The 72,089-nt window shown below is 45.8% G+C and overlaps 2 pseudogenes; one reads left to right on the top strand and one right to left on the bottom strand.

The window, feature by feature from the left end:
* LOC127922836 (G protein-coupled receptor 137Ba-like) overlaps positions 1-1,977 on the bottom strand; it is a 43,378-nt pseudogene extending 41,401 nt beyond the window's left edge.
* A 34,654-nt stretch (positions 1,978-36,631) lies between these two features.
* LOC127922835 (nidogen-1-like) lies at positions 36,632-68,428 on the top strand (annotated as a pseudogene).
* Positions 68,429-72,089: the final 3,661 nt, after the last annotated feature.

The following is a 72,089-nucleotide window of genomic DNA, read 5'->3' as shown; positions in this document are numbered from 1 at the left end:
GTAAATCTTGGTGAGGCAAACACTTTCTTTTTATGCCAGCAAAGCCACTACACAACACAACACTAAACAAAACATTCATTGCACTATAACGGTGACACACGGTGCCCACAAACTGTTAGGGCCTACATTACGCTGTCCCAACAGCAGTCCGAACACCTTACCATTGCTACACTATCAGCGGAGCCTTGTCTGGCAGCGAAACAGTTCATTCAGCCTCAACATTTAGGGAGCTGCCTCAGTCAGGAAAGCACTGATCTAGGCTGAAACACCTGCATTTAGGAGCTGCCTCAGTCAGGAAAGCACTGATCTAGGCTGAAGCACCTGCATTTAGGAGCTGCCTCAGTCAGGAAAGCACTGATCTAGGCTGAAACACCTGCATTTAGGAGCTGCCTCAGTCAGGAAAGCACTGATCTAGGCTGAAACACCTGCATTTAGGAGCTGCCTCAGTCGGGAAAGCACTGATCTAGGCTGAAACACCTGCATTTAGGAGCTGCCTCAGTCAGGAAAGCACTGATCTAGGCTGAAACACCTGCATTTTGGAGCTGCCTCAGTCAGGAAAGCAAAGAAGAGACCAAGTCTGCAGGTGGCTTTATTGACTCAATTATGTTGATGATTTTTTTTTTACATTATTTGCAAACTGATATGTGACACGTATTAATGCCAAAATAACATGCAAAACTGTGGGTCGCCACTGCTAAAAGTATATATTATGTCTTACACAGTATGTTGGTATGGGTTTTGGAACACAGCTATGGTCTCATCTCTGGCCTCAACAACCTACAACTTGACTGGTCTCATACATGTGGATCTGCTCCACTTGTAACAGTGTTGCTTCCCGTATGCCCAGAGCTGGGCCGAAAACAGAGGCCGTCGGCACACAACAACACTCACCACCCATTCTTGAGTCACAGTTGACGTCACTGCACGATATCGATAGATTTGCTACCAGTGCGCCATAGTTAACTAGCTAGCTATTTCACATGGACGACATTCACATGTGCTAAAACAGAGGCAGGGTCCACACAGAGACAGGGTGTACTGACTCACCTGTGCTAAACTCACCTGTGCGAAATAGAGGTTCATGAGGCTGAGGGTAAAGAACTGCAGGCATACAGGGTAACAGTAGAGCAGCCAGAAGGGGAATGGTCCCAGTGTGTTGGCTGTCACAAAGTTTCTGAAGTAGAAGGAGAAGAGGACGGCCCTCAACGCAGCCCACAGCAGACACAGGAAGAGAAACACTGTCTGGTAGCTGAACCTCTTGTGTTTGTAGCGCAGCACCATCCACAGCTGTAGATAGATGAAGATGAACAGCAGGGAGTAGAAGACAGTGTAGACCACAGTGAGACCTAGCTTCACATAAGGGGGTACAGCCGGGGTCAAGGTGGGGGGAGGGAGGGACTCGTTGGTACCCAGGGGAGACAGGAGGGATAGATCCCTCACCTGGGCCTCCATGACCACCTGGTCTGGCTGGTTCTCACTTGGTTTTCCCTGGATCTCCTGGGTACAGTGGGGGCTTCTTCTTCTCTCCCTGGATGTTATTACCAGGGTTTTCCCTGGATCTCCTGGGTACAGTGGGGGCTTCTTCTTCTCTCCCTGGATGTTTTTACCAGGGTTTTCCCTGGATCTCCTGGGTACAGTGGGGGCTTCTTCTTCTCTCCCTGGATGTTTTTACCAGGGTTTTCCCTGGATCTCCTGGGTACAGTGGGGGCTTCTTCTTCTCTCCCTGGATGTTTTTACCAGGGTTTTCCCTGGATCTCCTGGGTACAGTGGGGGCTTCTTCTTCTCTCCCTGGATGTTTTTACCAGGGTTTTCCCTGGATCTCCTGGGTACAGTGGGGGCTTCTTCTTCTCTCCCTGGATGTTTTTACCAGGGTTTTCCCTGGATCTCCTGGGTACAGTGGGGGCTTCTTCTTCTCTCCCTGGATGTTTTTACCAGGGTTTTCCCTGGATCTCCTGGGTACAGTGGGGGCTTCTTCTTCTCTCCTGGATGTTTTTACCAGGGTTTTCCTGGATCTCCTGGGTACAGTGGGGCTTCTTCTTCTCTCCCTGGATGTTTTTACCAGGGTTTTCCCTGGATCTCCTGGGTACAGTGGGGGCTTCTTCTTCTCTCCCTGGATGTTTTTACCAGGGTTTTCCCTGGATCTCCTGGGTACAGTGGTGGCCTCTTCTTCTCTCCTGGATGTTTTTACCAGGGTTTTCCCTGGATCTCCTGGGTACAGTGGGGGCCTCTTCTTCTCTCCTGGATGTTTTTACCAGGGTTTTCCCTGGATCTCCTGGGTACAGTGGGGGCTTCTTCTTCTCTCCTGGATGTTTTTACCAGGGTTTTCCCTGGATCTCCTGGGTACAGTGGGGGCTTCTTCTTCTCTCCCTGGATGTTTTTACCAGGGTTTTCCCTGGATCTCCTGGGTACAGTGGGGCTTCTTCTTCTCTCCTCTTCTTTCTTCCTTCTCTTCCTCTCCTTCGGTGCACTGTAGTGACGGTTCCTCCTCTCACGAGCCGTCCTCTGTCTCTCTCTTTCAGCCTGGGCTACAGCAGGACAACACAGACACAGCTCTCTCTCTTTCGCCTCACAGAGCAGGAGGCAGAGAGAGTGAATGCGCAGAGAGAAATGGTGTGAGTGAATGGGGGTGTCAGGCTCTAAGAGGAAAGAAAAGAATGGAGGGCGAATGGAGGAGAAGAGGAGAAGTGGAGGAGGGGGTATAAAGAATAACAAGCTAGACTTCCTGCAGCAGGGAGAGGAGAGCCGAGCCAGTGGCTGAACTCTGAGGCACATGATCTGTGTGGAGAATGAGGTGTTTATCAGGCGACAGGCTGGAGGCTGGGTCTGTGGACAGGAAGCTACAGTTACAGTACAGTAGGCTGTGCTGGACTTTGAGTTGAGAGAGAGAAGAGAAGTGGGGAGAGAGGAAGAGGGCAATCCATTCCCTGGTTCATTACGCTATACGCTACGTACTCAGCTGACGCAGGCTACTGTACCTTTAACCCTGGACTGGAGCTTCCCACCACTAACCGACTGAACCCCTGGGACTGGAGCTTCCCACCACTGACTGAACTCCTCTGGGACTGGAGCTTCCCACTACTGACTGAACTCCTCTGGGACTGGAGCTTCCCACCACTGACTGAACTCCTCTGGGACTGGAGCTTCCCGCCACTGATTGACTGAACTCCTCTGGGACTGGAGCTTCCCACCACTGACTGAGCTCCTCTGGGACTGGAGCTTCCCACTACTGACTGAACTCCTCTGGGACTGGAGCTTCCCACCACTGACTGACTGAACTCCTCTGGGACTGGAGCTTCCAACCACTGACTGAGCTCCTCTGGGACTGGAGCTTCCCACCACTGACTGAGCTCCTCTGGGACTGGAGCTTCCCACCACTGACTGAACTCCTCTGGGACTGGAGCTTCCCACTACTGACTGAACTCCTCTGGGACTGGAGCTTCCCACCACTGACTGACTGAACTCCTCTGGGACTGGAGCTTCCCACTACTGACTGAACTCCTCTGGGACTGGAGCTTCCCACTACTGACTGAACTCCTCTGGGACTGGAGCCTCCCACTACTGACTGAACTCCTCTGGGACTGGAGCTTCCCACTACTGACTGAACTCCTCTGGGACTGGAGCTTCCCACTACTGACTGAACTCCTCTGGGACTGGAGCCTCCCACTACTGACTGAACTCCTCTGGGACTGGAGCTTCCCACTGACTGACTGAACTCCTCTGGGACTGGAGCTTCCCACCACTGATTGACTGAACTCCTCTGGGACTGGAGCTTCCCACCACTGACTGACTGAACTCCTCTGGGATTGGAGCTTCCCACCACTGACTGAACTCCTCTGGGACTGGAGCTTCCCACTACTGACTGAACTCCTCTGGGACTGGAGCTTCCAACCACTGACTGAACTCCTCTGGGACTGGAGCTTCCCACTACTGACTGAACTCCTCTGGGACTGGAGCTTCCCACTACTGACTGAACTCCTCTGGGACTGGAGCTTCCCACCACTGACTGAACTCCCTGGGACTGGAGCTTCCAACCACTGACTGAACTCCTCTGGGACTGGAGCTTCCCATCACTGACTGACTGAACTCCTCTGGGACTGGAGCTTCCCACCACTGACTGAACTCCTCTGGGACTGGAGCTTCCCACTACTGACTGACTGAACTCCCCTGGGACTGGAGCTTCCCACTACTAACTGAACTCCTCTGGGACTGGAGCTTCCAACCACTGACTGAACTCCTCTGGGACTGGAGCTTCCCACTACTGACTGAACTCCTCTGGGACTGGAGCTTCCCACCACTGACTGAACTCCCCTGGGACTGGAGCTTCCAACCACTGACTGAACTCCTCTGGGACTGGAGCTTCCCATCACTGACTGACTGAACTCCTCTGGGACTGGAGCTTCCAACCACTGACTGAACTCCTCTGGGACTGGAGCTTCCAACCACTACTGACTGACTGAACTCCCCTGGGACTGGAGCTTCCCACTACTGACTGACTGAACTCCCCTGGGACTGGAGCTTCCCACTACTAACTGAACTCCTCTGGGACTGGAGCTTCCAACCACTGACTGAACTCCTCTGGGACTGGAGCTTCCCACTACTGACTGAACTCCTCTGGGACTGGAGCTTCCCACCACTGACTGAACTCCCCTGGGACTGGAGCTTCCAACCACTGACTGAACTCCTCTGGGACTGGAGCTTCCCACTACTGACTGACTGAACTCCCCTGGGACTGGAGCTTCCCACTACTAACTGAACTCCTCTGGGACTGGAGCTTCCAACCACTGACTGCACTCCTCTGGGACTGGAGCTTCCCACTACTGACTGAACTCCTCTGGGACTGGAGCTTCCCACCACTGACTGAACTCCTCTGGGACTGGAGCTTCCAACCACTGACTGAACTCCTCTGGGACTGGAGCTTCCCATCACTGACTGACTGAACTCCTCTGGGACTGGAGCTTCCAACCACTGACTGAACTCCTCTGGGACTGGAGCTTCCCACCACTGACTGAGCTCCTCTGGGACTGGAGCTTCCCACTACTGACTGAACTCCTCTGGGACTGGAGCTTCCAACCACTGACTGAACTCCTCTGGGACTGGAGCTTCCACCACTACTGACTGACTGAACTCGGAGCCGCCCCAGATCGGATGGCTTTATTATCATGAAGATATTTTGTTTCACGAAGCCAACCAAACATGTATTTGTTGTGCTCTTATGTCTCTCTGTTTGTGTGATTCCGGTTCTATTGTGGTTGCAGTAGAACATTCATTACATAGAACCTACTTTGCTTTCAGGGTTCTGTACAGACCCAGTCTAAGCTGCTCTCCAGGACTAGACGTAATGTGTCCGGGAAACCGGCCAGATGAATTCCAGAGGCATGACCAGGAGCAGGGGAACTCGGACCAGGGGACTGTGTTGGCTGGAGGGTCTCTCTCCAACCCAGAGTGCTTTGGGCTGTCCAGAGAGTACAGAAAGAACGCTAGCAGGAGCAGGGGAACTCGGACCAGGGGACTGTGTTGGCTGGAGGGTCTCTCTCCAACCCAGAGTGCTTTGGGCTGTCCAGAGAGTACAGAAAGAACGCTAGCAGGAGCAGGGGAACTCGGACCAGGGGACTGTGTTGGCTGGATTGTCTCTCTCAACCCAGAGTGCTTTGGGCTGTCAGAGAGTACAGAACGCTAGCAGGAGCAGGGGAACTCGGACCAGGGGACTGTGTTGGCTGGAGGGTCTCTCTCCAACCCAGAGTGCTTTGGGCTGTCCAGAGAGTACAGAACGCTAGCAGGAGCAGGGGAACTCGGACCAAGGGACTGTGTTGGCTGAAGGGTCTCTCTCCAACCCAGAGTGCTTTGGGCTGTCCAGAGAGTACAGAACGCTAGCAGGAGCAGGGTTTGTTATGGTTGGTATATTTTCGTGTCACAGGACGACAGGGGCATGTGAATGTCAGGACAGTCATGGTCTAGGGGTCAGTTTAAATGACCTTTGACTCGGTCAGTAAATGTTTACTGTCTCAGAAACGTTCATTGCTCAGACGACAGACAGCAGGAATGAGGCCCTGGTAATTAATTGTCCTGCGCTCGTAAAGACACTCAAGGTCTCCCTACCAATTGGCACTTTCTTCCCTTCGTATTTTTGTAATTGTATTTATTATGTATCCCCATTAGCTCCTGCCAAGGCAGCAGCTACTCTTCCTGGGGTTTATTATGTATCCCCATTAGGTCCTGCCAAGGCAGCAGCTACTCTTCCTGGGGTTTATTATGTATCCCCATTAGCTCCTGCCAAGGCAGCAGCTACTCTTCCTGGGGTTTATTATGTATCCCCATTAGCTCCTGCCAAGGCAGCAGCTACTCTTCCTGGGGTTTATTATGTATCCCCATTAGCTCCTGCCAAGGCAGCAGCTACTCTTCCTGGGGTTTATTATGTATCCCCATTAGTTCCTGCCAAGGCAGCAGCTACTCTTCCTGTTGGTTTATTATGTATCCCCATTAGTTCCTGCCAAGGCAGCAGCTACTCTTCCTGGGGTTTATTATGGATCCCCATTAGTTCCTGCCAAGGCAGCAGCTACTCTTCCTGTTGGTTTATTATGTATCCCCATTAGTTCCTGCCAAGGCAGCAGCTACTCTTCCTGGGGTTTATTATGCATCCCCATTAGTTCCTGCCAAGGCAGCAGCTACTCTTCCTGGGGTTTATTATGGATCTCCATTAGTTCCTGCCAAGGCAGCAGCTCCTCTTCCTGGGGTTTATTATGGATCCCCATTAGTTCCTGCCAAGGCAGCAGCTACTCTTCCTGGGGTTTATTATGGATCCCCATTAGTTCCTGCCAAGGCAGCAGCTACTCTTCCTGGGATTTATTATGCATCCCCATTAGTTCCTGCCAAGGCAGCAGCTACTCTTCTTGGGGTTTATTATGTATCCCCATTAGTTCCTGCCAAGGCAGCAGCTACTCTTCCTGGGGTTTATTATGGATCCCCATTAGTTCCTGCCAAGGCAGCAGCTACTCTTCCTGGGATTTATTATGCATCCCCATTAGTTCCTGCCAAGGCAGCAGCTACTCTTCTTGGGGTTTATTATGTATCCCCATTAGTTCCTGCCAAGGCAGCAGCTACTTTTCCTGGGGTTTATTATGGATCCCCATTAGTTCCTGCCCAGGCAGCAGCTACTCTTCCTGGGTCCGGCAAAATTAAGTCTGTTATACAATTTTTTAAAACTTTACAATACATTCACAACATATTTATCAACACATTAAGTGTGTGCCCTCAGGCCCCTACTCTACATATCTACGACACATAATCCATGTGTATGTGTGTGTATAGTGTGTATGTTATCATGTGTGTATGCATGTGCACTACTATAAAAGGGCCCTATGCACAGCCTCAAACAAACTGTTTAGTATACCAGCCACTGGGGCAGTTAGATATATATACCAGCCACTGGGGCAGTTAGATATATACCAGCCACTGGGGCAGTTAGATATAAGATATATACCAGCCACTGGGGCAGTTAGATATAAGACATATACCAGCCACTGGGGCAGTTAGATATAAGATATATACCAGCCACTGGGGCAGTTAGATATATACCAGCCACTGGGGCAGTTAGATATAAGACATATACCAGCCACTGGGGCAGTTAGATATAAGATATATACCAGCCACTGGGGCAGTTAGATATAAGATATATACCAGCCACTGGGGCAGTTAGATATATGATATATACCAGCCACTGGGGCAGTTAGATATAAGATATATACCAGCCACTGGGGCAGTTCGATATAAGATATATATATACCAGTTCCACTGGGGCAGTTCGATATAAGATATATACCAGCCACTGGGGCAGTTCGATATAAGATATATACCAGCCACTGGGGCAGTTCGATATAAGATATATACCAGCCACTGGGGCAGTTCGATATAAGATATATACCAGCCACTGGGGCAGTTCGATATAAGATATATACCAGCCACTGGGGCAGTTCGATATAAGATATATACCAGCCACTGGGGCAGTTCGATATAAGATATATACCAGCCACTGGGGCAGTTAGATATAAGATATAAGCCATAGTTAGATACCAGCCACTGGGGCAGTTCGATATAAGATATATACCAGCCACTGGGGAAGTTCGATATAAGATATATACCAGCCACTGGGGCAGTTCGATATAAGATATATACCAGCCACTGGGGCAGTTAGATATAAGATATATACCAGCCACTGGGGCAGTTCGATATAAGATATATATATACCAGCCACTGGGGCAGTTCGATATAAGATATATACCAGCCACTGGGGCAGTTCGATATAAGATATATACCAGCCACTGGGGCAGTTCGATATAAGATATATATATACCAGCCACTGGGGCAGTTAGATATAAGATATATACCAGCCACTGGGGCAGTTCGATATAAGATATATATATACCAGCCACTGGGGCAGTTCGATATAAGATATATACCAGCCACTGGGGCAGTTCGATATAAGATGGTCCTTCTGTGGCTCAGTTGGTAGAGCATGGCGCTTGTAACGCCAGGGTAGTGGGTTCGATTCCCGGGACCACCCATACGTAGAATGTATGCACACATGACTGTAAGTCGCTTTGGATAAAAGCGTCAGCTAAATGGCATATATTATTATTATTATAAGATATATACCAGCCACTGGGGCAGTTCGATATAAGATATATACCAGCCACTGGGGCAGTTAGATATAAGATATATACCAGCCACTGGGGCAGTTCGATATAAGATATATACCAGCCACTGGGGCAGTTCGATATAAGATATATACCAGCCGTGTTTTTACCAGCCAAAATATATAATTACACAAAGAAATACAAAAAAACAGATGAGCATGTTTAGTAATGTTTCTAATACAATAAATGTATTACTAGTCAGAAGTAATGTGGTATTTTCCTCAATGTAATTGAATATTATGTACCTTAGTGTTTTAACCAGAATATCCCAGAGGAACATGCTCAGCTGCCCCTTTAAGGCTACCTCGTCCTCAAGTGTGCGACATTAATCTCTTCTCTAGCAGTGGAAGGAAACCTAAACGGCGAAAAGCAATCTAGTTTATGAAGAAGACTATGTAAATAGAAACACAGGGACAAAGTCTCACTGAAGTAGAGTTTCGAGTAAATTAGACCAACTGTTGTGCCTGCACACATTGCTTCTAAAAACAAGTCTTTCAACACGTAACTCACAGTGTTGCTGCGCGATGTGGGATATATCTATAACGTTAGGATTCACATTCTTTGTTCGTTACCAGCATGAAACAAAACGACACAAATACTGAGAAAACAGCTACTGCAGCATTCATTTACCTATAAATCGCAACGCGTACGTGTGGCCATACTTGACTTGACTATTGTATGAAACGCTCACACTGTAGAAGCCAATGCCAAGACCTGCTACACACATTTGGAAGGTGGCAGACGGTCATTTTAGGTTCTGGTCTAAAGTAGTGCACTATATAGGGAATAGCATTTGGCATCGATAGTTTCTGTTACTGTTAGGACATCCAGAACTGTAAAGAGAGCTGTTCTGTTCTGATTGGCTCTATGCGGGTTAATAAAGAATCACATACACTATATTTATCAAGTATTTGCCAGTTGTTCACTGAAGAATTGCGACATCTCTTAGATTTACACAGCGGATGTGACTCATACTGTACAAAATCATGTGTCTCTACTGTCTACTAACTGTGTTGACAGGAAGCATATGTCCCAAATGGCACCATATTCCCTATCTAGAGCACTACTTTAGACCAGGGCCCTCACCATATTCCCTATCTAGAGCACTACCTTAGACCAGGGCCCTCACCATATTCCCTATCTAGAGCACTACTTTAGACCAGGGCCCTCACCATATTCCCTATATAGTGCACTACTTTAGACCAGGGCCCTCACCATATTCCCTATCTAGAGCACTACTTTAGACCAGGGCCCTCACCATATTCCCTATATAGTGCACTACTTTAGACCAGGGCCCTCACCATATTCCCTATCTAGAGCACTACTTTAGACCAGGGCCCTCACCATATTCCCTATATAGTGCACTACTTTAGACCAGGGCCCTCACAATATTCCCTATCTAGTGCACTACTTTAGACCAGGGCCCTCACCATATTCCCTATCTAGTGCACTACTTTAGACCAGGGCCCTCACCATATTCCCTATCTAGTGCACTACTTTAGACCAGGGCCCTCACCATATTCCCTATCTAGTGCACTACTTTAGACCAGGGCCCTCACCATATTCCCTATCTAGTGCACTACTTTAGACCAGGGCCCTCACCATATTCCCTATCTAGTGCACTACTTTAGACCAGGGCCCTCACCATATTCCCTATCTGGGGGTTCTGGTCTAAAGTAGTGCACTATATAGGGAATAGCATTTGGCATCGATAGTTTCTGTTACTGTTAGGACATCCAGAACTGTAAAGAGAGCTGTTCTGTTCTGATTGGCTCTATGCGGGTTAATAAAGAATCACATACACTATATTTATCAAGTATTTGCCAGTTGTTCACTGAAGAATTGCGACATCTCTTAGATTTACACAGCGGATGTGACTCATACTGTACAAAATCATGTGTCTCTACTGTCTACTAACTGTGTTGACAGGAAGCATATGTCCCAAATGGCACCATATTCCCTATCTAGAGCACTACTTTAGACCAGGGCCCTCACCATATTCCCTATCTAGAGCACTACTTTAGACCAGGGCCCTCACCATATTCCCTATCTAGAGCACTACTTTAGACCAGGGCCCTCACCATATTCCCTATATAGTGCACTACTTTAGACCAGGGCCCTCACCATATTCCCTATCTAGAGCACTACTTTAGACCAGGGCCCTCACCATATTCCCTATATAGTGCACTACTTTAGACCAGGGCCCTCACCATATTCCCTATCTAGAGCACTACTTTAGACCAGGGCCCTCACCATATTCCCTATATAGTGCACTACTTTAGACCAGGGCCCTCACCATATTCCCTATCTAGTGCACTACTTTAGACCAGGGCCCTCACCATATTCCCTATCTAGTGCACTACTTTAGACCAGGGCCCTCACCATATTCCCTATCTAGTGCACTACTTTAGACCAGGGCCCTCACCATATTCCCTATCTAGTGCACTACTTTAGACCAGGGCCCTCACCATATTCCCTATCTAGAGCACTACTTTAGACCAGGGCCCTCACCATATCCCCTATCTAGTGCACTACTTTAGACCAGGGCCCTCACCATATTCCCTATCTAGTGCACTACTTTAGACCAGGGCCCTCACCATATTCCCTATCTAGTGCACTACTTTAGACCAGGGCCCTCACCATATTCCCTATCTAGTGCACTACTTTAGACCAGGGCCCTCACCATATTCCCTATCTAGAGCACTACTTTAGACCAGGGCCCTCACCATATTCCCTATCTAGAGCACTACTTTAGACCAGGGCCCTCACCATATTCCCTATCTAGAGCACTACTTTAGACCAGGGCCCTCACCATATTCCCTATCTAGAGCACTACTTTAGACCAGGGCCCTCACCATATTCCCTATCTAGAGCACTACTTTAGACCAGGGCCCTCACCATATTCCCTATATAGTGCACTACTTTAGACCAGGGCCCTCACCATATTCCCTATCTAGAGCACTACTTTAGACCAGGGCCCTCACCATATTCCCTATCTCGAGCACTACTTTAGACCAGGGCCCTCACCATATTCCCTATCTCGAGCACTACTTTAGACCAGGGCCCTCACCATATTCCCTATCTAGTGCACTACTTTAGACCAGGGCCCTCACCATATTCCCTATCTAGTGCACTACTTTAGACCAGGGCCCTCACCATATTCCCTATCTAGAGCACTACTTTAGACCAGGGCCCTCACCATATCCCCTATCTAGTGCACTACTTTAGACCAGGGCCCTCACCATATTCCCTATCTAGTGCACTACTTTAGACCAGGGCCCTCACCATATTCCCTATCTAGTGCACTACTTTAGACCAGGGCCCTCACCATATTCCCTATCTAGTGCACTACTTTAGACCAGGGCCCTCACCATATTCCCTATCTAGAGCACTACTTTAGACCAGGGCCCTCACCATATTCCCTATCTAGAGCACTACTTTAGACCAGGGCCCTCACCATATTCCCTATCTAGAGCACTACTTTAGACCAGGGCCCTCACCATATTCCCTATCTAGAGCACTACTTTAGACCAGGGCCCTCACCATATTCCCTATCTAGAGCACTACTTTAGACCAGGGCCCTCACCATATTCCCTATCTAGTGCACTACTTTAGACCAGGGCCCTCACCATATTCCCTATCTAGTGCACTACTTTAGACCAGGGCCCTCACCATATTCCCTATCTAGAGCACTACTTTAGACCAGGGCCCTCACCATATTCCCTATCTCGAGCACTACTTTAGACCAGGGCCCTCACCATATTCCCTATCTCGAGCACTACTTTAGACCAGAGCCCAAAGGACTATATGGGGAATAGGTTGCCATTTGGGACAATGGGGGTGTTTATCTGCACCCTTCCTCTTTAATGTTGCATTTATAAACAAGACAACGGCTGTGGTCCAACAAAAACATGAGGGGAGACAGAGAGAACGGGAGAGAGGGGAGAGACAGAGAGAACGGGAGAGAGGAGAGAGAACGGGAGAGAGGGGAGGGAGGGAGAGAATGGGAGAGAGGAGAGAGAGTGAGACAGAGAGAATGGGAGAGAGAGGAGAGAGAGAGAATGGGAGAGAGAGGAGAGAGAGAGAACGGGAGAGAGGAGAGAGAGAGACAGAGAGAACGGGAGAGAGAGGAGAGAGAGAGAACGGGAGAGAGGAGAGAGAGAGAGAGAACGGGAGAGAGAGGAGAGAGAGAACGGGAGAGAGGAGAGAGAGAGAACGGGAGAGAGAGGAGAGAGAGAACGGGAGAGAGAGAGAACGGGAGAGAGAGACAGAGACAGAGAGAACGGGAGAGAGGAGAGAGAGAGAACGGGAGAGAGAGAGAGAGAGAGAACGGAAAGAGAGGAGAGAGGAGAGAGAGAGAACGGGAGAGAGGAGAGAGAGAGAACGGGAGAGAGAGAGAGACAGAGAACGGGAAAGAGAGGAGAGAGAGAGAACGGGAGAGAGAGGAGAGAGAGAGTGAGACAGAGAGGGAGGGAGAGATACAGAGAGAGAGAGATTTTGCCCTTGTGTCCACAGTTTTCGATCCATTTTTTAAAAATCCTATCAGTTTTCCACGTTTACGTCGTCACATAGATTTTATTGTTGTTGAAATGACGTGGAAACAACGCTGATTCAACAACATGGCAGCCCAGTGGGAGTGGACTGGTTCCCAGGCAACATGGCAGCCCAGTGGGAGTGGACTGGTTCCCAGGCAACATGGCAGCCCAGTGGGAGTGGACTGGTTCCCAGGCAACATGGCAGCCCAGTGGGAGTGGACTGGTTCCCAGGCAACATGGCAGCCCAGTGGGAGTGGACTGGTTCCCAGGCAACATGGCAGCCCAGTGGGAGTGGACTGGTTCCCAGGCAACATGGCAGCCCAGTGGGAGTGGACTGGTTCCCAGGCAACATGGCAGCCCAGTGGGAGTGGACTGGTTCCCAGGCAACATGGCAGCCCAGTGGGAGTGGACTGGTTCCCAGGCAACATGGCAGCCCTGTGGTGCCTTGGCGACTCATAAATAACTGGCTGACCGTTACGGGACATGACTGACCTCAGAATGATGTCAACTCAATCAGAGGGGTTCCAACGTCACCATAACGTTTCAACTTCACTATTTAGCCACACAGTGATTGTAAACAATCTCAGCATCTTGGCTTTGATTGATGTTATTTAAAAAATATCCTACTCTTGAGTCTCACAAACCATCTCAGAAAAGGCTCTAGGAATCCTGTTAAAACCTTCTTTAAAACAACAAAAAGCTTCCCAGCTCAGAGTAGGTTGATGTTAAAACACTGTCCAGACAAAGTCTGCGCCAGGAGTGAAATCAGCCCCTGAAAGTTTATCTCAGCTGGTAGTCAAGACAGTTTGAGGTACCGCAAAGGAAAGATGATGACGCTCATTGACAATGTTGAAAATGATGGGGAATAACCAATCATGATGAGACATCAGCTGCTGTGAACTCTATCACACTTCCGAACCACAGTGAAAGTGACTGTACATTAAATGGTGCAATGGTAAAACGCCGGATGTAATTATTGCCAAATATGTTAGCATGCATAATATAAACAGTACCAGTCAAAAGTTTGGACAAACCGACTCATTCAAGGGTTTTACTTTATTTGGACAATTTTCTACATTGTAGAATAATAGTGAAGACATCAAAACAAATCAAATAACACATATGGAATCATACAGTAACCAAAAAAGTGTTAAACAAATCGAAATATATTTTATATTTGAGATTCTTCTGAGTTTATTTCTTCACCTCGTCAGTCTGACACCTTTTCGGGGCGTGGCACAATTTATAAGAGATAGATTCTCTTATACCTCCTAAAATCACATTCCTATCTTTAAAAAATAATGTCAGAATTATTCATATTATATGCACAACGTAAAGGATGGAGACTTCATACCCGTAGTGTAAATACTTCCAGTATTTCCTTGATAATCTTTTTAATGACATCACAAAATAAAACCCAGTATGACATTCGCTCCCCACTGACAATACCCCACAAAATAAAACCCAGTATGACATTCGCTCCCCACTGACAATACCCCACAAAATAAAACCCAGTATGACATTCGCTCCCCACTGACAATACCCCACAAAATAAAACCCAGTATGACATTCGCTCCCCACTGACAATACCCCACAAAATAAAACCCAGTATGACATTCGCTCCCCACTGACAATACCCCACATTCTTATGTTATTATTGTTTCCGGTATTCACGTTTGACCGTTAGAGCTTTGCTGGGAAAACTGTCTGTGAAACAAAGAACATTCCTTGAGTCAAATACTGGAGGGGGAGATAAAGTCTCCTTCTGTAAGTTATGACAGGGTGTGAAGTGTCAACCCCCCCTCCCCCCTTAGTTAAATCGTTAGTTAAATCATTAGTTAAATCATTAGTTAAATTGTTAGTTAAATCATTAGTTAAATCATTAGTTAAATCGTTAGTTAAATGGTTAGTTAAATCATTAGTTAAATCATTAGTTAAATCGTTAGTTAAATCATTAGTTAAATCGTTAGTTAAATCATTAGTTAAATCATTAGTTAAATCGTTAGTTAAATCGTTAGTTAAATGGTTAGTTAAATCGTTAGTTAAATCGTTAGTTAAATAGTTAGTTAAATCGTTAGTTAAATCGTTAGTTAAATCGTTAGTTAAATCGTTAGTTAAATGGTTAGTTAAATCGTTAGTTAAATCGTTAGTTAAATCGTTAGTTAAATAGTTAGTTAAATCGTTAGTTAAATCGTTAGTTAAATCGTTAGTTAAATAGTTAGTTAAATAGTTAGTTAAATAGTTAGTTAAATAGTTAGTTAAATAGTTAGTTAAATAGTTAGTTCAATTATTAGTTAAATAGTTAGTTAAATTATTAGTTAAACAGTTAGTTAAATAGTTAGTTAAACAGTTAGTTAAACAGTTAGTTAAATAGTTAGTTAAATAGTTAGTTAAATAGTTGATTAAACAGTTAACCAAATAGCTATCCGGATGATCTGTATTCATCCTATTTGCACTAACTTTAAACCACATTCACATACACTGATGCTACTGTTACCTGTCTGTCACTTTATTCATAGATATCAATTACCCCGTGACCCTGCACATTGACTCTGTACTGACAACCCCTTGTATATAGCCTGGTTATCAGTACTCATTGACTCTGTACTGACAACCACTTGTATATAGCCTAGATATCAATTACCTCGTGACCCTGCACATTGACTCTGTACTGATAACCCCTTGTATATAGCCTGGTTATCAGTACTCATTGACTCTGTACTGACAACCACTTGTATATAGCCTAGATATCAATTACCTCGTGACCCTGCACATTGACTCTGTACTGACAACCCCTTGTATATAGCCTGGTTATCAGTACTCATTGACTCTGTACTGATAACCACTTGTATATAGCCTAGATATCAATTACCTCGTGACCCTGCACATTGACTCTGTACTGATAACCCCTTGTATATAGCCTAGATATCAATTACCTCGTGACCCTGCACATTGACTCTGTACTGATAACCACTTGTATATAGCCTAGATATCAATTACCTCGTGACCCTGCACATTGACTCTGTACTGATAACCACTTGTATATAGCCTAGATATCAATTACCTCGTGACCCTGCACATTGACTCTGTACTGATAACCACTTGTATATAGCCTAGATATCAATTACCTCGTGACCCTGCACATTGACTCTGTACTGATAACCACTTGTATATATCCTAGATATCAATTACCTCGTGACCCTGCACATTGACTCTGTACTGATAACCACTTGTATATAGCCTAGATATCAATTACCTCGTGACCCTGCACATTGACTCTGTACTGACAACCCCTTCTATATAGCCTGGTTACCATTACTCATTGACTCTGTACTGATAACCCCTTGTATATAGCCTAGATATCAATTACCTTGTGACCCTGCACATTGACTCTGTACTGATAACCACTTGTATATAGCCTAGATATCAATTACCTCGTGACCCTGCACATTGACTCTGTACTGATAACCACTTGTATATAGCCTAGATATCAATTACCTCGTGACCCTGCACATTGACTCTGTACTGATAACCCCTTGTATATAGCCTAGATATCAATTACCTCGTGACCCTGCACATTGACTCTGTACTGACAACCCCTTGTATATAGCCTGGTTATCAGTACTCATTGACTCTGTACTGATAACCACTTGTATATAGCCTAGATATCAATTACCTCGTGACCCTGCACATTGACTCTGTACTGATAACCCCTTGTATATAGCCTAGATATCAATTACCTCGTGACCCTGCACATTGACTCTGTCCTGATAACCACTTGTATATAGCCTAGATATCAATTACCTCGTGACCCTGCACATTGACTCTGTACTGATAACCACTTGTATATAGCCTAGATATCAATTACCTCGTGACCCTGCACATTGACTCTGTACTGATAACCACTTGTATATAGCCTAGATATCAATTACCTCGTGACCCTGCACATTGACTCTGTACTGATAACCACTTGTATATATCCTAGATATCAATTACCTCGTGACCCTGCACATTGACTCTGTACTGATAACCACTTGTATATAGCCTAGATATCAATTACCTCGTGACCCTGCACATTGACTCTGTACTGACAACCCCTTCTATATAGCCTGGTTACCATTACTCATTGACTCTGTACTGATAACCCCTTGTATATAGCCTAGATATCAATTACCTTGTGACCCTGCACATTGACTCTGTACTGATAACCACTTGTATATAGCCTAGATATCAATTACCTCGTGACCCTGCACATTGACTCTGTACTGATAACCACTTGTATATAGCCTAGATATCAATTACCTCGTGACCCTGCACATTGACTCTGTACTGATAACCCCTTGTATATAGCCTAGATATCAATTACCTCGTGACCCTGCACATTGACTCTGTACTGACAACCCCTTCTATATAGCCTGGTTACCATTACTCATTGACTCTGTACTGATAACCCCTTGTATATAGCCTAGATATCAATTACCTCGTGACCCTGCACATTGACTCTGTACTGATAACCCCTTGTATATAGCCTGGTTATCAGTACTCATTGACTCTGTACTGATAACCCCTTGTATATAGCCTAGATATCAATTACCTCGTGACCCTGCACATTGACTCTGTACTGACAACCCCTTCTATATAGCCTGGTTACCATTACACATTGACTCTGTACTGATAACCACTTGTATATAGCCTCGATATCAATTACCTCGTGACCCTGCACATTGACTCTGTACTGACAACCCCTTGTATATAGCCTAGATATCAATTACCTCGTGACCCTGCACATTGACTCTGTACTGACAACCCCTTCTATATAGCCTGGTTACCATTACTCATTGACTCTGTACTGATAACCCCTTGAATATAGCCTAGATATCAATTACCTCGTGACCCTGCACATTGACTCTGTACTGATAACCACTTGTATATAGCCTAGATATCAATTACCTTGTGACCCTGCACATTGACTCTGTACTGATAACCACTTGTATATAGCCTGGTTACCATTACTCATTGACTCTGTACTGATAACCCCTTGTATATAGCCTAGATATCAATTACCTCGTGACCCTGCACATTGACTCTGTACTGACAACCACTTGTATATAGCCTAGATATCAATTACCTCGTGACCCTGCACATTGACTCTGTACTGATAACCCCTTGTTTATAGCCTGGTTATCATTACTCATCTATTATATATTTTATATAGCCTGGTTACCATTACTCATCTATTATACATTTTATATAGCCTGGTTATCATTACTCATTGACTCTGTACTGATAACCCCTTGTTTATAGCCTGGTTACCATTACTCATTGACTCTGTACTGATAACCCCTTGTTTATAGCCTGGTTACCATTACTCATATATTATACATCTTATATAGCCTGGTTACCATTACTCATTGACTCTGTACTGATAACCACTTGTATATAGCTTGGTTACCATTACTCATTGACTGTACTGATAACCCCTTGTTTATAGCCTGGTTATCATTACTCATATATTATACATTTTATATAGCCTGGTTATAATTACTCATTGACTCTGTACTGATAACCCCTTATATATAGCCTGGTTATCATTACTAATTGACTCTGTACTGATAACCCCTTGTATATAGCCTGGTTACCATTACTCATTGACTCTGTACTGACAACCCATTGTATATAGCCTGTTTATCAGTACTCATATATTATACATTTTATATAGCCTAGATATCATTACTCATGTATTATACATCTTATATAGCCTGGTTACCATTACTCATTGACTCTGTACTAATAACCCCTTGTATATAGCCTGGTTGTCAGTACTCATATATTATACATACGACCAGCCAGGGAGCATTTCACTGTTAGTCCACACCTGTTGTTTACGACCAGCCAGGGAGCATTTCTGTCACGGTTCATGAATCCACTGCCTCCCTCTCTCTTTCTCTTTCTCTCTCTCTCTCTCTCTCTCTCTCTCTCCCGTGTTTGTGTGGGCGTGGTTCCCAATCTCGGCCTGATTGTCTGCGCCAGCTGGAACCACTTATCTTCCCTTTATATGTTCTGTAACCAGTGTTTCTTGTTGTCAGATCGTTGTTACTTCCCTGAGGTTGTGTCGTGTGTCCGTGCTCAATGTTACTTCCCTGAGGTTGTGTCATTGGTTGGCTCTTCTCTCGCCGCCCTTGTGTGGATTATCTGCTGTGCTCCTTCCTAACCTTCCGGACACACTCCCCTGGATTTCTCAGTACGCTATCATCGGAAGATGCGCCCTAGTCCCTGGGTCGGATTCCGTCTGAGTACAGTCTGTCTGTCCTGTTGCTGCTGTAAACTGTATTCATTAAACCATCGTTGCTTGCATCTTGCATCCGCCTCTGTATTGTCACAGAACGATCTGACCAGACCATGGATGCAGCGAGTTCAACGAGTCTGACCGAATTCATTTCCCGCAGTATCACGAGAATGGATCAACAAGAGGAGAACATCTCCAGCACAGGTTGGGCAGTACAAGCCCTTCCCTTGCGACGCAGGTATCCCAGCTGACCCAACAATTACAACATCTGAGGGGTTCCGCTGCGCCACCTACACCGGCAGTTCAACCCGCCCCGCCAGAGCCGGATTCCCAGCTAGAGCCACGGCTACCGACACCAGAGGGTTATTCAGGTGATCCTGACTATTGCAGAGCTTTTCTTACGAGATGTTCCATGCATTTCTCGTTGCAGCCACGGACCTTCAACCGTGAACAGTCTAAGGTAGCATTCGTACTCACACTGCTATCAGGCAAAGCGGCTCTTTGGGGAACGACGGTGTGGGCGAACCAGGACCCATGCTGCACCTTTTTCCAGACACTCTCCGAGGAGATGAGAAGGGTCTTCGATCGGGCCGTGGCGGGTAGGGAGGCGGCCAGACTACTCGCTGACCTTCGCCAAGGAGACCGTTCAGTATCGGAATACTCCATCCAATTCCGCACTCTGGCCGCAGAGTGTCAGTGGAACGAGGAGGCGCAGTGGGACATGTTCCTGCATGGGCTGGAGGACCGGATCCAGAAGGAGATTTATGTTCTGGACCTTCCCAGGAGTTTAAATGGACTAGTGGAACTAGCCTTGAGGGTCGACGCTCGTCTGAGTCGTATTGGCCGCCGAGCATGCCCTAACAGACCGTATAACGACACGGAGGGCTGGCATGCCAGCGGCGGGAACACGGCCAGTTCAGCCTCCGCTCACGAACCCATGCAGCTGGGGAGAGCTCGCCTCTCCCGGGAAGAGAGGGAGAGGCGGAGATCCCAAGGACTCTGTCTCTACTGTGGTAGAGCGGGCCACTTTATCCACTCCTGCCCGGTAAAAGATCAGGCCCGGTAGTAAGCATGAGGCTACTATCGGGGGGTGTCACCACAGAGAAGACCTCATCATCTACTCTCCTCCCGGTAAGACTAAGATGGGCTACCCACACGCACGACACCCAAGCCTTACTGGACTCAGGAGCAGAGGGTAATTTCATGGACTTCAAGCTCGCTCACAAACTCCAGGCAGGCGCGGTGGGCACTCTTTTCGGACGTTTTGACTTCTCTCTCGTATCGCCCGGGTTCCAAGAATGTCAAACCCGATTCCCTTTCTCGCATTTTTGACCATTCCGAACGCCCATCCACTCCCGAGTGCATCCTACCCGGGACCCTAGTGGTCTCCACACTCACATGGGAGGTTGAATCGAGGGTCAGAACGGCCTTAGAAGGGGTAACGCCTCCGCCCGGTTGCCCGCCTAATCGGTTGTTTGTGCCGGAGGGGTGTCGGTCCGATGTTATTCGGTGGGGGCATTGCTCCAACGTAGCGTGTCATCCAGGAGTCAGCCGCACTAGCTTTTGGTTAAGCAATGCTTTTGGTGGCCACTGATGGCTCGTGACATTCACAGTTTTGTCTTGGCTTGCTCGGTTTGTGCCACTGGGAAGACTTCTAATCGACCCCCAGATGGGTTACTCCAACCGCTGTCGGTCCCTTCGAGACCCTGGTCCCACATCGCTCTAGATTTTGTTACCGCCCTTCCGCCCTCCAAGGGCAAGACGGTTGTTTTGACCGTGGTGGACCGGTTCTCGAAGGCGGCTCATTTTATTCCCTTGCCTAAATTACCATCTGCCAAGGAGACAGCGGTAACTGTCGTGGATCACGTCTTTCGCTTACATGGCCTGCCGATGGACGTAGTTTCTGACAGGGGCCCCAATTTGTGTCCAAGTTTTGGCAAGAGTTTTGTAGGTTACTGGGAGCGAGTGTCAGCCTGTCTTCAGGGTTTCATCCCCAGAGCAACGGTCAAACGGAGAGGGCCAACCAAGATTTGGAGAGAGTGTTGCGATGTTTGGTTTCTAAGAATCCCTCTTCCTGGAGTCAACAACTCTCTATGGTTGAGTACGCTCACAATTCGTTGCCAGTGGCAGCCACGGGTCTCTCTCCGTTTGAGTGTAGTTTAGGTTACCAGCCACCTATCTTTCCCAGTACGGAGTCCGAGGTCACTGTTCCCTCCGCTCACGCTTTCATCCAGAGGTGCCGTCACGCATGGAGCAGAGCCCGTGAGACTCTTCTCCGGGTGGGGGCGCGCACCAAGGCTAAGGCCGATCGCCACCGGTCGAAGCCTCCGGTATACGTCGTTGGCCAAAGAGTGTGGCTTTCTACTAAGAACATTCCACTCCGATCCGTTTCGAACAAGCTTGCCCCCAAATTTATCGGCCCGTTCAAAGTCACCAGGATCATTAGTCCGGTGGCGGTCCGGCTCAAGCTTCCTCTGGCGTATAGGAGAATTCATCCGACCTTTCATGTGTCTAAAATAAAACCTGTGTTTCAGGCACGCATTAACCCGCCGGTCCCGGTTCCCCGCCGCCACGACTTGTTGATGGGGAACACACCTTTTCTGTGAATCGTATTTTGGACTCTAGAAGGAGGGAACGCGGATACCTGGTGGACTGGGAGGGTTACGGCCCGGAGGAGAGAAGTTGGGTACCTGCTAGGGACATTCTGGATCACTCCCTTATCGATGATTTCAATCGACAGGTAAATTCGCCTGGGAACGCCAAGAGACAGTCCTAGGGGGGTATTGTCACGGTTCATGAATCCACTGCCTCCCTCTCTCTTTCTCTTTCTCTCTCTCTCTCTCTCTCTCTCTCTCTCCCGTGTTTGTGTGGGCGTGGTTCCCAATCTCGGCCTGATTGTCTGCGCCAGCTGGAACCACTTATCTTCCCTTTATATGTTCTGTAACCAGTGTTTCTTGTTGTCAGATCGTTGTTACTTCCCTGAGGTTGTGTCGTGTGTCCGTGCTCATCTCTCGCCGCCCTTGTGTGGATTATCTGTTATGCAGGTGAATGAGGACCCAAAAGCGACTTAACGAAACAGAGTCTTTATTCCAGTATTTGACAAAAGTGATAATCCTGGAAATTATCAAGGTGAAAACAAAACAGGAAAACTGAAATCCACTCGTCAGTAGCAAGGACTGACTGGAGACTCGAGCATAGACTGCAGGTTGCTTCGGGAAGGCACCGGCCGTAGCAGACCTAGACACCTGCTCACACGCAGCATCTGAAGACGGTAAAAACACGACAGGGCGAGACAAGGACACAGAACTGCGAACATCATACAAGGATCCGACAAGGACAGAAGCGGAAAACAAGGGGAGAAATAGGGCTCTAATCAGAGGGCAAAAATAGGGGACAGGTGTGAAAAGAGTAAATGAGTGAGTTAGGAGAATGAGGAACAGCTGGGAGCAGGAACGGAATGATAGAGAGAAGAGAGAGAGGGAGGGGAGAGAGGGATAGAAAAAGGGAACGAACCTAATAAGACCAGCAGGGGGAAACGAACAGAAGGGAAAGCAAAGAGACAAGACATGATAACCAATGATAAAACATGACATTATCTGCTGTGCTCCTTCCTACCCATCCGGACACACTCCCCTGGATTTCTCAGCACGCTATCATCGGAAGATGCGCCCTAGTCCCTGGGTCGGATTCCGTCTGAGTACAGTCTGTCTGTCCTGTTGCTGCTGTAAACTGTATTCATTAAACCATCGTTGCTTGCATCTTGCATCCGCCTCTGTATTGTCACAATTTCACTGTTAGTCTACACCTGTTGTTTACGACCAGCCAGGGAGCATTTCACTGTTAGTCTACACCTGTTGTTTGACCAGCCAGGAGCATTTCACTGTTAGTCTACACCTGTTGTTTACGACCAGCCAGGGAGCATTTCACTGTTAGTCTACACCTGTTGTTTACGACCCGCCAGGGAGCATTTCACTGTTAGTCTACACCTGTTGTTTACGACCAGCCAGGGAGCATTTCACTGTTAGTCTACACCTGTTGTTTACGACCAGCCAGGGAGCATTTCACTGTTAGTCTACACCTGTTGTTTACGACCAGCCAGGGAGCATTTCACTGTTAGTCTACACCTGTTGTTTACGACCAGCCAGGGAGCATTTCACTGTTAGTCTACACCTGTTGTTTACGACCCGCCAGGGAGCATTTCACTGTTAGTCTACACCTGTTGTTAAGACCAGCCAGGGAGCATTTCACTGTTAGTCTACACCTGTTGTTTACGACCAGCCAGGGAGCATTTCACTGTTAGTCTACACCTGTTGTTTACGACCAGCCAGGGAGCATTTCACTGTTAGTCTACACCTGTTGTTTACGACCAGCCAGGGAGCATTTCACTGTTAGTCTACACCTGTTGTTTACGACCAGCCAGGGAGCATTTCACTGTTAGTCTACACCTGTTGTTTACGACCAGCCAGGGAGCATTTCACTGTTAGTCTACACCTGTTGTTTACGACCAGCCAGGGAGCATTTCACTGTTAGTCTACACCTGTTGTTTACGACCAGCCAGGGAGCATTTCACTGTTAGTCTACACCTGTTGTTTACGACCAGCCAGGGAGCATTTCACTGTTAGTCTACACCTGTTGTTTATGACCAGCCAGGGAGCATTTCACTGTTAGTCTACACCTGTTGATTATGAAGCATGTGACAAATACATATTTTTTTAATTGTATTTTGTAAATGTGTAATTTTCATAATATTAGGCAAACTGATATACCAACACACTCATCACTCCCGTTCAACAACTCATAATGTAGGTCTGGATTATTTCAGGGTTGATCATATAGAAGTATTTCAACATGATTTCAAAACCAAAGCGGTTGCCTGTCTAAGGAACCACTGACTATATTTACATTCTCACAGTACTACGAATATTAGCTTATATCCCGGTTAAGGTCTTATTCAGAATAAACTGATTTCATGCACCTTTGATATCCCACTCACAACTATGTGTCACACCCTGATCTGTTTCACCTGTCTTTGTGCTTGTCTCCACCCCCCTCCAGGTGTCTTCCCCATTATCCCCAGTGTATTTACTCCTGTGTTCTCTGTTTGTCTGTTGCCAGTTCGTCTTGTCAAGCTTACCAGCGTGTTTGTCCAAGCTACTGTTTTTTTCCCTAGTCTCTGTTCTTCTAGTCCTCCCGGTTCTGACCTCTTGCCTTATTTGACACTAAGCCCGCCTGCCTGACCTGGAGCCTGCCTGACCTGGAGCCTGCCTGACCTGGAGCCTGCCTGACCTGGAGCCTGCCTGACCTGGAGCCTGCCTGACCTTGAGCCTGCCTGACCTCGAGCCTGCCTGACCTGGAGCCTGCCTGACCTCGAGCCTGCCTGACCTTGAGCCTGCCTGCCGCCCTGTACCATTTGGAACTCTGACCTGTTTTACGAACTTTTGCCAGTCCACGACCTGCCTCCTGCCTGCCCCTTGCTGTTCAATAAATATCAGAGACTCTAACCATCTGCCTGCCCCTTGCTGTTCAATAAATATCAGAGACTCTAACCATCTGCCTGCCCCTTGCTGTTCAATAAATATCAGAGACTCTAACCATCTGCCTGCCCCTTGCTGTTCAGTAAATATCAGAGACTCTAACCATCTGCCTGCCCCTTGCTGTTCAGTAAATATCAGAGACTCTAACCATCTGCCTGCCCCTTGCTGTTCAGTAAATATCAGAGACTCTAACCATCTGCCTGCCCCTTGCTGTTCAGTAAATATCAGAGACTCTAACCATCTGCCTGCCCCTTGCTGTTCAATAAATATCAGAGACTCTAACCATCTGCCTGCCCCTTGCTGTTCAGTAAATATCAGAGACTCTAACCATCTGCCTGCCCCTTGCTGTTCAGTAAATATCAGAGACTCTAACCATCTGCCTGCCCCTTGCTGTTCAATAAATATCAGAGACTCTAACCATCTGCCTGCCCCTTGCTGTTCAGTAAATATCAGAGACTCTAACCATCTGCCTGCCCCTTGCTGTTCAATAAATATCAGAGACTCTAACCATCTGCCTGCCCCTTGCTGTTCAATAAATATCAGAGACTCTAACCATCTGCCTGCCCCTTGCTGTTCAATAAATATCAGAGACTCTAACCATCTGCCTGCCCCTTGCTGTTCAGTAAATATCAGAGACTCTAACCATCTGCCTGCCCCTTGCTGTTCAATAACTATCAGAGACTCTAACCATCTGCCTGCCCCTTGCTGTTCAATAAATATCAGAGACTCTAACCATCTGCCTGCCCTTGTTGTTCAATAAATATCAGAGACTCTAACCATCTGCCTGCCCCTTGCTGTTCAGTAAATATCAGAGACTCTAACCATCTGCCTGCCCCTTGCTGTTCAGTAAATATCAGAGACTCTAACCATCTGCCTGGCCCTTGCTGTTCAGTAAATATCAGAGACTCTAACCATCTGCCTGCCCTTGTTGTTCAATAAATGTCAGAGACTCTAACCATCTGCCTGGCCCTTGCTGTTCAGTAAATATCAGAGACTCTAACCATCTGCCTGCCCTTGTTGTTCAATAAATATCAGAGACTCTAACCATCTGCCTGCCCCTTGCTGTTCAGTAAATATCAGAGACTCTAACCATCTGCCTGCCCCTTGCTGTTCAGTAAATATCAGAGACTCTAACCATCTGCCTGCCCCTTGCTGTTCAATAAATATCAGAGACTCTAACCATCTGCCTGCCCCTTGCTGTTCAATAAATATCAGAGACTCTAACCATCTGCCTCCTGTGTCTGCATCTGGGTCTCACCTGTGTCTGCATCTGGGTCTCACCCTGTGTCTGCATCTGGGTCTCACCCTGTGTCTGCATCTGGGTCCTCACCCTGTGTCTGCATCTGGGTCTCACCCTGTGTCTGCATCTGGGTCTCACCCTGTGTCTGCATCTGGGTCTCACCCTGTGTCTGCATCTGGGTCTCACCCTGTGTCTGCATCTGGGTCTCACCCTGTGTCTGCATCTGGGTCTCACCCTGTGTCTACATCTGGGTCTCACCCTGTGTCTGCATCTGGGTCTCACCCTGTGTCTGCATCTGGGTCTCACCCTGTGTCTGCATCTGGGTCTCACCCTGTGGCGTTATACTATGCCTGTATCTATGAATAAACAGAATATTACTAATTTTCCCAGGAACGGAGTCAATTTTAAAGTTTAAAATATTTTCAACATTTTAATAGGCTATTTGTGAGTCAACTTGTCATCTTTTGTCTTGTCTTCTGTCACTATATGTTGCCCTAGAAGACTAAATCAACCCTTGCTCACCAGAATAATGTCATCATTCGACAGAATGAATCATCTGTAGGTTTTGTCTTTCATTTCTAGAGTGTTAGAGTGTAGGGTCGGCAGGTAGCCTAGTGGTTAGAGTATAGGGGCGGCAGGTAGCCTAGTGGTTAGAGTATAGGGTCGGCAGGTAGCCTAGTGGTTAGAGTGTAGGGTCGGCAGGTAGCCTAGTGGTTAGAGTATAGGGGCGGCAGGTAGCCTAGTGGTTAGAGTAGAGGGGCGGCAGGTAGCCTAGTGGTTAGAGTGTAGGGGCGGCAGGTAGCCTAGTGGTTAGAGTGTAGGGGCGGCAGGTAGCCTAATGGTTAAGAGTGTAGGGGCGGCAGGTAGCCTAGTGGTTAGAGTGTAGGGGCGGCAGGTAGCCTAATGGTTAAGAGTGTAGGGGCGGCAGGTAGCCTAGTGGTTAGAGTGTAGGGGCGGCAGGTAGCCTAGTGGTTAGTGTGTAGGGGTGGCAGGTAGTCTAGTGGTTAGAGTGTAGGGGCAGCAGGTCGTCTAGTGGTTAGAGTGTTGAACTTGTAACCGAAAGGTTAAGATCGAATCCCGAGCTGACAAGGTAAAAATCTGTCGTTCTGCCCCTGAACAAGGCAGTTAACCCACTGTTCCCAGGCCGTCATTGTAAATAACAATGTGTTCTTAACTGACTTGCCTAGTTAAACAAAGGTAAACAAACAAATAGAAATTATATGGTTGAAAGACTGAGGACTACAGTCAGTGTCCAGACTTCAGTTACTATTCCAATCATTACTACATCTGAACTTAAAAGGTGCGAAACTGAGCCTGGCAGACTGCAAAAACCAACAGTAATAATAAGGATAGGAGTTTTACATGCCACAGTATCCCATCTAAGATAAGCTTTCTCAAAACCGGGATAGGAACATATTCAGGTTATTGTAAAACGGTATATGATGTTTATACTCTAAAACAGTGTACTGAAGTATCCCTAATTATACTGGGATATTGGTGTGCATGTAAACGTGGTCACCGCCTGGATGTTTCTTTCTATTTCCATGACACCTGCTGGTTAGAACCGCTCATCTTAGATATCTGTCGACGAGGCGGGACTGATGACTACAGAGGATTCATGCATAGCTTTCATTTTTACCCATAAGAGCAGGAGTAAAATATCTCTATTCTCAGCACTTATGACCAAATGTTCTACTCTGAAACACTTTGTGGATATGGGCCCTGTTTTCAAGAAACAGCATTTTGTACTTTAAAAAAACGTTAGTTTATTTAGGATTTTGTTACTCTGCGTTGTTGGTGAAGGGCTTGTCAGCATTTCAACGTCTACAGGAGGAGGGTGATTTTTTAAACTATTTTTTTATTTGCTGTACAAGTTCTGTGACTGACCAGTTGATGGCAACGCTGAACTATACAACCCAAAGCCATGTGAGACAGGAAGTACATCAGACGCTGGAATGTAATGTTGTGGTTTCTGTCAAACTCAGATGTTATTAGAGCTGAAACATATTTGTATTGTCCAGCTGAGAGAATAATAGTTTAGATTAGTTTCAGTTTGAGGTTTTGTTAGTCGTATGTACGGGATAAGCTATACATCGTACAACGAAACGCAGGTTCCTTCTCGACGATGAGAAACAACTAGAAGAAGACAATCATAAAGTAAAATGGCATCTAAATAAATAATTAAACATTTTATTCGATTTTACCAGGTAAGTTGACTGAGAACACGTTCTCATTGACAGCATAGTTAATGGGATGAACGAGCCGACAGGATGATGGGGATGATTAGGTGACCATGATGATATGAGGGCCAGACTGGGAATTTAGTCAGGACACCGGAGTTGACATCTCTACTATTACAATAAGTGCCATGGGATCTTTAGTGACCACAGAGAGTCAGGACACCCAGTTAACATCTCTACTATTACAATAAGTGCCAAGGGATCTTTAGTGACCACAGAGAGTCAGGACACCCAGTTGACATCTCTACTATTACAATAAGTGCCAAGGGATCTTTAGTGACCACAGAGAGTCAGGACACCCAGTTGACATCTCTACTATTACAATAAGTGCCAAGGGATCTTTAGTGACCACAGAGAGTCAGGACACCCAGTTAACATCCCATCTGAAAGACGGCACCCGACACAGGGCAATGTCCCCAATCACTGCACTGGGAACTTCTTTTTTGAGGCCAGAGGAAAGGGTGCCTCCTACTGGCCCTCCAACACCATCTGGTCTCCCATCCAAGGACCAACCAGGACCAACCCTGTTGAGCTTCAGAAGCAAGCCAGCAGTGGTCTTGACTGCGTTTTCGTCTTTTGAGCTTCTAGTCATGAAATCTATGCAGCCTACTCAATCACTTTTTATAGCTACTGTTTACAGGCCTCCTGGGCCATATACAGCGTTTCTCACTGAGTTCCCTGAATTCCTATTTGTTTTTAAATGATATCGTAACTGTTTGCAATACCTCCGCCTTTGCGGGATGCACGGGGGATATGGTCACTAGTGTAGCCAGGAGGTGAGGCCTCATTTAACACAGTAAATTCATCCGGTTTAAGCCATGTTTCAGTCAGGCCAATCACATCAAGATTATGATCAGTGATTCGTTCATTGACTATAACTGCCTTGGAAGTGAGGGATGTAACATTAAATATTTTGAGATGTGAGGTATCACAATCTCTTTCAATAAAGACAGGAAATGGAGGAGGTCTTTATCCTAGTGAGATTGCAAAGGCAAACACCGCCATGTTTAGTTTTGCCCAACCTAGATCGAGGCACAGACACGGTCTCAATGGGGATAGCTGAGCTGCCTACACTGACTGTGCTAGTGGCAGACTCCACTAAACTGGCAGGCTGGCTAATATCAGATAGCTTTTCAGATGTTTCTAGTGTTTCTTTCTGACAATGAAATCCGTAAGAAAGGAGATGTTAAAGCCCTCTTTAGAAAGTTAACTACCAACTCGATGCACTGGAATGTAAGAGTACGAGAAGGTATGAGTACTGTGAAACTCATAATCACCTTTGTTGGCTATTGTTTGATCTCTCCACTTGTCCAAAGCATCATTTGGGTCAGTAAACAGAGAAATGCCTGTTCCAGCGCCAATTAAAGGCCCACTCTGTAATATAGAGATCCACTTCTCGATAGAAGGTCTGCCACACGCTAAACCCACCCATTAGGCCCCAACAAGGGTCAATGAGGCTCAAGTTCAACCAATCAGAAGACTCATTATCCCAGCAGGGTAGAGGTTGATACCCACTGCAGTGATTAGCGTATGGCTCGCCTGCAAGCTACAGTGACACAGCTGGTCAGCGGCAAGCCTCAAATGATCAGAGTACGCTACACTGATTTGGGTTGTGCCAAATGGCACCCTATTCAATATATAGTGCACTTCTTTAGACCAGAGCCCTATTCCCTATATAGTGCACTTCTTTAGACCAGAGCCCTATGGCACCCTATTCCCTACATAGTGCCCTACTTTAGACCAGAGCCCTATGGTAGTGCACTACATAGGGAATTGGATGCAATTTGGGACACATATTTACCGTCATATTGTCCTCAGAGGTCGTATAGTTCCAGTGGCAGTAAATGCTCCGTGCTCAGATGGCCCCTGGTGTTAGTCCAGGTAGATCCAAAAGACAAATGACACATCTCTAGTGTTTGGTGCCCTTGTGAAGACAGTTGGTTTTAGAGCCACACACTGGCCTATATTTACCAGGCTGTAAACTGCTGTCTAGCCTTTAAACAACATTCTACTCTAGGCTGTAAACTGCTGTCTAACCTTTATACAACATTCTACTCTAGGCTGTAAACTGCTGTCTAGCCTTTATACAACATTCTACTCTAGGCTGTAAACTGCTGTCTAACCTTTATACAACATTCTACTCTAGGCTGTAAACTGCTGTCTAACCTTTAAACAACATTCTAATCTAGGCTGTAAACTGCTGTCTAGCCTTTATACAACATTCTACTCTAGGCTGTAAACTGCTGTCTAGCCTTTAAACAACATTCTACTCTAGGCTGTAAACTGCTGTCTAACCTTTATACAACATTCTACTCTAGGCTGTAAACTGCTGTCTAGCCTTTATACAACATTCTACTCTAGGCTGTAAACTGCTGTCTAACCTTTATACAACATTCTACTCTAGGCTGTAAACTGCTGTCTAACCTTTATACAACATTCTACTCTAGGCTGTAAACTGCTGTCTAGCCTTTATACAACATTCTACTCTAGGCTGTAAACTGCTGTCTAACCTTTATACAACATTCTACTCTAGGCTGTAAACTGCTGTCTAACCTTTATACAACATTCTACTCTAGGCTGTAAACTGCTGTCTAACCTTTATACAACATTCTACTCTAGGCTGTAAACTGCTGTCTAGCCTTTATACAACATTCTACTCTAGGCTGTAAACTGCTGTCTAACCTTTATACAACATTCTACTCTAGGCTGTAAACTGCTGTCTAACCTTTATACAACATTCTACTCTAGGCTGTAAACTGCTGTGAACATGTCAATTGAATAACGGAGCAGGAAAGCCCCGTGATTTGAAAGTTTCGTTCCATTTGGATCCGTTGTGGCTCTACTCTGGACGGTTTATGAGGTCTAGAAAAGGGCACAGTAGCAGGCCAGTCTGGCTGTATTCATTCACTTCTGATACTGAATGCACTGTCTGTTGCAGATCATCATTCCCCCAAATGATCCCATAACAAACGTGTCCACATATACTCCCAGCAGGCCCAGTTAATCAGGAAAGCCTGACACGCACCCTGCTTGACGCGTAACACAACCAGTTACAGGACCCTATAATATCTGCATGTATTTAATATAATTCAAAATGTGATTTCTCCCCAGCTGATCAGTGTCTGCAGCCGGCTCTGATCAGAGTGTAATTATACAGGCAGGGAGAGTGAGCTCGTCTGCGGCCAGCGCCCCCTCAGGCTCCTAGCCCAAAGGCCTGCGTAGCAGAAACTGGGTCACAAAACCATGCTGAAGTTGCAAAATCGATAATCCTGGTTCAAAGACAAAAGGATCGCTACAGTTATTGTAATTTGTGGTCGTAACCATTCTTTTTGAGTTACTTCAATGAGTGGGGAGGGTGATCATTATTGTTTACAGAACAAGGGGACTATCCAGTCCTACCCTGTCACTCTGACAGTCACAACCAGGGCCGGTCCTACACTGTCCTACCCTGTCAACTCTGACAGTCACAACCAGGGCCAGTTCTATGCATACTGTAAGTAACGTAAGAGGTTCTTAGGGCCCCCGGCCGCTAGGGGGACCCAAGAAAAACGTTTTCTGATGTGTCTTTTTGGGAACTCAGTCAGGTCTCAAATTACTATTGAGAGAAAGAATAGTACAATTCACCAGGTGTAATTTCGACATTTCGTTTCGCATCATCAGTTATTCTCTTGTCAAGTTGATCCTAACTGTTATAGGCCTATTTCTACTTTGCCCTGTTTATCAAAAGTGTTGGAAAAACTTTCTTGACGTCTATAGTATTCTCTCGGGGATGCAATCTGGTTTCCACTCAGATTATAGATGTGTCACTGCAACCTTAAAGGTTCTAAATGATGTCACCACTGCCCTTGATTCTAATCAATGCTGTGCTGCTGTTTTTATTGACTTGGCCAAAGCTTTTGATACGGTAGACCATTCCATTCTTGTGGGCCGGCTAAGGACTATTGGTGTCTCTGAGGGCTCTTTGGCCTGGTTTGCTAACTACCTCTCTCTCAAAGAGTGCAGTGTATAAAGTCAGAACATCTGCTCTCTCAACCACTGCCTGTCACCAAGGGTGAACCCAGAGCTCTGCTCTTAACCTTGTTCTGATCACCTCCAAAACAAAGGTCATGTGGTTTGGTAAGAAGAATGCCCCTCTTCTCACAGGTGTGATTACTACCTCTGAGGGTTTAGAGCTTGAGGTAGTCACCTCATACCAGTAATTGGGAGTATGACTACACTGTCCTTCTCTCAGCACATATCAAAGCTGCAGGCTAAAGTTAAATCTAGACTTGGTTTCCTCTATCATAATCGCTCCTCTTTCACCCCAGCTGCCAATCTAACCCTGATTCAGATGACCATCCTACCCGTGCTATATTACGGAGACATAATTTATAGATCAGCAGGTGAGGGTACTCTCAAGCGGCTAGATGTTCTTTACCAATTGGCCATCAGATTTACCACCAATGCTCCTTATAGGACACATCACTGTACTCTATACTCCTCTGTAAACTGGTCATTTCTGTAAACCCGTCGCAAGACCCACTGGTTGATGCTTATTTATAAAACCCTCTTAGGCCTCACTCCCCCCTATCTGAGATACCTACTGCAGCCCTCATCCTCCACATAAAACACCCGTTCTGCCAGTCACATTCTGTTAAAGGTCCCCAAAGCACACACATCCCTGGGTCGCTCCTCTTTTCAGTTCGCTGCAGCTAGTGACTGGAAGGAGCTGCAACAAACACTCAAACGGGACAGTTTTATCTCCATCTCTTCATTCAAAGACTCAATCGTGGACACTCTTACTGACAGTTGTGGCTGCTTTCTGTGATGTATTGTTGCCTCTACCTTCTTGCCCTTTGTGCTGTTGTCGGTGTCCAATAATGTTTGCACCATGTTTTGTGCTGCTACCATGTTGTGCTGCTGCCATGTTGTTGTCATGTTGTGTTGCTAACATGTAGTGTTGCTACCATGTTGTTATCATGTTGTGTTGCTACCATGTTGTGTTGCTACCATGTTGTTGTCATGTTGTGTTGCTAACATGTAGTGTTGCTACCATGTTGTTATCATGTTGTGTTGCTACCATGTTGTGTTGCTACCATGTTGTTATCATATTGTGTTGCTACCATGTTGTTATCATGTTGTGTTGCTACCATGTTGTTACCATGTTGTGTTGCTACCATGTTGTCGTCATGTTGTGTTGCTACCATGTTGTGTTGCTGCCATGTTGCTACCATGTTGTGCTGCTACCATGTTGTTGTCTTATTGTGTTACTACCATGTTGTTATCATGTTGTGTTGCTACCATGTTGTTATCATGTTGTGTTGCTACCATGTTGTTATCATATTGTGTTACTACCATGTTGTTATCATGTTGTGTTGCTACCATGTTGTTACCATGTTGTGCTGCTACCATGTTGTTACCATGTTGTGCTGCTACCATGTTGTTGTCTTATTGTGTTGCTACCATGTTGTTATCATGTTGTGTTGCTACCATGTTGTTATCATATTGTGTTGCTACCATGTTGTTACCATGTTGTGTTGCTACCATGTTGTGTTGCTACCATGTTGTTATCATGTTGTGTTGCTACCATGTTGTGTTGCTACCATGTTGTTATCATGTTGTGTTGCTACCATGTTGTGTTGCTACCATGTTGTGTTGCTACCATGTTGTTATCATGTTGTGTTGCTACCATGTTGTCGTCATGTTGTGTTGCTACCATGTTGTGTTGCTGCCATGTTGCTACCATGTTGTGCTGCTACCATGTTGTTGTCTTATTGTGTTACTACCATGTTGTTATCATGTTGTGTTGCTACCATGTTGTTATCATGTTGTGTTGCTACCATGTTGTTATCATATTGTGTTACTACCATGTTGTTATCATGTTGTGTTGCTACCATGTTGTTACCATGTTGTGCTGCTACCATGTTGTTACCATGTTGTGCTGCTACCATGTTGTTGTCTTATTGTGTTGCTACCATGTTGTTATCATGTTGTGTTGCTACCATGTTGTTATCATGTTGTGTTGCTACCATGTTGTGTTGCTACCATGTTGTGTTGCTACCATGTTGTTATCATATTGTGTTGCTACCATGTTGTGTTACTACCATGTTGTTATCATGTTGTGTTGCTACCATGTTGTTACCATGTTGTGTTGCTACCATGTTGTTGTCTTATTGTGTTGCTACCATGTTGTTGTCATGTTGTGTTGCTACCATGTTGTTATCATATTGTGTTGCTACCATGTTGTGTTGCTACCATGTTGTGTTGCTACCATGTTGTTATCATGTTGTGTTGCTGCCATGTTGTTATCATGTTGTGTTGCTACCATGTTGTGTTGCTACCATGTTGTGTTGCTACCATGTTGTTATCATATTGTGTTGCTACCATGTTGTGTTGCTACCATGTTGTGTTGCTACCATGTTGTTATCATGTTGTGTTGCTACCATGTTGTGTTGCGACATGTTGTTATCATATTGTGTTGCTGCCATGTTGTTATCATGTTGTGTTGCTGCCATGTTGTTATCATGTTGTGTTGCTCCCATGTTGTTATCATGTTGTGTTGCTACCATGTTGTGCTGCTACCATGTTGTTGTCTTATTGTGTTGCTACCATGTTGTTATCATGTTGTGTTGCTACCATGTTGTTATCATATTGTGTTGCTACCATGTTATTACCATGTTGTGTTGCTACCATGTTGTTACCATGTTGTGTTGCTACCATGTTGTTAACATATTGTGTTGCTACCATGTTGTTATCATGTTGTGTTGCTACCATGTTGTTATCATGTTGTGTTGCTACCATGTTGTCGTCATGTTGTGTTGCTACCATGTTGTGTTGCTACCATGTTGTTATCATGTTGTGTTGCTACCATGTTGTTATCATGTTGTGTTGCTACCATGATGTGTTGCTATCATGTTGTTATCATATTGTGTTGCTACCATGTTGTTATCAAGTTGTGATGCTACCATGTTGTGATGCTACCATGTTGTTATCATGTTGTGTTGCTACCATGTTGTGTTGCTACCATGTTGTTATCATGTTGTGTTGCTACCATGTTGTGTTGCTACTATGTTGTTATCATGTTGTGCTGCTACCATGTTGTTATCATGTTGTGTTGCTACCATGTTGTGTTGCTGCCATGTTGTTATCATGTTGTGCTGCTACCATGTTGTTATCATGTTGTGTTGCTACCATGTTGTTATCATGTTGTGTTGCTACCATGTTGTTATCATGTTGTGTTGCTACCATGTTATCATATTGTGTTGCTACCATGTTTTTATCATGTTGTGTTGCTACAATGTTGCTACCATGTTGTGTTGCTACCATGTTGTTATCATGTTGTGTTGCTACCATGTTGTTATCATGTTGTGTTGCTACCATGTTGTGTTGCTACCATGTTATTATAATGTTGTGTTGTTATCATGTTGTGTTGCTACCATGTTGTGTTGCTACCATGTTGTGACTGCTACCATGTTGCTACCATGTTGTGTTGCTATCATGTTGTGTTGCTACCATGTTGTGTTGCTACCATGTTGTGTTGCTACCATGTTGTGTTGCTACCATGTTGTTATCATGTTGTGCTGCTACCATGTTGTTATCATGTTGTGTTGCTACCATGTTGTTATCATGTTGTGTTGCTACCATGTTGTTATCATGTTGTGCTGCTACCATGTTGTTACCATGTTGTGTTGCTACTATGCTGCGTTGTCATGTTGTGTTGCTACCATGTTGTGTTGTCATGTGTTGCTGCCATGCTATGTTGTTGTCTTAGGTCTCTCTTTATGTAGTGTTGTGGTGTCTCTCTTGTAGTGATGTGTGTTTTGTCTTATAATTTTAATCCCAGCCTCCGTCCCCGCAGGAGGCCTTCTGGTAGGCCGTCATTTTAAATAAGAATTTGTTCTTAACTGACTTGCCTAGTTAAATAAAGGTTAAATAAAAAATAAATTGTCAGCCACTTAATTAGTTATGCTCACTCAGATATTATATTGACATGCTGTAGTTCATTATAAAATGTGTAGAATTAGCAGGAAAATAACTTTTTCTTCCTCATCCTTCAAGAGGGTGCCACTAAAATCTTGTCTAGGGCCCCAAAATAGGGGAGAACCGGCCCTGGACACAACTCTCTCTTTGTGCTTAATCTGCTGTGGGGCTGGTTCAGTGCAACAGTCTCTCTGCATCTGCGCTACCCTCTGACTGTTCCACTCCGCGGTCTGTGAAGCACTAATCATGGGACAGCAGGGGAAAGGATGGCTGTTCTACGCGACCCTTCTTCTGGGGTGGGCAGTGTCTGTGCATGGTCTGACCCGGGCAGAGTTCTTCCCGTTCGGCAAAACCACTGGAGACCACGTTCTGGAGCAGGGGAATGACCTGTCGCAACAACTAGCGCTGGATAAACCCGTTTTATTCTACGATGGAAAGTTCGATAACATCTTTGTAAGTTCACCTTTATGTTACTATAATGTATATGATTGAGTAGCCACCTAAACAGACTACAGAAAAAAGTGAATTCGGTTATAAAATCTGCGCATTTATGAGTGTGTTGAGCATGCACCCACGGGATGAATGATTTCCATGGCACAGTTAACATGGGTTCAACATGCTGTCGGTTTGACCGATAGTATTCATTTTATTTACTTGTATAAATTAAATACCATGTTCTACGTGGATATTCATGAGGTATTTATATAGGTCGAGGCTTATAGATAAGAAGTTTGGCAAGTAACACTTTGGCAAATCCTCATACAATATTAATTTGAACAGTTCCTTCAGGAAGTATTTATATCCCTGGATTTATTCCACATGTTGTTGGGTTACAGCCTGAAATCTAAATGGATTAGATATTTTTTTAAATTCACTGACCTACACACAGACAAAATAAGAACAAAATGAAAACATGTTTTCCGACATTTTTGCAAATGTATTGAAAATTAAATACAGGAATCTCTCAGTTACACAAGTAGTCACACCCATGAGTCAATCATTTGAAGAAGCACACATTTGGCAGCAATTACAGCTGTGAGTCTTTCCAGGAGTCTTTGTGGGTAAGGCTCTAAGAGCTGTGAGTCTTTCTGTGAGTCTTTCTGGGTAAGGCTCTAAGAGCTGTGAGTCTTTCTGTGAGTCTTTCTGGAGCTGTGAGCTTTGAGTCTTTCTGAGTAAGGCTCTAAGAGCTGTGAGTCTTTCCGGGAGTCTTTCTGAGTAAGGCTCTAAGAGCTGTGAGTCTTTCTGGGTCTTTCTGAGGCTCTAAGGCTCTAAGAGCTTTCTGTGAGTCTTTCTGGGTAAGGCTCTAAGAGCTGTGAGAGTCTTTCTGTGAGTCTTTCTGGGTAAGGCTCTAAGAGCTGTGAGTCTTTCTGGGTAAGGCTCTAAGAGCTGTGAGTCTTTCTGGGTAAGGCTCTAAGAGCTGTGAGTCTTTCTGGGTAAGGCTCTAAGAGCTGTGAGTCTTTCTGGGTAAGGCTCTAAGAGCTGTGAGTCTTTCTGGGTAAGGCTCTAAGAGCTGTGAGTCTTTCTGGGTAAGGCTCTAAGAGCTGTGAGTCTTTCTGGGTAAGGCTCTAAGAGCTGTGAGTCTTTCTGGGTAAGGCTCTAAGAGCTGTGAGTCTTTCTGGGTAAGGCTCTAAGAGCTGTGAGTCTTTCTGGGTAAGGCTCTAAGAGCTGTGAGTCTTTCTGGGTAAGGCTCTAAGAGCTGTGAGTCTTTCTGGGTAAGGCTCTAAGAGCTGTGAGTCTTTCTGGGTAAGGCTCTAAGAGCTGTGAGTCTTTCTGGGTAAGGCTCTAAGAGCTGTGAGTCTTTCTGGGTAAGGCTCTAAGAGCTGTGAGTCTTTCTGGGTAAGGCTCTAAGAGCTGTGAGTCTTTCTGGGTAAGGCTCTAAGAGCTGTGAGTCTTTCTGGGTAAGGCTCAAAGAGCTGTGAGTCTTTCTGGGTAAGGCTCTAAGAGCTGTGAGTCTTTCTGGGTAAGGCTCAAAGAGCTGTGAGTCTTTCTGGGTAAGTCTAATAGTATTCCACACCTGAATTGTACAACATTTGTCCATGATTCTTTTCAAAATTCTTCAAGCTCTGTCAAAATGATACTCAGTAATGTTTTAATCTTGAAAAACTCCCCAGTCCTTAACGATTACAAGCATACCCATAACATGACGCAGCCACCACTATGTTTGAAAATATGGAGAGTGATACTCAGTAATGTGTTGTATTGGATTAGCCGCAAACACAACACTTTTATATTCAGGACAAAAAGTGAATAGCTTTGTCACATTTGTTGCAGGATGCATGTTTTGGAGAAAAAATTATCCATCCTCAGTTTCCTCCTATCACATTAAACTCTAACGTTGGCCTCATGGTGAAAATCCCTGAGCAGTTTCCTTCCTCTCCGTCAACTGAGTTTAGGAAGGAAGCCTGTAACTTTGTAGTGACTGGGTGCATTTATACACCTTCTGGTGTAATAACTTCACCTTGTTCAAAGGGATATTCAATGTCAAGGCTTGGAAAACCTTCCTGGTCCTTGTGGTTGAATCTGTGTTTGAAAATCACTGCTCGACTGAGGGACATTGTTAGCTTGTCATAATAGTCCCATGTGGCTATGAGATCCAGTATGGAAATCACTCATTTCTAAGTCACTCTGGATAAGACCGTCCACTAAATGACTAAAATGTCAAAATAAATAAATAAAGGGATTGAATACTTATTGATTAATTAATAAATCATTGATTTAAGACATTTCAGCTTTTCATTTTTAATTCATTTGTAAAAAAAAAAATATTATAATAATTATTACCCTTTGATGGAAATGTAATCCATTTTAAATTCAGGCTGTAATGTGGAATAAGTGAAGGAGTGTGAATACTTCCTGAAGGAGCATGAGGAGTTGATGCAGGTCGAGGGTTTACATTCTTTACATAGTCAATGAGTTGTATCAGTTGGATTGTGGAATGTGTGTGTGTGTGTGTGACCCCAAAACATTCCTCTATGTTCCTCAGGGGCTGTTATTGGCCATAGAGCCAAAGTCCTGCAAGAATTTAGTTGTGAAACATCTGCCTGCAACCCCCCCTCCACACACACACACACACACACACACACACACACACACACACACACACACACACACACACACACACACACACACACACACACACACACACACACACACACACACTCACTCACTCTCTCTCTCAGCCATGAGACCCCCCCTCAGTGGAAATACAGAGTGTATCCAGCTCTATCTGAAGTCATTCTGGGTCAAAACACTGCCCTAATTTTAACACCATGTGCCCAGTGTGTGTGCAGGGCCGGCCATAGGCATAAGCAACAGAAGCGGTCGCTTGGGGTCCTCGACCGCTAGGGGTCCTCGGTCGCTAGGGGTCCTCGACCGCTAGGGGTCCTCGACCGCTAGGGGTCCTCGGTCGCTATGGGTCCTCGACCGCTAGGGGTCCACAGACGCTTGGGGTCCTCAACCACTAGGGGTCCTCGACCGCTAGGGGTCCTCGGCCGCTTGGGGTCCTTGGCCGCTTTGGGTCCTCGACCGCTAGGGGTCCTCGACCGCTAGGGGTCCTCGACCGCTTGGGGTCCTCGGCCGCTAGGGGTCCTCGGACGCTTGGGGTCCTCGGCCGATGTGGTCCCCGACCACTAGGGGTCCTCGACCGCTTGGGGTCCTCGACCACTAGGGGTCCTCGGCCGCTTAGGGTCCTCTGCCACTTGGGGTCCTCTGACCGCTAGGGGTCCTCGACCACTAGGGGTCCTCGGCCGATGGGGTCCTCGACCACTAGGGGTCCTCGGCCGCTAGGGGTCCTCGACCGCTAGGAGTCCTCGACCGCTTGGGGTCCTCGGCCGCTAGGGGTCCTCGGACGCTTGGGGTCCTCGGCCGATTGGGGTCCCCGACCACTAGGGGTCCTCGACCACTAGGGGTCCTCGACCACTAGGGGTCCTCGGCCGCTTGGGTCCTCTGCCACTTGGGGTCCTCGACCGCTAGGGGTCCTCGACCACTAGGGGTCCTCGGCCGATGGGGTCCTCGACCACTAGGGTTCCTCGACCACTAGGGGTCCTCGGCCGCTTGGGGTCCTCGACCGCTTGGGGTCCTCGGCCGATTGGGGTCCTCGACCGCTTGGGGTCCTCGACCGCTAGGGGTCCTCGGCCGCTAGGGGTCCTCGGCCGCTAGGGGTCCTCGGCCGCTAGGGGTCCTCGGACGCTTGGGGTCCTTGACCACTTGGGGTCCTCGACCACTAGGGGTCCTCGGACGCTTGGGGTCCTCAACCACTAGGGGTCCTCGACCACTAGGGGTCCTCGGACGCTTGGGGTCCTCGGAGGCTTGGGGTCCTCGGAGGCTTGGGGTCCTCTGCCGCTTGGGGTCCTCGACCGCTTGGGGTCCTCGGACACTTGGGGTCCTCGGCCGATTGGGGTCCTCGACCGCTTGGGGTCCTCGGACACTTGGGGTCCTCGGCCGATTGGGGTCCTCGACCGCTTGGGGTCCTCGGACACTTGGGGTCCTCGACCACTAGGGGTCCTCGACCGCTTGGGGTCCGCGACCGCTTGGGGTCCTCTGCCGCTTGGGGTCCTCTGCCGCTTGGGGTCCTCGGCCGCTTGGGGTCCTCGGCCGATTGGGGTCCTCGGCCGCTTGGGGTCCTCGACCGCTAGGGGTCCTCGAACGCTAGGGGTCCTCGGCCGCTTAGGGTCCTCGGACACTAGGGTCCGCGACCGCTTTGGGTCCTCTGCCGCTTGGGGTCCTCGGACACTAGGGGCCGCGACCGCTTGGGGTCCTCGACCGCTTGGGGTCCTCTGCCGCTTGGGGTCCTCTGCCGCTTGGGGTCCTCTGCCGCTTGGGGTCCTCGGCCGCTTGGGGTCCTCGACCAGTAGGGGTCCTCGGCCGCTAGGGGTCCTCGGCCGCTTGGGGTCCTCGGACACTAGGGGCCGCGACCGCTAGGGGTCCTCTGCCGCTTGGGGTCCTCGGACACTAGGGGCCGCGACCGCTTAGGGTCCTCGACCGCTTGGGGTCCTCGGACGCTAGGGGTCCTCGGACCGGGTCCTCGACCGCTAGGGGTCCTCGGACGCTTGGGGTCCTCGACCGCTAGGGGTCCTCGGACGCTTGGGGTCCTCGGAGGCCGCTAGGGTCCTCTGCCGGACGCTTGGGGTCCTCGACCGCTTGGGGTCCTCGGACACTAGGGGTCCTCGACCGATTAGGGTCCTCGACCACTAGGGGTCCTCGACCACTAGGGGTCCTCGGATGCTTGGGGTCCTCGGACGCTAGGGGTCCTCTGCCGATTGGGGTCCTCGGACACTAGGGGTCCTCGACCACTAGGTGTCCTCGGACCACTAGGGGTCCTCGACCACTAGGTGTCCTCGGACGCTTGGGGTCCTCGACCGCGGGGTCCTCTGCTGCTTGGGGTCCTCGACCGCTTGGGTTCCTCGACCGCTTGGGGTCCTCGGCCACTAAGGGTCTTTGGTCCCTTGCAATACTTTCTATCAGTTGGATTGTGGAATGTGTGTGTGTGTGATTCCAAACATTCCTCTATGTTCCTCAGGGGCTGTTATTGACCATAGAGCCAAAGTCCAGCAAGAATTTTGTTGTGAAATATCTGCCTGCAACCCCCCTCCACACACACACACACACACACTCTCTCTCAGCCATGAGTTCCACACATACACACACACTCTCTCAGCCATGAGACCCCCCTCCTCTCTCAGCCATGAGACCCCCTCCACATTCCCTCTCTCTCAGCCATGGGACCCCCCTCCACACTCCCTCTCTCTCAGCCATGAGACCCCCTCCACACTCCCTTCTCTCTAGCCATGGGACCCCCTCCCACACTCCTCTCTCTCAGCCATGAGACCCCCTCCACATTCCCTCTCTCTCAGTGTGATTCCCCCCTCCACACTCCCTCTCTCAGCCATGAGACCCCCCTTCCTCAGCCATGGGACTGTTATTGAGCCATGAGACCCCCTCCACACTCCCTCTCTCTCAGCCATGAGACCCCCCTCCACACTCCCTCTCTCTCAGCCATGATCCACACTCCCTGCCAACCCCCTCCACACTCCCTCTCTCTCAGCCATGAGACCCCCACCACACACCCTCTCTCTCAGCCATGAGACCCCCTCCACACTCCCTCTCTCTCAGCCATGAGACCCCCCTCCACACTCCCTCTCTCAGCCATGAGACCCCCCTCCACACTCCCTCTCTCTCAGCCCCCCTCCACACTCCCTCTCAGCCATGAGACCCCCTCCACACTCCCTCTCTCTCAGCCATGGGACCCCCTCCACACTCCCTCTCTCAGCCATGAGACCCCCCTCCACATTCCCTCTCTCTCAGCCATGAGACCCCCCTCCACACTCCCTCTCTCTCAGCCATGAGACCCCCCCTCAGTGGCAATACAGAGTGTATCCAGCGTATCTGAAGTCATTCTGGGTCAAAACACTGCCCTAATTTTAACACCATGTGCCCAGTGTGTGTGCAGGGCCGGCCCTAAGCATAAGCAACAGAAGCGGTCTCTAGGGGTCCTCGGTCACTTGAGGTCCTTGGACTCTAGGGGTACTCGGCCTCTAGGGGTCCTCGGTCACTTGAGGTCCTTGGTCTCTAGGGGTACTCGGCCTCTAGGGGTCCTCGGTCACTTGAGGTACTCGGCCTCTAGGGGTCCTCGGTCACTTGAGGTCCTTGGTCTCTAGGGGTACTCGGCCTCTAGGGGTCCTCGGTCACTTGAGGTCCTTGGTCTCTAGGGGTACTCGGCCTCTAGGGGTCCTCGGTCGCTTGAGGTCCTCGGTCTCTAGGGGTACTCGGCCTCTAGGGGTCCTCGGTCACTTGAGGTCCTTGGTCTCTAGGGGTACTCGGCCTCTAGGGGTCCTCGGTCGCTTGAGGTCCTCGGTCTCTAGGGGTACTCGGCCTCTAGGGGTCCTCGGTCACTTGAGGTCCTCGGTCTCTAGGGGTACTCGGCCTCTAGGGGTCCTCGGTCGCTTGAGATCCTCGGCCTCTAGGGGTACTCGGCCTCTAGGGGTCCTCGGTCGCTTGAGATCCTCGGCCTCTAGGGGTCCTCGGTCGCTTGAGATCCTCGGCCTCTAGGGGTCCTCGGTCGCTTGAGATCCTCGGTCTCTAGGGGTCCTTGGTCGAGTAGCAGCAGCGTAAAAAAAATGGGGTGGGAGGGGTCAATGCAAATAGTCTGTGTAGTCTTTAGCTGTTCAGCAGTCTTATGCTGTTCAGCAGTCTTTAGCTGTTCAGCAGTCTTTAGCTGTTCAGCAGTCTTACGGTGTTCAGCAGTCTTATTGTGTTCAGCAGTCTTTAACTGTTCAGCAGTCTTTAACTGTTCAGCAGTCTTACGGTGTTCAGCAGTCTTACGGTGTTCAGCAGTCTTACGGTGTTCAGCAGTCTTACGGTGTTCAGCAGTCTTACGGTGTTCAGCAGTCTTATGATGTTCAGCAGTCTTATGATGTTCAGCAGTCTTACGGTGTTCAGCAGTCTTATGGTGTTCAGCAGTCTTTAGGTGTTCAGCAGTCTTATGATGTTCAGCAGTCTTATGATGTTCAGCAGTCTTATGATGTTTTAGTTTAGTTTATTTTATTTTTACAGGGACAGTGCACATTAATCAACGTTTCAGTAAAAGTGCCGGTTTTAGCCAGCCGGCTAATTTTCAACCGCAGTCCCTGGGCAGGTTATTAAAAACAATTACAATATAGACAATAGCACCATAGACACAGCAACATAGCAACATAGGACAAGCAAGACATAGCATACAGACAGAGCAACATAGAACAAAAAGCAGCAAGACAATGTTCAGCAGTCTTGTGATGTTCAGCAGTCTTATGATGTTCAGCAGTCTTATGCTGTTCAGCAGTCTTATGCTGTTCAGCAGTCTTTAGCTGTTCAGCAGTCTTATGGTGTTCAGCAGTCTTTAGCTGTTCAGCAGTCTTTAGCTGTTCAGCAGTCTTATGCTGTTCAGCAGTCTTATGCTGTTCAGCAGTCTTACGGTGTTCAGCAGTCTTACGGTGTTCAGTAGTCTTACGGTGTTCAGCAGTCTTATGGTGTTCAGCAGTCTTATGGTGTTCAGCAGTCTTATGGTGTTCAGCAGTCTTATGGTGTTCAGCAGTCTTATGGTGTTCAGCAGTCTTATGGTGTTCAGCAGTCTTTAGCTGTTCAGCAGTCTTATGGTGTTCAGCAGTCTTATGGTGTTCAGCAGTCTTATGGTGTTCAGCAGTCTTATGGTGTTCAGCAGTCTTATGGTGTTCAGCAGTCTTATGGTGTTCAGCAGTCTTTAGCTGTTCAGCAGTCTTTAGCTATTCAGCAGTCTTATGCTGTTCAGCAGTCTTATGCTGTTCAGCAGTCTTACGGTGTTCAGTAGTCTTACGGTGTTCAGCAGTCTTATGGTGTTCAGCAGTCTTTAGCTGTTCAGCAGTCTTTAGCTGTTCAGCAGTCTTTAGCTGTTCAGCAGTCTTTAGCTGTTCAGCAGTCTTTAGCTGTTCAGCAGTCTTATGGTGTTCAGCAGTCTTTAGCTGTTCAGCAGTCTTATGGTGTTCAGCAGTCTTTAGCTGTTCAGCAGTCTTATGGTGTTCAGCAGTCTTATGGTGTTCAGCAGTCTTATGGTGTTCAGCAGTCTTTAGCTGTTCAGCAGTCTTTAGCTGTTCAGCAGTCTTTAGCTGTTCAGCAGTCTTTAGCTGTTCAGCAGTCTTATGCTGTTCAGCAGTCTTATGCTGTTCAGCAGTCTTTAGCTGTTCAGCAGTCTTTAGCTGTTCAGCAGTCTTTAGCTGTTCAGCAGTCTTATGGTGTTCAGCAGTCTTTAGCTGTTCAGCAGTCTTATGGTGTTCAGCAGTCTTTAGCTGTTCAGCAGTCTTATGGTGTTCAGCAGTCTTATGGTGTTCAGCAGTCTTATGGTGTTCAGCAGTCTTATGCTGTTCAGCAGTCTTATGGTGTTCAGCAGTCTTATGCTGTTCAGCAGTCTTACGGTGTTCAGTAGTCTTATGGTGTTCAGCAGTCTTATGGTGTTCAGCAGTCTTATGGTGTTCAGCAGTCTTATGGTGTTCAGCAGTCTTATGGTGTTCAGCAGTCTTATGGTGTTCAGCAGTCTTATGGTGTTCAGCAGTCTTATGGTGTTCAGCAGTCTTTAGCTGTTCAGCAGTCTTTAGCTGTTCAGCAGTCTTTAGCTGTTCAGCAGTCTTTAGCTATTCAGCAGTCTTATGCTGTTCAGCAGTCTTACGGTGTTCAGTAGTCTTATGGTGTTCAGCAGTCTTACGGTGTTCAGCAGTCTTATGGTGTTCAGCAGTCTTTAGCTGTTCAGCAGTCTTTAGCTGTTCAGCAGTCTTTTGCTGTTCAGCAGTCTTTAGCTGTTCAGCAGTCTTTAGCTGTTCAGCAGTCTTTAGCTGTTCAGCAGTCTTATGGTGTTCAGCAGTCTTTAGCTGTTCAGCAGTCTTATGGTGTTCAGCAGTCTTTAGCTGTTCAGCAGTCTTATCTGCTAAATGGCATATATTATTGGCATATATTATTATGGTGTTCAGCAGTCTTTAGCTGTTCAGCAGTCTTTAGCTGTTCAGCAGTCTTTAGCTGTTCAGCAGTCTTTAGCTGTTCAGCAGTCTTATGCTGTTCAGCAGTCTTATGCTGTTCAGCAGTCTTATGCTGTTCAGCAGTCTTATGCTGTTCAGCAGTCTTTAGCTGTTCAGCAGTCTTTAGCTGTTCAGCAGTCTTTAGCTGTTCAGCAGTCTTATGGTGTTCAGCAGTCTTATGCTGTTCAGCAGTCTTACGGTGTTCAGCAGTCTTATGGTGTTCAGCAGTCTTACGGTGTTCAGCAGTCTTATGGTGTTCAGCAGTCTTATGGTGTTCAGCAGTCTTACGGTGTTCAGCAGTCTTATGGTGTTCAGCAGTCTTATGGTGTTCAGCAGTCTTACGGTGTTCAGCAGTCTTATGGTGTTCAGCAGTCTTTAGCTGTTCAGCAGTCTTTAGCTGTTCAGCAGTCTTATGGTGTTCAGCAGTCTTATGCTGTTCAGCAGTCTTATGGTGTTCAGCAGTCTTATGGTGTTCAGCAGTCTTTAGCTGTTCAGCAGTCTTATGGTGTTCAGCAGTCTTTAGCTGTTCAGCAGTCTTATGGTGTTCAGCAGTCTTTAGCTGTTCAGCAGTCTTATGGTGTTCAGCAGTCTTATGGTGTTCAGCAGTCTTTAAAGCAGTCTTATGGTTTACAGCAGTCTTATGCTGTTCAGCAGTCTTATGGTGTTCAGCAGTCTTATGCTTTCAGCAGTCTTACGGTGTTCAGCAGTCTTAAGCAGTCTTATGTGTTCAGCAGTCTTATGGTGTTCAGCAGTCTTATGGTGTTCAGCAGTCTTATGGTGTTCAGCAGTCTTTAGCTGTTCAGCAGTCTTTAGCTGTTCAGCAGTCTTATGGTGTTCAGCAGTCTTTAGCTGTTCAGCAGTCTTTAGCTGTTCAGCAGTCTTAAAACTAGTGTTCAGCAGTCTTATGGTGTTCAGCAGTCTTAGTGTTCAGTAGTCTTATGGTGTTCAGCAGTCTTTAAAACTGTTCAGCAGTCTTATGGTGTTCAGCAGTCTTTAGCTGTTCAGCAGTCTTATGGTGTTCAGCAGTCTTTATGCTGTTCAGCAGTCTTATGGTGTTCAGCAGTCTTATGCTGTTCAGCAGTCTTATGGTGTTCAGCAGTCTTATGCTGTTCAGTCTTAAAAGTCTTATGGTGTTACAGACAGTCTTATGGTGTTCAGCAGTCTTAAAAGCTGGTTTACAGCAGTCTTATGGTGTTCAGCAGTCTTACGGTGTTCAGCAGTCTTATGCTGTTCAGCAGTCTTATGGTGTTCAGCAGTCTTTAGCTGTTTAGCAGTCTTATGGTGTTCAGCAGTCTTATGGTGTTCAGCAGTCTTATTATGGTGTTCAGCAGTCTTTAGCTGTTGGCAGTCTTTAGCTGTTCAGCAGTCTTATGGTGTTCAGCAGTCTTTAGCTGTTTACAGCAGTCTTATGGTGTTCAGTAGTCTTTAAAACTGTTCAGCAGTCTTTATGCTGTTCAGCAGTCTTTAGTGTTTACAGTCTTTAGCTGTTCAGCAGTCTTATGGTGTTCAGCAGTCTTTAGCTGTTCAGCAGTCTTTGGTGTTCAGCAGTCTTTAGCTGTTCAGCAGTCTTATGGTGTTCAGCAGTCTTTAGCTGTTCATTAAAACTGTAGTTTAGCAGTCTTTAGTCATTAAAACTTTGTTTAGCTGTTCAGCAGTCTTATGGTGTGCAGTCTTATGGTGTTCACTCTTAGTTTACAGTCTTTAGGTTGCAGTCATTAGCTGTTCAGCAGTCTTTAGTTTCAGCAGTCTTTAGCTATTCAGCAGTTTTAGTCTTTGTTCACTTATGGTTTCACAGTCTTATGGTTGGAGCAGTTTACGGTGTTACAGTCTTATGGTGTCTTTAGCTGTTCTTTAGGTGTTCAGCAGTCTTAAAACTCTTTAGTTTCAGCTACAGTCTTAGCTGGTCTTGGAGTCATTAAAACTGTTTACAGACTTTATGTGGTCTTTAGTCATTAAAACTTTGGCTTTCAGCAGTCTATGGTTTCAAGTCATTAAAACTGTTTTCAGACAGTCTTATGGTGTTCAGCAGTCATTAGCTGTTCAACTTATGGTTTCAGCAGTCTTTAGTTCAGCAGTCTTTAGCTGTTCAGCAGTTTATGGTCAGTCTTTAGCTTTCAGCAGTCTATGTTTAGCAGTCTTTAGCTGTTCAGCAGTCTTATGAACATTCAGCAGTCTTATGGTGTTCAGCAGTCTTATGGTGTTCAGCAGTTGAAAGCAGTCTTTGTTTACAGACACTTTAGCTGTTCAGCAGTCTTTAAAACTGTTCAGCAGTTTATGAGTTCAGCAGTCTTAGGTTGGAGTCATTAAAAGTCTCGTGTTTACAGACACTTAGGTTGGAGTCATTAAAACTTTAGCTTTCAGCAGTCTTTACACTTAGGTTGGAGTCATTAAAACTAGTTTACAGACACTTTTAGGTTGGAGTCATTAAAACTTAGTTTACAGACACTTAGGTTGGAGTCATTAAAACTTAGTTTACAGACACTTTCAGGTTGGTTCAGTCATTAAAACTTTAGTTTACAGAGTCTTTAAAACTTTTCAGCACTTAGGTTGGAGTCATTAAAACTTAAAACTGGTTTACAGACACTTAGGTTGGAGTCATTAGAACTAGTTTACAGACACTTAGGTTGGAGTCATTAAAACTAGTTTACAGACAGTCTTAGGTTGGAGTCATTAAAACTAGTTTACAGCACTTTAGGTTGCAGTCATTAAAACTAGTTTACAGACACTTAGGTTGGAGTCATTAAAACTAGTTTACAGACACTTAGGTTGGAGTCATTAAAACTAGTTTACAGACACTTAGGTTGGAGTCATTAAAACTAGTTTACAGACACTTAGGTTGGCTCATTAAAACTAGTTTACAGACACTTAGGTTGGAGTCATTAAAACTAGTTTACAGACACTTAAGGTTGGAGTCATTAAAACTAGTTTACAGACACTTAGGTTGGAGTCATTAAAACTAGTTTACAGACACTTAGGTTGAGTCATTAAAACTAGTTTACAGACACTTAGGTTGGAGTCATTAAAACTAGTTTACAGACACTTAGGTTGGAGTCATTAAAACTAGTTTACAGACATTAAAACTAGTTTACAGACACTTAGGTTGGAGTCATTAAAACTAGTTTACAGACACTTAGGTTGGAGTCATTAAAACTAGTTTACAGACACTTAGGTTGGAGTCATTAAAACTAGTTTACAGACACTTAGGTTGGAGTCATTAAAACTAGTTTACAGACACTTAGGTTGGAGTCATTAAAACTAGTTTACAGACACTTAGGTTGGAGTCATTAAAACTAGTTTACAGACACTTAGGTTGGAGTCATTAAAACTAGTTTACAGACACTTAGGTTGGAGTCATTAAAACTAGTTTACAGACACTTAGGTTGGAGTCATTAAAACTAGTTTACAGACACTTAGGTTGGAGTCATTAAAACTAGTTTACAGACACTTAGGTTGGAGTCATTAAAACTAGTTTACAGACACTTAGGTTGGAGTCATTAAAACTAGTTTACAGACACTTAGGTTGGAGTCATTAAAACTAGTTTACAGACACTTAGGTTGAGTCATTAAAACTAGTTTACAGACACTTAGGTTGGAGTCATTAAAACTAGTTTACAGACACTTAGGTTGGAGTCATTAAAACTAGTTTACAGACACTTAGGTTGGAGTCATTAAAACTAGTTTACAGACACTTAGGTTGGAGTCATTAAAACTAGTTTACAGACACTTAGGTTGGAGTCATTAAAACTAGTTTACAGACACTTAGGTTGGAGTCATTAAAACTAGTTTACAGACACTTAGGTTGGAGTCATTAAAACTAGTTTACAGACACTTAGGTTGGAGTCATTAAAACTAGTTTACATACACTTAGGTTGGAGTCATTAAAACTAGTTTACAGACACTTAGGTTGGAGTCATTAAAACTAGTTTACATACACTTAGGTTGGAGTCATTAAAACTAGTTTACATACACTTAGGTTGGAGTCATTAAAACTAGTTTACAGACACTTAGGTTGGAGTCATTAAAACTAGTTTACAGACACTTAGGTTGGAGTCATTAAAACTAGTTTACAGACACTTAGGTTGGAGTCATTAAAACTTAAAACTAGTTTACAGACACTTAGGTTGGAGTCATTAAAACTAGTTTACAGACACTTAGGTTGGAGTCATTAAAACTAGTTTACAGACACTTAGGTTGGAGTCATTAAAACTAGTTTACAGACACTTAGGTTGGAGTCATTAAAACTAGTTTACAGACACTTAGGTTGGAGTCATTAAAACTAGTTTACAGACACTTAGGTTGGAGTCATTAAAACTAGTTTACAGACACTTAGGTTGGAGTCATTAAAACTAGTTTACAGACACTTAGGTTGGAGTCATTAAAACTAGTTTACAGACACTTAGGTTGGAGTCATTAAAACTAGTTTACAGACACTTAGGTTGGAGTCATTAAAACTAGTTTACAGACACTAGTTGGAGTCATTAAAACTAGTTTACAGACACTTAGGTTGGAGTCATTAAAACTAGTTTACAGACACTTAGGTTGGAGTCATTAAAACTAGTTTACAGACACTTAGGTTGGAGTCATTAAAACTAGTTTACAGACACTTAGGTTGGAGTCATTAAAACTAGTTTACAGACACTTAGGTTGGAGTCATTAAAACTAGTTTACAGACACTTAGGTTGGAGTCATTAAAACTAGTTTACAGACACTTAGGTTGGAGTCATTAAAACTAGTTTACAGACACTTAGGTTGGAGTCATTAAAACTAGTTTACAGACACTTAGGTTGGAGTCATTAAAACTAGTTTACAGACACTTAGGTTGGAGTCATTAAAACTAGTTTACAGACACTTAGGTTGGAGTCATTAAAACTAGTTTACAGACACTTAGGTTGGAGTCATTAAAACTAGTTTACAGACACTTAGGTTGGAGTCATTAGAACTAGTTTACAGACACTTAGGTTGGAGTCATTAAAACTAGTTTACAGACACTTAGGTTGGAGTCATTAAAACTAGTTTACAGACACTTAGGTTGGAGTCATTAAAACTAGTTTACAGACACTTAGGTTGGAGTCATTAAAACTAGTTTGCATACACTTAGGTTGGAGTCATTAAAACTAGTTTACATACACTTAGGTTGGAGTCATTAAAACTAGTTTACAGACACTTAGGTTGGAGTCATTAAAACTAGTTTACAGACACTTAGGTTGGAGTCATTAAAACTAGTTTACAGACACTTAGGTTGGAGTCATTAAAACTAGTTTACAGACACTTAGGTTGGAGTCATTAAAACTTGTTTTTCAACCACTCCACAAATTTATTGTTAACAAACTATAGTTTTGGCAAGTCTGTTAGGACATTACTTTTACAGACACTAGTGCATGACACAAGTAGTTTTTCCAACAATTGTTTACAGACAGATTATTTCACTTATAATTCACTGCATCACAATTCCAGTGGGTCAGAAGTTTACATACACTAAGTTGACTGTGGCTTAAGAAGCTTCTGATAGGCTAATTGACATAATTTGAGTCAATTGGAGGTGTCCCTGTACAAACAATAGTACGCAAGTGTAAACATCATGGGACCACGCAGCCGTCATACCGCCATAGTAAAACAAGTCCTATATCGACATAACCTGAAAGGCCACTCAGCAAGGAAGAAGCCACTGCTCCAAACCGCCATAAAAAGCCAGACTACGGTTTGCAACTGCACATGGGGACAAAGATCTACTTTTAGAGACATGTCCTCTGGTCTGATGAAACAAAAGAGAACTGTTTGGTCATAATGACCATCGTTATGTTTGGAGGAAAAAGGGGAGGCTTGCATGCTGAAGAACACCATCCCAAACGTGAAGCACGGGGGTTGGCAGCATCATGTTGTGGGGGTTTACAGACAGGAGGGACTGGAGCACTTAAAAATAGATGGCATCATGAGGTAAGAAAATGAGGTGGATATATTGTAGCAACATCTCAAGACAACAGTCAGGAAGTTAAAGCTTAGTTGCAAATGGGTCTTCCAAATGGACAATGACCCCAAGCATACTTCCAAAGTTGTGGCAAAATGGCTTAAGGACAACAAAGTCAAGGTATATGAGTGGCCATCACAAAGCCCTGACCTCAATCCTATAGAAAATGTGTGGGCAGAACTGAAAAAGTGTGTGCGAGCAAGGAGGCCTACAAACCTGACTCGGTTACACCAGCTCTGTCAGGAGGAATGGGCCAAAATTCACCAACTTATTGTGGGAAGCTTGTGGAAGGCTACCTGAAACGTTTGACCCAAGTTAGACAATTTAAAGGCAATTCTGCCAAATACTAATTGAGCGTATGTAAACTTCTGACCCCCTGGGAATGTGATGAAAGAAATAAAAGCTGAAATAAATCATTCTCTCTACTATTATTCTGACATTTCACATTCTTAAAATAAAGTGGTGATACTAACTGACCTAAAACAGGGAACATTTACTAGGATTAAATGTCAGAAATTGTGAAAAACTTGAGTTTAAATGTATTTGGCTAAGGTGTATTAAACTTCTGACTTCAACTGTAGATTCCTTGCTTGTTCTCCAACTGATCTCATGTCCTTTCTGTGAGCTCCGTTGTTGTTGACCATTCTAATGTTAAACAGTCACAGTAAGGTACATATTGTTGCTCAGAAATTATTTGATATTGGGATAAACGGCTACATTGGAGCTTTAAAACTGCAATATTTTCTCTGCGCCCCATTGCAAAATATTGCATAAAATTGAGTCAATAACAATAGCATTTAGCCTGCAAGGTGTGTGGGCCCCCAACCAAATCTGCCTTACGGACCCCAAAAGGCTAGGGCCGGCCCTGTGTGTTATAACTGGTCCACACAGCGCCTCCACATCAGAACCATGGTCCACACAGCCCCTCCACATCAGAACCATGGTCCATACAGCCCTCCAGTCATCAGAACCATGGTCCACACAGCCCCTCCACATCAGAACTATGGTCCACACAGCCTGTACATATCAGAACCATGGTCCACACAGCCCGTCTATATCAGAACCATGGTAGAAAAAGAGCTGTAGAGCAGAACCCTGGGAAAATAAAGAGCTGTAGAGCAGAACCCTGGGAGAATAATGAGCTGAACCTGGGAGAATAAAGAGCTGAACCCTGGGAGAATAAAGTGCTGTTTAGCAGAACCCTGGGAGAATAAAGAGCTGAACCCTGAGAGAATAAAGAGCTGAACCCTGGGAGAATAAAGAGCTGTAGAGCTGAACCCTGGGAGAATAAAGAGCTGAACCCTGGGAGAATAAAGAGCTGAACCCTGGGAGAATAAAGAGCTGAACCCTGGGAGAATAAAGAGCTGTACCCTGGGAGAATAAAGAGCTGAACCCTGGGAGAATAAAGAGCTGTTTACAGAACCCTGGGAGAATAAAGAGCTGTAGAGCAGAACCCTGGGAGAATAAAGAGCTGAACCCTGGGAGAATAAAGAGCTGAACCCTGGGAGAATAAAGAGCTGAACAGACCTGGGAGAATTAAAACTGTTTAGCAGAACCCTGGGAGAATAAAGAGCATTAACCCTGGGAGAATAAAGAGCTGAACCCTGGGAGAATAAAGAGCTGTAGAGCAGAACCCTAAAACTAAAATGCAGACCCTGTCTGACTATGTGGGCTGTTAGTCTCTATGTCCTGATGCTGACCCTGTCTGACTATGTGGGCTGTTAGTCTTCTATGTCCTGATACAGACCCTGTCTGACTATGTGGGCTGTTAGTCTCTCTATGTCCTGATGCAGACCCTGTTTGACTATGTGGGCTGTTAGTCTCTATGTCCTGATACAGACCCTGTCTGACTATGTGGGCTGTTGGGTCTTCTATGTCCTGATGAAGACCCTGTCTGACTATGTGGGCTGTTAGTCTCTCTATGTCCTGACAGACCCTGTCTGACTTGTGGGCTGTTAGTCTCTATGTCCTGATACAGACCCTGTCTGACTTGGGCTGTTAGTCTCTATGTCCTGATACAGACCCTGTCTGACTATGTGGGCTGTTAGTCTCTATGTCCTGATTACAGACCCTAGTCTGACTATGTGGGCTGTTAGTCTTCTATGTCCTGGGATGCAGACCCTTATCTGACTATGTGGGCTGTTAGTCTCTATGTCCTGATGCAGACCCTGTCAGTTTACTACCTTATAATTCCTGGGTGGGCTGTTAGTCTCTCTATGTCCTAAGACCCTTCTGACTATGTGGGCTGTTAGTCTCTATGTCCTGATTGACAGACCCTTTGACTCATGGGCTGTTAGTCTCCTATGTCAAACTGGATGCAGACCCTGTACAGACTGACTATGTGGGCTGTTAGTCTCTATGTCCTGATGCAGACCCTGCCTATGTCCTGTAAACTGTTAGTCTGTTAGTCTCTATGTCCTGATGCAGACCCTGTCTGACTATGTGGGCTGTTAGTCTCACTATGTCCTGATGCAGACCATGCCTGACTATGGGGCTGTTGCAGTCTCTATGTCCTGACAAAGACCCTGTCTGACTATGTGGGCTGTTAGTCTCTCTATGTCCTGATGCAGACCCTGTCTGACTATGTGGGCTGTTAGTCTCATGTCCTGATACAGACCCTGTCTGAAAATGTGGGCTGTTAGTCTTGCTGTGTCCTGATACAGACCCTGTCTGACTATGTGGGCTGTTAGTCTCTCTATGTCCTGATGCAGACCCTGTCTGACTATGTGGGCTGGTAGTCTCTTGTCCTGAAACAGACCCTGGCATCTGACTATGTGGGCTGTTAGTCTCTCTATGTCCTGATACAGACCCTGTCTGACTATGTGGGCTGTTAGTCTGCTCTGGGTCCTGGACAGACCCTGTCTGACTATGTGGGGCTGTTAGTCTCTCAATGTCCTGATGACAGACCCTGTCTGGTACTATGTGGGCTGTTAGTCTCTAAATCCTGATGCAGACCCTGTCTGACTATGTGGGGCTGTTGAGTCTCTCTGTGTCCTGATACAGACCCTGTCTGACTATGTGGGCTGTTAGTCTCTCTCTGTCCTGATGAAGACCCAAATACAGACCCTGTCTGACTTATGTGGGCTGTTAGTCTCTCTGTGTCCTGATACAGACCCAAGTCTGAATATGTGGGCTGTTAGTCTTCTATGTCCTGATACAGACCCTGTCTGACTGTGTGGGCTGAACTGAAACCCTACTATGTGGGCTGTTAGTCTCTATGTCCTGATACAGACCCTGTCTGACTATGTGGGCTGTTAGTCTCTCTATGTCCTGAAATGCAGACCCTGTCTGAATATGTGGGCTGTTAGTCTCTTATGTCCTGACAGACCACATTCTGACTATGTGGGCTGTTAGTCTCTCTGTCCTGATACAGACCCTGTCTGACTATGTGGGCTGTTAGTCTTGTGTCCTGATACAGAATGTATGACTAAGTGGGCTGTTATGTAAACCTGACTGTCTGACTATGTGGGCTGTTAGTCTCTCCATGTCCTGATGCAGACCCTGTCTGACTATGTGGGCTGTTAGACCATTCTATGTCCTAAACAGACCCTGTCTGACTATGTGGGCTGTTAGTCTCTATGTCCTGGGATACAGACCCTGTCTGACTATGTGGGCTGTTAATCTGCTCTATGTCCTGATGCAGACCCTGTCTGACTATGTGGGCTGTTAGTTCTATGTCCTGATACAGACCCTGTCTGAGGTACTATGTGGGCTGTTAGTCTCTATGTCCTGATACAGACCCTGTCTGACTATGTGCCTGATACAGCCCTGTTGAGTCTATAATGTCCTGATACAGACCCTGTCTGACTATGTGGGCTGTTAGTCCATGTCCTGATACAGACCCTGTCACATGTGGGCTGTTACTCTGTGTCCTGATACAGACCCCTCCCACTGAACCATGTGGGCTGTTAGTCTCAGAACTATGTCCTGACACAGCCCTGTCTGACTATGTGGGCTGTTAGTCTCTATGTCCTGACACAGACCCTGTCTGATATCTGTTAGTCTCTCTATGTCCTGATGAAGACCCTGTCTGACTAGGGCTGTTAGTCTCTAAAGTCCTGATGCAGACCCTGTCTGACTATGTGGGCTGTTAGTCTCTCTGTGAGATACAGACCCTGTCTGACTATGTGGGAGTTAGTCTCTATGTCCTGATACAGACCCTGTCTGACTAAAGGGCTGTTAGTCTCTATGTCCTGATACAGACCCTGTCTGACTATGTGGGCTGTTAGCTGAACCTATGTCCTGAATACAGACCCTGTCTGACTACCTGGGCTGTTAGTCTAAATGCCTGAACAGACCCTGGGAGAATAAAGGCTGAACCCTGGGAGAATAAAGAGCTGTACCCTGGGAGAATAAAGGCTGAACCCTATGTCCTGATAAAGAGCTGTCTGACAGAACCCTGGGAGAATAAAGAGTCTGAGACAGAACCCTGGGAGAATATGTGGGCTGAACTCCTATGTCCTGAATAAAGAGCTGAACCCTGGGAGCTGTAAGAGCTGTAGAGCAGAACCCTGGGAGAATAAAGGGCTGTTACCTGGGTCCTGAATAAAGACCTGAACCCTGGGAGAATGTGGGCTGTTAGTCTCTCTATGTCCTGAAATGCAGACCCTGTCTGACTATGTGGGCTGTTAGTCTCTGTGTCCTGATGCTGACCCTGTCTGACTATGTGGGCTGTTAGTCTCTCTATGTCCTGATACAGACCCTGTCTGACTATGAGGGCTGTTAGTCTCTATGTCCTGATGCAGACCCTGTCTGACTATGTGGGCTGTTAGTCTCTCTATGTCCTGATGCAGACCCTGTCTGACTATGTGGGCTGTTAGTCTCTATGTCCTGATACAGACCCTGTCTGACTATGTGGGCTGTTAGTCTCTCTATGTCCTGATACAGACCCTGTCTGACTATGTGGGCTGTTAGTCTCTATGTCCTGATACAGACCCTGTCTGACTATGTGGGCTGTTAGTCTCTCTGTGTCCTGATACAGACCCTGTCTGACTATGTGGGCTGTTAGTCTCTCTATGTCCTGATACAGACCCTGTCTGACTATGTGGGCTGTTAGTCTCTCTATGTCCTGATACAGACCCTGTCTGACTATGTGGGCTGTTAGTCTCTCTATGTCCTGATACAGACCCTGTCTGACTATGTGGGCTGTTAGTCTCTATGTCCTGATACAGACCCTGTCTGACTATGTGGGCTGTTAGTCTCTGTGTCCTGATACAGACCCTGTCTGACTACGTGGGCTGTTAGTCTCTCTATGTCCTGATGCAGACCCTGTCTGACTATGTGGGCTGTTAGTCTCTCTATGTCCTGATGCAGACCCTGTCTGACTATGTGGGCTGTTAGTCTCTCTATGTCCTGATACAGACCCTGTCTGACTATGTGGGCTGTTAGTCTCTCTATGTCCTGATGCAGACCCTGTCTGACTATGTGGGCTGTTAGTCTCTCTGTCCTGATGCAGACCCTGTCTGACTATGTGGGCTGTTAGTCTCTCTATGTCCTGATACAGACCCTGTCTGAATATGTGGGCTGTTAGTCTCTCTATGTCCTGATGAAGACCCTGTCTGACTATGTGGGCTGTTAGTCTCTCTATGTCCTGATGCAGACCCTGTCTGACTATGTGGGCTGTTAGTCTCTGTGTCCTGATGCAGACCCTGTCTGACTATGTGGGCTGTTAGTCTCTATGTCCTGATACAGACCCTGTCTGACTATGTGGGCTGTTAGTCTCTATGTCCTGATGCAGACCCTGTCTGACTATGTGGGCTGTTAGTCTCTCTGTGTCCTGATACAGACCCTGTCTGACTATGTGGGCTGTTAGTCTCTCTATGTCCTGATGCAGACCCTGTCTGACTATGTGGGCTGTTAGTCTCTCTATGTCCTGATACAGACCCTGTCTGAATATGTGGGCTGTTAGTCTCTCTATGTCCTGATACAGACCCTGTCTGAATATGTGGGCTGTTAGTCTCTCTATGTCCTGATGCAGACCCTGTCTGAATATGTGGGCTGTTAGTCTCTCTATGTCCTGATGCAGACCCTGTCTGACTATGAGGGCTGTTAGTCTCTCTATGTCCTGATGCAGACCCTGTCTGACTATGTGGGCTGTTAGTCTCTATGTCCTGATACTGACCCTGTCTGACTATGTGGGCTGTTAGTCTCTCTATGTCCTGATGCAGACCCTGTCTGACTATGTGGGCTGTTAGTCTCTCTATGTCCTGATACAGACCCTGTCTGACTATGTGGGCTGTTAGTCTCTCTATGTCCTGATGCAGACCCTGTCTGACTATGTGGGCTGTTAGTCTCTCTATGTCCTGATACAGACCCTGTCTGACTATGTGGGCTGTTAGTCTCTCTATGTCCTGATGCAGACCCTGTCTGACTATGTGGGCTGTTAGTCTCTATGTCCTGATACAGACCCTGTCTGAATATGTGGGCTGTTAGTCTCTATGTCCTGATACAGACCCTGTCTGACTATGTGGGCTGTTAGTCTCTCTATGTCCTGATACAGACCCTGTCTGACTATGTGGGCTGTTAGTCTCTCTATGTCCTGATACAGACCCTGTCTGACTATGTGGGCTGTTAGTCTCTATGTCCTGATACAGACCCTGTCTGACTATGTGGGCTGTTAGTCTCTATGTCCTGATACAGACCCTGTCTGACTATGTGGGCTGTTAGTCTCTCTATGTCCTGATACAGACCCTGTCTGACTATGTGGGCTGTTAGTCTCTCTATGTCCTGATGCAGACCCTGTCTGACTATGTGGGCTGTTAGTCTCTCTATGTCCTGATGCAGACCCTGTCTGACTATGTGGGCTGTTAGTCTCTCTATGTCCTGATACAGACCCTGTCTGACTATGTGGGCTGTTAGTCTCTATGTCCTGATACAGACCCTGTCTGACTATGTGGGCTGTTAGTCTCTCTATGTCCTGATGCAGACCCTGTCTGACTATGTGGGCTGTTAGTCTCTCTATGTCCTGATACAGACCCTGTCTGACTATGTGGGCTGTTAGTCTCTCTGTGTCCTGATACAGACCCTGTCTGACTATGTGGGCTGTTAGTCTCTCTATGTCCTGATGCAGACCCTGTCTGACTATGTGGGCTGTTAGTCTCTCTGTGTCCTGATACAGACCCTGTCTGAATATGTGGGCTGTTAGTCTCTCTATGTCCTGATACAGACCCTGTCTGACTATGTGGGCTGTTAGTCTCTCTATGTCCTGATACAGACCCTGTCTGACTATGTGGGCTGTTAGTCTCTCTATGTCCTGATGCAGACCCTGTCTGACTATGTGGGCTGTTAGTCTCTATGTCCTGATACAGACCCTGTCTGACTATGTGGGCTGTTAGTCTCTCTATGTCCTGATACAGACCCTGTCTGACTATGTGGGCTGTTAGTCTCTATGTCCTGATACTGACCCTGTCTGACTATGTGGGCTGTTAGTCTCTATGTCCTGATGCAGACCCTGTCTGACTATGTGGGCTGTTAGTCTCTATGTCCTGATGCAGACCCTGTCTGACTATGTGGGCTGTTAGTCTCTCTGTGTCCTGATACAGACCCTGTCTGACTATGTGGGCTGTTAGTCTCTCTATGTCCTGATACAGACCCTGTCTGACTATGAGGGCTGTTAGTCTCTATGTCCTGATACAGACCCTGTCTGACTATGAGGGCTGTTAGTCTCTATGTCCTGATGCAGACCCTGTCTGACTATGTGGGCTGTTAGTCTCTCTATGTCCTGATGCAGACCCTGTCTGACTATGGGGCTGTTAGTCTCTCTGTGTCCTGATACAGACCCTGTCTGAATATGTGGGCTGTTAGTCTCTATGTGTCCTGATGCAGACCCTGTCTGACTATGTGGGCTGTTAGTCTCTATGTCCTGATGCAGACCCTGTCTGACTATGAGGGCTGTTAGTCTCTCTGTGTCCTGATACAGACCCTGTCTGACTATGTGGGCTGTTAGTCTCTATGTCCTGATACAGACCCTGTCTGACTATGTGGGCTGTTAGTCTCTCTATGTCCTGATACAGACCCTGTCTGACTATGTGGGCTGTTAGTCTCTATGTCCTGATACAGACCCTGTCTGACTATGTGGGCTGTTAGTCTCTATGTCCTGATGCAGACCCTGTCTGACTATGAGGGCTGTTAGTCTCTCTATGTCCTGATACAGACCCTGTCTGACTATGAGGGCTGTTAGTCTCTATGTCCTGATACAGACCCTGTCTGACTATGAGGGCTGTTAGTCTCTATGTCCTGATACAGACCCTGTCTGACTATGAGGGCTGTTAGTCTCTATGTCCTGATACAGACCCTGTCTGACTATGAGGGCTGTTAGTCTCTATGTCCTGATACAGACCCTGTCTGACTATGAGGGCTGTTAGTCTCTCTGTGTCCTGATACAGACCCTGTCTGACTATGTGGGCTGTTAGTCTCTATGTCCTGATGCAGACCCTGTCTGACTATGTGGGCTGTTAGTCTCTCTATGTCCTGATACAGACCCTGTCTGACTATGAGGGCTGTTAGTCTCTCTATGTCCTGATACAGACCCTGTCTGACTATGAGGGCTGTTAGTCTCTATGTCCTGATACAGACCCTGTCTGACTATGAGGGCTGTTAGTCTCTATGTCCTGATACAGACCCTGTCTGACTATGAGGGCTGTTAGTCTCTCTATGTCCTGATACAGACCCTGTCTGACTATGAGGGCTGTTAGTCTCTATGTCCTGATGCAGACCCTGTCTGACTATGTGGGCTGTTAGTCTCTATGTCCTGATGCAGACCCTGTCTGACTATGTGGGCTGTTAGTCTCTCTATGTCCTGATACTGACCCTGTCTGACTATGTGGGCTGTTAGTCTCTATGTCCTGATGCAGACCCTGTCTGACTATGTGGGCTGTTAGTCTCTATGTCCTGATGCAGACCCTGTCTGACTATGTGGGCTGTTAGTCTCTCTGTGTCCTGATACAGACCCTGTCTGAATATGTGGGCTGTTAGTCTCTCTATGTCCTGATACAGACCCTGTCTGACTATGTCAGTCAACCCATGTTGTTGCTGATTATTGACAGTTTGTGTTTGTTCTACATTTCAGATCAACACCAATGGGTTCGTTGCCATGGCAGAGCCCAGTGCTGAGTCCACATACCTTGGTAAGATGCCCGCCGGGTTCGGCATGATCGCGGCCCTGCACGGTGACCTGGATACTGGTGACGGCGTGGGTAAGGTGTACTACCGTCAGGATGCCAGCCCAGCCACCCTGCGGCAGGCTGCAGAGCAGATTAACAGGGCTTTTCCAGAGGACGATGAGGTGAGAGAGAGAGATGGAACATTTGTTTTACTTTAACCAAGACATTGTACAACTGGCAATAAGCTGAATTGCGAGTACAATTTACATTGTAAAAATATTTCACTAAAACGCTAAACAAAATGCATACTGTTAGTCTAAGCACTGAATGAATTAAAGTAGCTGTTACTTGTGTTTACTAGGTGGGCCGGAACACGCGGTGGTCGTCACCTGGGTCGATGTGGCTTCAGGCAACACCATGACCACAGCAGAGGAGACGGACTGGAGAAACAGGTGAGATCAGAATTACCAGTCAATCAATCAATCAATCAAGTTAATGTATTAATGTGGAAAGAGAGGTTACAAAATGCTTTAGAGTAGCCCGACCTGGACCCCAAAGAGCAGGCAGAAGCAGTGAGTGACATTCTTGTGTCTGAATCTTAACAATGTAACCGTGTTGTAACTCTCTCTTGTAACCTCTCTTTCAACAGAGGAATAGCTTCCAGCTGGTGATAGCATCAGCTGAGACGACCTCTATGCCATCCTGCTCTACCCCAGGAAGGGGATGCAGTTTGCCTCCACAGCTGTAGGAGGCAGTAGTCAGGCCATGCAGGCGGGCTTCAGTAAAGGGCTGGTCAAGTACCTGGTGTTCAGCACCCGACAGGGACCGTACTACCGCATCACCACCGAGAGGAGACCTCTGTCAGGGCGCTAGCAGAGTAAGTACTGGTCTTTTTATTTCAAAAATAACAGGGCAGACATATTGAGACCTACAGTGGCTTTCAAAAGTAATCACCCCTCTTGGCATTTTTTCCTATTTTGTTGCCTTACAACCTGGAATTAAAATGGATTTTTGGGGGGTTGTATCATTTGATTTACACAACATGCCTACCACTTTGAAGATGCAAAATATTTTTCATTGTGAAACAAATAAGACAAAAAAAACCCAGAAAACTTAAGTGTACATAACTATCCCCCCCACCAATGTCAAGACTTTGTAGAGCCACCTTTTGTAGCAATTACAGCTGCAAGTCTCTTGGGGTAATATCTCTATAAGCTTGGCACATCTAACCACTGGGATTTCTGCCCATTCTTCAAGTCAAAACTGATCCAGCTCTTTCAAGTTGGATGGGTTCCACTGGTGTACAGAAATGTTAAGTCATACCACAGATTCTCAATTGGATTGAGGTCTGACTAGGCCATTCAAGACATTTAAATGTTTACCCTTAAAGCACTCAAGTGTTGCTTTAGCAGTATGCTTAGGGTCATTGTCCTGCTGGAAGGTGAACCTCCGTCCCAGTCTCAAATCTCTGGAAGACAAACAGGTTTCCCTCAAGAATTTCCCTGTACTTAGTGCCATCCAAAATTCCTCCAATTCTGACCAGTTTCCCAGTCCCTGCCAATGAAAACATCCCCACAGCATGATGCTGCCACCACAATGCTTCACTGTGGGATGGTATTCCCGGGTGATGAGAGGTGTTGGTTTTGCACCAGACATAGCGTTTTCCTTGACGGACAAAAAGCTACATTTTAGTCTCATCTGACCAGAGTACCTTGTTCTATATATTTGGGTAGTCTCCCACATGCCTTTTGGTGAACACCAAACATGTTTACTTATTTTCTCTGGCCACTCTTCCATAAAGCCCAGCTCTGTGGAGTGTACGGCTTAAAGTGGTCCTACGGACAGATACTCCAATCTCCGCTGTGGAGCTTTGCAGCTCCTTCAGGGTTATCATTGGTCTCTTTGTTGCCTCTCTGATTAATGCCCTCCTTGCCTGGGCCGTAGGTTTTGGTGGGCGGCCCTCTCTTGGCAGGTTTGTTGTGGTGCCATATTCTTTCCATTTTCTTTATAATGGATGTAATGGTGCTTTGTGGGATGTTCAAAGTTTCTGATGGTTGTTTATAACCCAACCCTGATCTGTACGTCTCCACAACTTTGTCCCTGACCTGTTTGGAGAGCTCCTTGGTCTTCATGGTGCCGCTTGCTTGGTGGTGCCCCTTGCTTAGTGGTGTTGCAGACTCTGGGGCCTTTCAGAACAGGTGTATATATACTGAGATCGTGTGACAGATCATGTGACACTTAGAATGCACACAGGCAGACTTTATTTAACTAATTATGTGACTTCTGAAGGTAATTGGTTGCACCAGATCTTATTTAGGGGCTTCATAGCAAAGGGGGTGAATACATACAGTTAAAGTCGGAAGTTTACATACACCTCAGCCAAATATATTTAAACTCAGTTGTTCACAATTCCTGACATTTAATCCTAGGAAAAATTCCCTGTCTTAGGTCAGTTAAGATCACCACTTTATTTTAAGAATTTGAAAGAATCATTATAGATAGAATTGTTTATTTCAGCTTCTATTTCTTTCATCACAATTCCAAGTGGGTCAGAAGTTTACATACACTGAATTAGTATTTGGTAGCATTGCCTTTTAAATTGTTTAACTTGGGTCAAACGTTTTGGGTAGCCTTCCACAAGCTTCCCACAATAAGTTGGGTGAATTTTGGCCCATTCCTCCTGACAGAGCTGGTGTAACTGAGTCAGGTTTGTAACTCGCACACACCTTTTCAGTTCTGCCCACACATTTTCTATAGGATTGAGGTCAGGGCTTTGTGATGGCCACTCCAATACCTTGACTTTGTTGTTGTCCTTAAGCCATTTCGCTACAACTTTGAAAGTATGCTTGGGGTCATTGTTCATTTGGAAAACCCATTTGCAACCAAGCTTTGTTGCTTCAATATATCCACATACTTTTCCTCCCTCATGATGCCATCTATTTTGTGAAGTGCACCAGTCCCTCCTGCAGCAAAGCACTCCCACAACATGATGCTGCCACCTCCGTGCTTCACGGTTGGGATGGTGTTCTTCAGCTTGCAATCCTCCCCCTTTTTCCTCCAAACGGTCATTATGGCCAAATAGTTATATTTTTTGTTTCATCAGACCAGAGGACATTTCTCCAAAAAGTATGATCTTTGTCCCCATGTGCAGTTACAAATTCTGTCTTTTTTATGGCGGTTTCGAGCAGTGGCTTCTTCCTTGCTGAGTGGCCTTTCAGGTTATGTCGATATAGGACTCGTTTAACTGTGGATATAGATACTTTTGTACCTGTTTCCTCCAGCATCTTCACGAGGTCCTTTGCTGTTGTTCTGGGATTGATTTGCACTTTTCGCACCAACGTACGTTCATCTCTAGGAGACAGAACCTGTTTCCCACCTGAGTGGTGTAACAGCTGTGTGGTCCCATGGTGTTTATACTTGCATACTATTGTTTCTACAGATGAACGTGGTACCTTCAGGCGTTTGAAAGTTTCTCCCAAGGATGAACCAGACTTGTGGAGGTCTATAATTTTTTTCTGAGGTCTTGGCCAATTTCTTTGATTTTCCCATGATGTCAAGCAAAGAGTCACTGAGGTTGAAGGTAGACCTTGAAATACTCCCACATGTACTGCTCCAATCGACTCAAATTGTGTCAATTAGCCTATCAGAAGCTTCTAAAGCATGACACCCTTTTCTGAAATTTTCCAAGCTGTTTAAAGGCACAGTCAACTTAGTGTATGTAAACTTCTGACCCACTGGAATTGTGATACAGTGAATTATAAATGAAATAATCTGTCTGTAAACAATTGTTGGAAAAACTACTTGTGTCATGCACAAATTAGATGTCCTAACTGACTTGCCAGCGCGCACCAGTTTGTGTCAAGAACTGCAACGCTGCTGGGTTTTTCACAGTTTCCGTGTGTATCAAGAATGGTCCACCACCCAAAGGACATCCAGCCAACTGGATACGACTGTCTGAAATATTGGAGTCAACATGAGCCAGCATGCCCCAACGAATAGAGGCTGCGTGTGCAACTCAATATTAGGAAGGGGTCCTTAAGGTTTTATACACTCAGCATATACAGTATATATATATATATATATATATATATATATATATATATATATATATATATATATATATATATATACACACATTAAAAATACAAAAACACAGTCATGGTAAGTACAAATAAAACATCACATATCACCCAGAAAACATTCCTCCACAAATAGTCAATACTTTAAATCGGCAGAACATCAAGATGAAATGTATTTATCATTTTGTTCCAGCAATACGGTGCTTTAAAACTAAAGCAGATTTGCCGGTGGAGACCCTAGGACCCCCAAGAGTTAACCAATCCTGTGAACAGGTTAGGAACCCCAAGAGTTAACCAATCCTGTGAACGGGTTAGGAACCCCAGAGTTAACCAATCCTGTCAATGGGTTAGGAACCCCAAGAGTTAACCAATCCTGTGAACAGGTTAGGAACCCCAAGAGTTAACCAATCCTGTGAACAGGTTAGGAACCCCAAGAGTTAACCAATCCTGTGAACAGGTTAGGAACCCCAGAGTTAACCAATCCTGTGAACAGGTTAGGAACCCCAAGAGTTAACCAATCTGTGAACAGGTTAGGAACCCCAAGAGTTAACCAATCCTGTGAACAGGGTAGGAACCCCCAAGAGTTAACCAATCCTGTGAACAGGTTAGGAACCCCAGAGTTAACCAATCCTGTGAACAGGTTAGGAACCCCAAGAGTTAACCAATCCTGTGAACAGGTTAGGCAACTCAGGTGTCTATACCTCAACAGCAAAGTTAGATAAGACGGAAGCTTATGAAGTTGGGCCTTGTAAACAGAAAGGAAGCAATGTAGGGGTCTTTAGAAGTCCAGCCAACTCTTTGATACAGTATGCAGTGATGAGTACAAAAACGGCTGTAACAAAACAAAGAGCATTATGGTAGATGGCATCCAAAGGTTTGAGAGTTTTCATAATCAACAACAGATTAAAAGGTTGACTGAATAATCTGCTTCCTACTGATTAGAGAAAGTCACCATCTGTTTCTGTAGAAAAAAGCCAACTTTAAATCGTAGCTTCTTAACAAGATCATCTATATGTTTTATAAACATCAACATCAAATCCATATCAATCCAAATGCCTGAGTATTTATATGCAGGAACACGTTCGATCTAATAAGTGAACATGTAGTTCATCTGAAACATTCTAACGAGAGTCTAAAAAACAACATGTATTTAGTTTTGCCATTATTTAGCACAAGTTTTAAATCAGCAAGGGATTCCTGCGTAGCTAAATATTTTGACACAACCTGATCAACAGTCAGGGCAATAGCATACATCGTAGTATCATCTGCATATACTAGACAAATATTTAAAAGATTGGACCAATAGTGTCTATGTAAATAGTGAAGAGAACAGGTCCCAACATCGACCCCTGTGGTACACCTTTATGTACTTCTCGACATTCAGACTTAACCCCATTAATCACAATGGCCTGAGTTCCGTCACTGAGATGAATCATGAAACATGCATCAGAGCTCAGGCCCATCGAGGACAACTTATTCAATAAAATAGCATTATCAACAGTATCAAAAGCTTTTGACAGGTCCACAAACAAAGCAGCACATTTCATTTTAGTGCCTAAAGCATTGACAAGATCATTAACTACTGGAGTGTTTACTGTAGTAGTGATATGTCCCAGGACTAAACCCTGATTGGATGTCCAGGTCTAAACCCTGATTGGATGTCCAGGCCCTAAACCCTGATTGCATGTCCAGGCCTAAACCCTGATTGGATGTCCAGGCCTAAACCCGATTGGATGTCCAGGCCTAAACCCTGATTGGATATCCAGGACTAAACCCCTGATTGGATGTCCAGGTCTAAACCCTGATTGGATGTCCAGGCCTAAACTCTGGATTGGATATCCAGGACTAAACCTGATTGACGTCCAGGCCTAAACCCCAGATTGATGTCCAGGTCTAAACTCTGGGATTGGATATCCAGTACTAAACCCTGATTGGTTTACATTCAAAATACATTTCTCAGATAAAAAGAGCAAAGTTGTACATTTACCAATGATTCTAGTCTTACCTAGACCAGGAAGCCTTGAAATGGGGGCGATAATGATTACGATCACTACTATCCCCCTTATGGAGAGGCAGCACAAGAGATGGCTTCCATACAATGTTAAATACAAATGGTGGGTTATTGAGCCAACAACTTAGCACAAGGCTCTTGCAGAGTATGTTGTGATGCCTTGTCACTGAAGAAACTAGGTATACTGGTCCTAGATCTGTTTGTGCTGTCTTTCCAACTCTTGTGGTCCAACCGGGGAACAGTGGGTTAACTGCCTTGTTCAGGGGCAGAACAACAGAGTTTTACCTGGTCAGCTCAGGGATTCAATCTTGCAACTTTCTGGTTACTAATGCATCACTCTAACAACTAGGCTACCTGCTGCCCCACTTTGTTCCACCAATGTCTGTGAGGGAGGTCATGTTTGGTTTCCCACAGAACTACAGAGATAATACTGCAGGATAAGGCCATTCCTTTTGGCAGTTCCTCTCGTGATCACTCCTCCTGCTTTATCCAGGGAGACCAACTCAGGTAAGCGAGGTGTGTGGGTGTACGAGATTGGGACTTCCCCTTACTTCACCAGCGTGGCCCCAGGAGAGGTGACAGACCTGCCCCCAGAGTCAAGGGTCTCAGAGGAGGCTACCTCAAAGAGGTATCCTGGAGGAGGACAACAAGTGACGTATCCTCCCTACGAACCGGAGGAGGAGGTGTATCGCAAGGAGCAGCCTCACCAGGGACCTCACCACGGGGGCCAGTTCACAGTCCACACGGTCCAGTACCAGCCTCAGGTGGTGGTAGTAGATGATGGAGACATCAATGTGGATGGTAGGTTCACATTGTATGGTAGCAAGGGAAAAATAACTTTACTTTGAATTCTAGAAATGTATTTTAAATTCTAGAACTTTCTTTTAAATTCTAGAACTGTGTTTTAAATTCTGAAACTTTTTAAAATGTAGAACGTCTTTATTCTAGATTATAATTATTTTTGAATTCTAAAACTTTGTTTGAAATGCAAGAACACTGCAACCAGGTCCTTTTAATGTTTGATGTGCTAACCTTACCATGACCCGACCAGGTCCTTCTGATGTTTGATGTGCTAACCTTACTGTCGTCTTCTCGTTTTACAGTGTTCTCCTACAACTCTGAGACATGTGCCAACAACAGAAATAAGTGTTCCACCTTCGCCGACTGTAAAGATTACGCCAGCGGTTACTGTTGTCACTGCCGGCCCGGCTACTACGGCAACGGAATACAGTGTGTGTCGGAGGGTAAGTCCCCAATTTTCATAACTCCATAGCTACTTATTTTTCTACTTTTCGAACCAAAACAAAATGTATCACTCAGCAAATGATCAAGTTGAATATCTATCATGTGCGTGTGGCAACGATCATGATTGTGGCAACTCATTGCTAGCTTGTCAATTAAATGTTAACTAGCCAGTCATTTCAGATAACGTTAGCTAGCTACAAAAATGACAAAGTCGACCTCGGTCTATCAGAAAACCGCGCACACAGAGCGACTTCTTCCTAGATATGTTGCTGTTTTGTCTAGGGAAGCCACAGTGGATACGTACATCTGTGACAATAGACAGTAATCTTCTTCTTTCTTCGTTTTATCAGGTAAGCCCTGAGAGGATGAACGGCAAGGTGAATGGCAGGTGTACGTGGGCAACTTCCGTCTCCCCGTCGAGTTCAACAGCAACGACCTGCACTCGTACGTGTAGCCAATGACGGGCGAGCATACGTGGGCCATCAGCACCATCCCTGCCAGGCTAGGCCTCCCTCCAGCCCCTGTCAGCCCTGGGAGCAGTCATCGGATGGGCCCTTCGCCCTGGAGCAGCCTGGATACAAGAACGGATTCAGCATCATCGGTGAACCACGTCTACCTTGGCGAATTGTCCTATAATGTTGTGCTCTGATTAATAAGGCTTTCAAACCTCCCTCGAGGGATCCCCAGACATTTCACATTTAACAACGTTGTTGTAATGAACTCACCTGATTCACAAGGGCTTCATGATTAGTTGACAAGCTGAAGGTCAGACTGTACATTACAATAAGAACTTCCTGGCCTTTACACAGTGTTCTTACTTGTCATTGTATTTCATATACAGGAAGTCTGGGGTTTCTAGTCTTGATGTGATTCACAGCTGCTGGGTTATGCTGCAGCTGCAATACCACTTAGTCAGGCCAGACACACACACGCACGCACGCACGCACGCACGCACGCACGCACGCACGCACGCACACACACACACACACACACACACACACACACACACACACACACACACACACACACACACACACCCAGGAAACGGCCAGCTGTCTTCTAGATATCTCCCACCACATTCTCCTCACATTACCTCAGAGCAGAGAGTGTTAGAGACGGAGGACAAGATGACCAATGTTTAGTCCAGGCCAGGCATGTTTGCCTTAACCCTGACCTCTCGCTGTGTGTGTGTGTGTTTGTGTGTGCGTGCGTGTGTCAGAACCCAGGACTCTCTGGAAAACGGTGGTAAATTGTTGCTGTTACTGAGTGGACTATGCTGGCAATGTAAATCAATGAAATAAAAATGTCTCCTCTCCAGGTGGTGAGTTTACGTGTCAGGCTGAGGTGACCTTCCTACCAGCCCAGGAGAAGTTGACCATCAAACAGGTGTTCAGTGGGATAGATGAGCATGATCACCTGGTGGTCAGTACCACTCTGGAGGGACGTGTCCCCGAAATCCTCAGAGGATCCACTGTCCAGATAGAACCCTACTCTGAGATCTACCAGTACAGCTCAAACCGTAAGTTATTTAACCTCTAACCCCTAACCCATAACCCCTAACCCCTCCAGTACAGCTCCAACCGTAAGTTCTTTAACCTCTAACCTCTAACCCCTAACCTCTAACCCTCCCAGTACAGCTCCAACCGTAAGTTCTTTAACCTCTAACCCATAACCTCTAACCCTAACCCCTCCCAATACAGCTCCAAAAAGGATTATAAACAGGATTCTAAAGGATTCTAACAGGCTCTAAAACATAGAAGTAGATATCTATTCATAGGTTTCACCTCCGTCACTCGGTCCCGTCTGCCATTGTTATGCACGCTCAAGCCGCCCTCTTCTCGGCGGTGCCATAGTGGTGCCCTACAGTGGTGATGAACTCAGTCATTCTGGACAGAGGCTAACTACTGTTTAGTCTAAATTACACTATAGTGCCTGGAAATACCAGTATATTGATAAAGTAATCAAATATTTAATAGGAAACTACTTTGCCAGCCGTATCATATTGTAAAAATAGACTTTAGACAGATGGCAATGTTGTCATTAGCTAGCAAAGTTCGTGAAAATGACTAGCAATGATAACGCCAGCTAGTTTAAAATCCGAGGGCCTCCCCTTAATTTTAGCTAGCTAGCTAACGTTATACTGCATCTACATTTACATTTACATTTAAGTGATTTAGCAGACGCTCTATCCAGAGCGACTTACAAATTGGTGCCTTATGACCTTTAGACATCCAGTGGATCTAAAGTCAATCTGGTGACATCACCTTAATCTTTAGCTAGCTAGCTAACATTATACTGCATCTAAAGTCAATCTGGTGACATCACCTTAATCTTAGCTAGCTAGCTAACATTATACTGCATCTAAAGTCAATCTGGTGACATCACCTTTGAATCTTAGCTAGCTAGCTAACATTATACTGCATCTAAAGTCAATCTGGTGACATCACCTTTAATCTCAGCTAGCTAGCTAACATTATACTGCATCTAAAGTCAATCTGGTAGACATCACCTTAATCTTAGCTAGCTAGCTAACATTATACTGCATCTAAAGTCAATCTATGACATCACCTTTAATCTTAGCTAGCTAGCTAACATTATACTGCATCTAAAGTCAATCTGGTGACATCACCTTAATCTTAGCTAGCTAGCTAACGTTATACTGCATCTAAAGTCAATCTGGTGACATCACCTTAATCTTAGCTAGCTAGCCAACATTATACTGCATCTAAAGTCAATCTGGTGACATCACCTTAATCTTAGCTAGCTAGCTAACATTATACTGCATCTAAAGTCAATCTGGTGACATCACCTTAATTTTAGCTAGCTAGCTAACATTATACTGCATCTAAAGTCAATCTGGTGACATCACCTTAATCTTAGCTAGCTAGCTAACGTTATACTGCATCTAAAGTCAATCTGGTGACATCACCTTAATCTTAGCTAGCTAGCTAACATTATACTGCATCTAAAGTCAATCTGGTGACATCACCTTAATCTTAGCTAGCTAGCTAACGTTATACTGCATCTAAAGTCAATCTGGTGACATCACACCTTAATCTTAGCTAGCTAGCTAACGTTATACTGCATCTAAAGTCAATCTGGTGACATCACCTTAATCTTAGCTAGCTAGCTAACGTTATACTGCATCTAAAGTCAATCTGGTGACATCACACCTAATCTTAGCTAGCTAGCTAACGTTATACTGCATCTAAAGTCAATCTGGTGACATCACAATTATGACGAAAAGTCTCCCTCCTGAATGTCATTGTATTTCCAAGCAGTTTTGATGAAATCTTCATCAGCGCTCGTTGACGATGTGTTGAGTAGAATGGCATTAGTCCAAAACTAACGTTCAAAACAATAATGTGAGGAAACATGCAACCCATGAATAGGCTCAGTGCTGTGTTTATGTTACTGTGTCTGTCCCATCAAGGATCATGTTGTGTGTCTCCTGATCTCAGCCTGGTGTCTCTTCCTCCTGTAGTGATCACGCCTCCTGATCTCAGCCTGCTGTCTCCTCCTCCTGTAGTGATCACATCTTCCTCTGAGTCTGGTGTCTCTCCTCCTGTAGTGATCACATCTTCCTCTGAGCCTGGTGTCTCTCTCCTCCTGTAGTGATCACATCTTCCTCTGAGTCTGGTGTCTCTCTCCTCCTGTAGTGATCACATCTTCCTCTGAGCCTGGTGTCT

The sequence above is a fragment of the Oncorhynchus keta genome, unplaced genomic scaffold (genome assembly GCF_023373465.1).
Source record: "Oncorhynchus keta strain PuntledgeMale-10-30-2019 unplaced genomic scaffold, Oket_V2 Un_contig_2735_pilon_pilon, whole genome shotgun sequence".
NCBI classification, from domain to species: Eukaryota; Metazoa; Chordata; class Actinopteri; order Salmoniformes; family Salmonidae; genus Oncorhynchus; species Oncorhynchus keta.
Note: the sequence above shows the minus strand (reverse complement) of the source record. Positions and strands in the feature narration are given on the sequence as shown.